Source organism: Polyodon spathula, chromosome 17 (assembly GCF_017654505.1).
Source record: "Polyodon spathula isolate WHYD16114869_AA chromosome 17, ASM1765450v1, whole genome shotgun sequence".
NCBI lineage: Eukaryota > Metazoa > Chordata > Actinopteri > Acipenseriformes > Polyodontidae > Polyodon > Polyodon spathula.
Window position 1 is genome coordinate 24714642 of NC_054550.1, and position 57846 is coordinate 24772487.

The 57846-nt window shown below is 39.8% G+C and overlaps 1 protein-coding gene across 2 annotated transcripts; it reads left to right on the forward strand.

Moving 5' to 3' along the window:
* The first annotated feature begins 4484 nt into the window (after window positions 1-4484).
* LOC121330296 (pleckstrin homology domain-containing family H member 1-like) lies at window positions 4485-53891 on the forward strand. Of its 2 annotated transcripts, XM_041276703.1 has the most exons (30): window positions 4485-5173; window positions 19642-19795; window positions 31103-31165; window positions 34063-34212; window positions 34546-34629; window positions 35130-35211; window positions 35319-35471; window positions 35681-36576; window positions 37247-37325; window positions 38606-38697; window positions 39696-39846; window positions 40392-40528; window positions 40637-40747; window positions 41216-41302; window positions 41760-41918; window positions 42671-42751; window positions 43344-43523; window positions 44269-44380; window positions 44864-44976; window positions 46645-46821; window positions 47178-47275; window positions 47377-47554; window positions 48260-48415; window positions 48635-48732; window positions 49132-49273; window positions 49531-49673; window positions 49995-50124; window positions 50257-50343; window positions 50457-50603; window positions 51097-53891. In XM_041276703.1, exons 1-30 carry the CDS (start codon window positions 5142-5144, stop codon window positions 51283-51285), a joined length of 4461 nt encoding a protein of 1486 aa, XP_041132637.1. In that variant the 5' UTR covers window positions 4485-5141; the 3' UTR covers window positions 51286-53891. The 2 variants fall into 2 exon arrangements, with proteins under 2 accessions (XP_041132637.1, XP_041132638.1); XM_041276704.1 differs by lacking the exon at window positions 19642-19795.
* The last annotated feature ends 3955 nt before the right edge of the window (window positions 53892-57846 follow it).

A 57846-nucleotide genomic window follows, 5' to 3' on the forward strand; every position in this document is an offset into this window, starting at 1 on the left:
CTATTCAGACAGGTTACCAGCAAACCAATATTTCCTGCAATGTCCTGCAGGAGAACTTTTGAGTGTAACCGTCAATAGCATGCTGGCTGTAATAAAGCTCCTTAAACCATCTCTAAAAAAGGGTGTGGTGAGAATGTAATTGACCCCTTGTGATTTTGCACTGAGGCAAAGTCATAAAATATTTAATTGTCAAACCAGAAAACCATGAGAGCAATATTTAATTAAATGTTTGAGAGTCATAAAAAAAATCCTAGTTTTAAATATATAGAAATTTCAGATGGTTGTATCATCACATCAATAAAGTCTGCAATACATACAGTATGTTATAAACTAACATATAGTGTCTTACAGACTTCTTTAAATTTAATGAAGTAAACATCAATTAAAAATTAAATTAGCATTTTCTTCATGATAATGCTGTCCCTGCTTGTTTTGAGTTGAGTCTATGTTCATATACATTTAATTGCAATTACTAAGTAGTATACACATTGCCAGACAGCAGTATTCCTCTCCAATAGGAAAACATTGCATGGAAATACATATTCACTCAAGAATTTAAGTATATGGTTCAGAGTCAGTATGTCTTTAAATCTGGCCTTTTGTTATTTCAGTTGCAGGTGTCATCATGGGATAGTTTCTGTTTCACATTATATATATATATATATATATATATATATATATATATATATATATATATATATGTGTGTGCTGTGTGTGTGTGTATGTGTGTATGTATGTGTGTGTATATATATATATATATATATATATATATATATATATATATATATAAGATATAATATTCTAGTTTGTTGGTTTTGCAACAAAACTAACTTTACCATACATAATATAGCACTTGTGTAGAAGCTGGTCACACCCCAATAAAAACAAACTACAGACCTGATTTAGACAGTGGTCAGTTTATAAGTTCAGTAAACATTGCCAGCCCTAAACAACTGCATCCAACTATTCTTCACAAACACAGTTTGCATCATAACTAAAGAAATGGTACTTATATTACTGCAACCTCTGCTTTTTATTTTTAAATATGGCAAAAATACCTGAGGATAATGTATTATTTTTCTTTAGTTATTAGTTCACAGGTAGTAGCCAGGGCTGCAAGAGGAAGGGAGTGTTTTTTTGCAACTTCGGATTGGTGGCTCGGCCTCTAGACAAGGGAGAGAGAAAAGGACGGGCCGGATTCCAACTGAGAGAGCCTTCCATATGGAATTGAGGCGAGCCTAGCCGTAACGGCCACCGAGCCCCTGAAAACACAGAGTCCTCTGACTTCTCGGAGAGTCGTTATAGGCTCGGCTCCGCGACTGGGTCCCAGTTACTGACCGAGTATGATCCTCAGAGGACGAAAGGGCTCATACGAAGCCTTGACGTAGGGAAGAAAAGAGAATCGGAAAGAACACAAGTAATTGTTAGTTACGGAACTTAGATTAAGAGGGCCATGTGCCAGGAGGGTAAAGAAGGAAGTAAGACAGAGCCTTCTTTCTTGAGGCAAGATATAGCACATGCGCTACGAAAGCATAGTGTGGCCTGCAGAGTTATTGTGATTGTGAGTCTTGTGATTCCTCGGAATGTCAGACGTACTGCTGGGATGGATGCATTGTTGTAGATGCTTGGAAGATGGCGAGCATGAATGATGAAATTGTGAGAAAATGATATCCAAACAATTAAAGATGAGCTGCTGGAACTTCCTCCGCTGATTTTTCCAGTGTTGCAGCGAGGTCTACCACATTCTGATGTCAAGAGAGATGAGATGACGGCCATCCTATGTTAGTTAATACAGGATCGATCAGTGGTTTGCTACTATTATTTCTGCTTGGAATGGAAAATGGTGAACTGAGAGTAGGAGATTTGGGTTTCACATCTCCGGTCATTCTCTTAATAGTGGAACTTCTTAACTCATAATCAGGCAGATTTCCAGTCTCATACCACGTCTCTCACTGTGTATTAATGCTTGTAGTACTTGAGGGGATTAGCGTTAGCCTTGACTGTTGAAATGGCTGCCACGATCTGAGTATTGGAGGAAAGCTGGAGTGTTAGAAGCTCTGAAGGAGGGTTTCTTGCTTCTGAAAGATATTTTTAAGTGAGAATCCAACGAGAAAGCACGATATGAATGTTCTGCCTTGGGAATAATGTGAATTGAGAAATTGAAGTTGCTGAGGGGAGATAACGGGTTGTGTTTAGAGACTGATTTTCATACATGGAAGTTGGTAAGGAGCTGACAAATGTATTCCAGAATTGTTGAGTGGGAAGCTGGCTTCGGATTTGACAGTGTCCCGGGTGATTCCGAGGAATTCTATTCTGGCTGATGGTTTATCTTGAGAGTCTGACGCCTACTGTACTGAAGAAAACAGGGATCGCAAATTGAAGACTTCTTGAGCGGGAGGATTGCTTCAGCGGAGGTCCAAAGGTGGAGATATAAGGAGAAAGTCATTTTCCCAGCTGATCCCGAATGAGGAACGGAACTGGGAAGGGGCCAGCCATGAATTCTTTGTCCATCTCGACTTGAATTAGAGACTCAGTGATTCTTCAGATCAACAGGGAGAGGACGTGACATCGGATGGTGGCTGCTGATTGTGAGCCTGAAGCAGATGCTGTAATCAGGTTGTACTCTGGAATGCTGATAGATGGTTGGGCAGGGCCGGAACTGTCTGGGCTGGGGCGAGCAATGGAGCCGCTGAAACAGAAGATGCAAGGTGGGGGAGGAAATTGGCACAAAAGGCTGAAGGAGGCACTGCAATGGTGCAGGAGCAATTGTCTAAGCCATCTAACCGAGTGTTTATTGCTGACAAGGCGTTGCTGGTGCTGCTGAGCGAGCAGGGGTGGGGCAGCGAGTGAAATTTGGCTTTGCCAGGGTAAAATCGAAATTATGAAAGTATCTTTAGTTTAGTAGCAGTGAAAACTGGAAGTGTACAGGATGGGAAAGTCCAGTAAAATAGCAGTGTGAAGCCTGTTTCCAAAAATGAAAAAGTGCTTGCGAGAAGGAGGCAGCCTGGGTGTAGCAGTTATAAATGTACAATTATTATTGAACAACGCCATACGCTCGCTTCCAGTCAGGATGTTGATACTGTTGTCGTGCATGGTTTTTAAGAGTTTGGCATGTGGCCAATTCTTATAAAATAGCTGCTCTGGAGGCTGAGCCTGCTGGCGGAGGTGTTTTCATCTCCGTAGTGCCGGGGCAGCAGGTCTGGTTGCTGGGTAGAGGTCTGCATTAGAAGTAGACTGCACTGAGCTTCCATCAGAGAAATTACGAGATAGAGAAATGAATGCAATATTTTGAGGAGAATACGGCAGGAAGGGAGAAAGGGTTGCAGCATATGTAAAAAAGCACTTTCCACACGGTCATTTTTATTGAATATTATAAAAGCGTGCACATCTAGGCAGCCATTGTTACCTTTTAAACACTGACTGCTTGTCTTTTGGCATTAGTATAACAATTCATCTTTGAGTTTGTGTGCAAGTTTGTTTATTTAACACCCGATATTCAGAAAAGTGTGGGTGCTTGTACTTACAGAATGTGCAGGCTTCTTGCATCTACCAGTAAGATGTTTTTTTTTTTCCCCTCTGGAGTTTAGGAAAAAAAGGTAAAATCTTGGAAAACGTAAGCCAAATCGAACCCTCTGCAATGTTAGCTCTTGAGAAGAGAATAATTCCACTAAGATGTAATTGGTGCACCTAGAACCCACCTGCTACTTGTGGAACTAGGGAGAATCCAGATTGCTTTCGTTATGGTAATGTCCAACACTTCCACTGTATAAGGATCTTGTTATCTTCATAGGAGTTTGAAAGGTTAACAACAAAGCTGTCTTAAAGAAAGCAGAGCTTCTCATGTTGGTATCAAATAACAGTGGGAAAGAGCTGAAGTCTGGTGCTTCAAAAGTGCAACGTCGCATATCTGACTATCACATATCCGCCCTGATCAATTAACCGCCTCGCGAAATAAATATTAAAAGTAGGCTACGAGAGTAATGGCATTGGCAGAAAATGCAGAATCCGCTATGAAAACAGAAAAAAGGCATTATAGCAATCAGCCTTTTGGTGCGTTCTCCTTTAAGAGAGGTTGGCTGTGTGTGTCAGTCAGAGCGTGTAGCAGTGACGTTTCAACACGCCAGTCGAGAAAGCTTTTTTGTGCAATGCGTTTATATGATGGAGCTCACGCTTGCAGATATTGACAGCGTGTTGTAGCTTTTAAATGCATTTGAATTAAACAAAGCAAGCTTCATAAATACAATACTTACCGGCCGTTTGTTTAAAATAGGCGAAGAAATATTAAAACCGAGCTGCTTATCGGCTGTTGGCAATATCAAAAAAGAGCACCAAATACCGTGACAGATCTTGAAAAGCAAAACGAGGGAGGCAGGGACTTGTAGAGTTAAGAAAGAAGCCATCAGTTGTAGGTTACTGAACATTTACCATTTGTTTTGATTATTATTAGTTTTTTTAAGCTTTACGTAGAGATGGCTATAGCAAACCGCATAGCAACACTGTCTATAGCCTAATTAATCTCGTTTACGTTTGCTTTTAAGTTTGCGTATAGTTTTTGTACACTAACCTATTTATGAACGTGTAAATGCCTTTTCTACAGATGTTCGCAAGTCCGACTTTTTCACATATCCGCCTATACCCCAGTCCAGGCAGGGGTGGTGGATATGCGACGTTGTAATGTACGAACAATGCAATATCTACCTCAAAACAATTTCGTTTTTGTTGTTGGTTTAGTTACAAAAAAGTTACACACAGTCTTCTTAGTTCAACTAATATGGATCAGTACACAATTATCTTATTTCCTAAAAAATGTAATACGGTATAATCAAATTGTGAAGGTATCTTTAGCAGAAAACAATTCCAATTAGGTATACGGTTGTAAACCAAAGGGTTAAAAAAAGTGTTCTGTTGTGAAAAGGGAGTCGTGATGTAATTTCCTGCGGTGTTTATGGGGGTTGGCTGTGTGTGTAACCTGACCCCGTATCTCATCCTTTTAGGGAATAGAGAATATGAATCTGCTGAATGAATACAAGTCAAAAGAGCTGCGGTACCTTCCCCTCAACTTTACACACTGGCGCTAGGGAGAGAGCGAGACCTGATGCACAGGAACCAGGGAGCAGGGATGTAATTACGGGAAGGTGTTGATGAGAATATCTCGTAGAGGAAATATTAGAAGGTAATGCATTTGTATATTGGTATCACGTTTTGCTTTTAAATTAATTTGACCACGCTAAACTAAATTGCAAGGTAGGGTGCTAATTCCAAACTTTTCGTAGCGCAGAGAGGTGCGTTAAGTGTCTTGTTTTGTAGTACAAAATGTGTGTGGCTGGGAGGCTTGGATTAACAAACTCATCCTCTGCTGTGTTAATAATTTCATACAAAGTTTGCGTCCAACTATTCATTAACCTACAATCGTAGACTGTAAAGTGAATAAAAAGGATGAATGCACGACGGTGCATAAAGCATGACATTAAGTATCACTGAAGCGCCACAACCGGGGATATTTTGGTATGCATGTTGCATTTTCTTCCCTTTTGGTGACACACACACACCTTGATTTCGAAAGTAAAATGTAGGACTCTAGTATTTTTGCATTTTACGTTATATGTTTTAGAATGCATGAATGAGTAAAACAATGTCCAGCGTCCATTGTCATTTTGTAGACCATTATGTGTGTGTTTTTTTTTTTTTTAAATATATTCTGCAAACTGTTTTAAAAATAATGGACAGAAACATTAAGACATACGGTACAAAGTACTTGATCATAGCGCTAAACCACTGTATTCCTGTCGCGGTTACAGGTCCAGCTCTTCTGTTTTGTCACAGTGATACCACGCTATACAGTGGAATGCTAGCAATTAATTTATAAACACGTTATTGAATATTGTTGTGAAATGAATTCGGTTAATCCAGCAACACCAGTGGAAACGTTCAGTTTATTGAAAAATAATTTATTTTTATCAGTCGGTTACTGTACCTGTCGTTTTAAATGTATTGCTTCCAGCTGGAAGTGAGAACTTCTCTCTGGTGACAGGCATTGTACAGGTATGTAAGATAAAGTATTGCCTTACAACATCTTTCTGGATGGGACAGAGTTTTATGAAGTTGGTTCAGAGCACAGGGAAGTTGGTTCTCATTAGTTTATTTCGCAGTTTTATTTTGAATAGGTGTAAATACACTCTTATTGGCAGCCAGTGTGTTTAAATTAACTGTGGAGGAACGGCATAAACTGGCAGTTCAGTAACTATTGAGATGAACATCAGGTTTAAGTGTAATCCTTTTAAAGTTACAAGTTGAATTATAAATCAGGTAAATTAGTTTTTTGTGCAGCTAATATCTGTCATTGGGTCAAAGATCAAGATCTGGGCAATGGATTATATACTTCGATTATATTTGAGACATTTCCATTACATCATTGCCAGAGCATCAATATATCAGGGTGGCATTTCAAAAATCTTAAAACAAAATTATGAAAAACTATTTTTAAGACCTGTTTTGAAGCAAGGGATTGTTCATGCGTAAAACTAGCAAGAAACTAATTGAAACAGTGATTTAACTGCTACAAATTGATTTAATGATGCAAAGTTGTTTATTGCAGATTTTATAGTTACACGTTTCTCACATAAACGTGCTTTTGTCTTTGCATGTCTTTCAGTATTGGAGCAATACTGTGTAATGAAAAACAAATGCTGAATACATTTCTTAAAGGAAAAAATGCCAGTAACAATTCTAAAACGTATAATAATAAACAAGATTCCTTACATTTCTAGTTCTGTTTCAGTACTTTTTTATATGGAAAACAAATTATGATAAATTTTAATTAAATGTTGATTAAAAAAAAATAATGCCAATAATGCTGAAAACTACACTGAAATACATATTGTATTTCCTAGTGCACCTACGGTGTATGCTTTTTATAATGAAAATCCAAACATCTTGTAATTAAATAAAGGGACTGAGGAGTATGGTCATTTCATTTAATTACAATAACTACAGGGATCAACTGTATGTGATTTTAGTTTTTGCTCCCAGCTATGGTACCCTCCAGGCTGAAGAGATTGTTAACACCTTGGCATGGTGGAATCTTGGGCTGTATTTACCGAAGGCTGGGTTATGCTCATAATAACAGTGGACAGCCTGTCATTAGAGGGCTTACTAAGAGAGGTGGTTTGATGGTGGAATAAACAACTGGTGAAGAAATTATCTAGAGTACTAGAGCAAAATGCCAAGATACAGAATTTGACGTGACTTTGGGGAGTAAATTGGCAGGATTAGGAGAACAATACAAATGTTTCCTCATGCAGAAAATTACCCCCAGATTAGCTGAGAAAATAGCAACTCAGTCATTTCAAAAAGTATGCGATGCTGGTTTTGTGGGTTAATGGATGGAGCAGTGGTTCCCAACCTTTACACAGGCTCCACCTTGATATTTAATTGTGTGCTTTTTAAAGTGGAACAGTGCTTGCTTCCAATCTCCTCAGCCTTGCCGAAAACCCACTTGCTTGGGACTGACGTTGCTTAACCTGCTTCTGACCAAGTGGGTTACTTTGGGAAAGCGACCTTGGTTGTTTTTCTATCATTAATTTGTGTAATTGAATAAAATTAACCCAACTACAGTTGCTTTATGTTTTTTGAATGGGGTGTGTATGTGCATGGTCAAAACTCAAATAGGCAGAGGAAGCAGTGTCAAAAGTAAAATAAACATTATGCACCTACTTTACCATCGATGGTGATCAAACAATACGATGGATTCATAGACTGCTGCATCACCCCAGCCTTATGTAGTCTCATTGAAAATATAATCTTTATAAGTGCAGGAAGTTGACACAAGTTTTCAAGTAATCACTATCGGTATTGAACGTGTGCTGATTTCAGCTGTAGCAAAGTAATTTCCACATGGGTGGATTGAAATATTATACATATATAGCACAGTGCAAGTCATACATTGAAAGTAACTTAAATATAAAAGTTAGTTACAAAAACAAATTATAGCACAGTCTTCTGATGAAATGTAAGATTTGGATTAGCGAGAGACTTCTGTATTAGTCAGATTGCTCACAATAATGCCAGTCCATTCCATTCAATAGCAAATATGCAGTTAGAACAAGTTGAGGTTGAACAAGTTTTCTGCTAAAATGTGTTTGCTGTTGGTTTCCTATTTGAGTTTGTTTATTGATGCTTTAACCATGCTCCGTTTTGAAATAAATTGCACAAACAAACCAAGTATGAATGGGCCCATAGAGTGTGATGACGGCTTCAAGGAGTAAGTTAAAATCAACTTGTTGTACAAATTCTGTATGATGGCCTTCAGTTTATCTAAACTTGCTACTAAACACATTCAAAATAATTTGTGGCTAATGACGCTTGTTTGAACTACCTTTCATAAAGCCAGAAGGTTTAGTCGCAATATCAAATTTAACATGTGTCCTCGATATTTATTACAAATAGATTGTGAAAGGCAGCTGTTTTGAACAGTCAGACGTCTGTTTCTGATGCCCGGTCACTCTTCTCACCTTGCACAATGTCTACACAGGTCCCCAGGAAGGTCAAATCATTTTCACAGGGAAAACAGCAGTCTGAATTCGGGTGTCTAGATGTGGGCTGACATCATCCCATTGATAATCTCTTACATCATCTACTGCAGCTGTGTGCTCAGCAATACCAGAGAGAGAGAGAGAGAGATTCCATAAATCTGTTTTTTACTTCTGTTAGCTACAAAGGTCTAAAATGTCCACTTTTGACAGAAAAAAAAAACACGTTTTCATTTTAAAACATATCTGGTACTACATTAAATTAAACAAATCTCTTTCCTGAAAGTCATGCTTTCTGTACATTTCAGGCCTTTATAACGAATGGAAGTGCACAATACAGTAGGTTAGAGCTAATTACTGTTTTGTTAGTTATAGTTTAGTTTGGAGTTTTGTGACTGATATGCAGAGGATAAAAATAGGTGTTTCTATTAATCATCTATCCCGCGACAACTGTGTTAAATGCACACATATATGTATTCTTCACTGCATTAGTGCTCAAAGATTGATTGGAGGAAAAAATCTTTCAAAGCTTGAGTTCAGGGAAAAGTCATGCAAGTTGTTTCCATGGCTTTACTTGGAAAAGTGGATGATGTTGTAATTTATGCGCTCTCCCATTGTATATTCAAAGCAATCCAAAGCGTTGTTACCACGGAGTTACTTTGCCTGCCTACTCGCTTAGACTTGGTATGAGAACCACTGAACTGCACAAACTCGTCTTCTATGCTGCACATCATCAAAACCGTGAAACGCTTGGTGACAGCATGCTTACAGTACATTAAGTCCAAACCAGACAACAGGTTATACGAATCTTTGGTGGAAAAGGATTCCCTTACAATGCCGATGGCTGCAGGTATGGATAGGGTGAACAACTGCTGTAGTTCTCCTCCTGTGTGTTCAAGTGAACCAATGCGTTTTCACTTTAGATAATGGGATCAGCCTGTGTTTGTACAGTATCTTGTTCAAAAACAATATTGTTTCCGGTGGAAGTAGTTTTAAATGTACCAAGGAAATTGCATTTCAGTAGCAGGGGGGGTGGTGCCACGCTTGGGCCTGATGGGCCTGGGCCCACCCATTTTGCTCATGGGCCCACCTAGTTATGGAGCGATTGACAATTAAAAACATTTCATGCCAAACCGTATCAGATTGCAATCCGCTGCGGTGAGTCTAGCTCATCCTCGTGGTTCAAAAAATATATCCGTCCCACCCATCCCAGTACCATTGTCATGGTTATGAAAAAAGATTGGTGATTGGACGGTTGAGATATGAGAGCTTGCGTTTTCCGTAGTATAGTATCGAAATTAAGTGCATCGGAAGCAAACATACAGGATTTTTTTTTTTTTATTGCAAGGCAAGCAAGCAACCAGCTTGTGCAGCTGCTGTTTAGTTATTTATACTGTATAAATGGGTAATTGTACATAGAAAATAATGTGATATCTTGTAACAATTGTAAGTCGCCCTGGATAAGGGTGTCTGCTAAGAAATATAATAATACAGAACGTTTAGCCAACTTTGCAGTAAACCAGAGTTATATTTGTGTCTTACGCATTAGCTATGTCCCGACACATTTTGTAAAAAGAAAACGAACCGACGATCAACAAATGCACCAGTAATGTAAGTACCTACATTTAATTTTATCAATTTGAATTCAGTTGACTGATGCAGTTGAGATGTATGTTATGCTTAACTCCTGCCTCTATTCCTGTTTTGTTTTTGTTCCCATATAACTGACACTTTTCTAAAGCTCAAAAGTAAGTATTAACCTTCTTTTAGTCACTGTATGAGAGCTTTTTAAATTTAAGCTCACTTTGGGAAGTCGAATACATTTTTGAGAGCTTTTGTCAGAAATTTCTGTGGTATCACTTTGTGTGGTAGTGACTTGTAGCTCGCTAACGTTATGGAATTTGTGTTGCTATGCCTGTTGGTGGTAAATCGGATGTCCGACTGCCAAAATGTTGGCAGTCTGAGAATATGGTGCTATTTCTGACAGTATAAACTGAGTGTCCTCAGTTCGCATATTGGTAATTACGTCATTATGTTTACGTCATTAAGTCATAAATGGCCTGTCCATGAAAATTTGGGGCCCAGCCAGGAATTAAATCCTGCTGCCGCCACTGTACAGCAGTAGAATTTGTCCAGTTTACCATGGTAACAAGCTATTTTAATGGAAGGATTAGTGTGCGTGCGGGCCTATATTTTATAACCACCTCCGGAGCAGGAAGGAATTTCTGCATCTTTTTATGCCATCTGGTTTTAAACTAGTAATCTGTATAACTGCCATATTGAAAGTACAAGTGTAAATGCAATTAACCCCTGTCAAGAGGCGAAAAGTAATGTTTTCTAAATTGGTCCAAACTCATTTGACATAGTCTGTGTTTATCCTATTGAATTTCAGTGCGGGATTGCGGGATTCGCTTATTTTCCAAGTTGCTCCCGCATGTCTGCAACTTTCAGTGTGGGAAAATCCAGCAAAGATATTTTAAGACACCAAGCTACTGTAGTTTTCACCCAATTTAGAATGCCAGAAAAGCTACTACAGTCTCCAAGGAAGTGGGTGTCAGTGACGAAAGCAATTTGAGCCGCATTCGGAGTAGTTAAAACTACATGGTTATACTGTGCATTTGTCATAGTTTACTATGTCTTCCATGTTTTTCAGTATGCTTTACATTGGGCTTAACAATGCTTACCTGTGCTTTACTAAGTGTTCACTATGCTTTGTTACACTTTACCATGTTTTTACTATGGTTTTCTTTAAATAGTGCCTCTGTTCAGGAAATTCTTACTGTGGGAACTGTGTGTCAGGAATTGGCACATCCATGTCAACAGTGTTTAACCAGCAAATGGTCTGTTTGCACTCAGCTGTCATACAAAAATTCTCCGGCTTACCTCAAGGGCTGTTGCTGTAGGTTTGCACTCTGTAGCTCCCCTGCTCCAGCTGTTAACACTTCTAAATACTCTATCCAGTACCTTGTTCATCAGAAAAACAAAACAAGGGTGCAGTCCACTGTAATATAAAGCTGTGCCTGCTCTTGTTTTTACCCAGCACAGCAGTTACACATCACATATCATTACATTGGAACCCTGCTATGGGCATAACCCATGTAGTCTAAATAGTCCCACTCTAACCTTCCAGTTTACACCTTTGATTATCCGTAATAATACTGTGTTGAAGTTTTACACAAAACTATTATTTTCAGCAGTTTCATGCACTGATTATAGTTTGAACTGTAAAAGTAGGAGGGTACGGTAACTCCTTTTGAGGCCTATGGTGTAGACTTTATTCCTTTCACGGAAAGCAATTTATCTGCAGTAGTATTCTGTAGCATGACCTAAAAAACTTGGCTAGGCAATGTGGGTTCTTTGGGGAAATCTCCTTTCATCAAAGATTTCGCACTGGAAATGTCTGTTTATGAACAGTACAAACTGAGAATATATATATTATTGGTTCAAATTGTAGACACTTTTGTATTCTGTATATTGTGTAGTCTACATTCATAGAGAATAATGTGCATAATAACAGGTATTTAAAAAACAAGTTCTTGATTTATTACAACTTACCTTTACTGCTAACAAACTTGATACTAAAGTTAGTATTATGGTTTCCAAAATGATTTGTATATGTACTGTACCTTCTATCACAGAATATTCACGGCAAGCAGGAAGTAAAGTTCTACATACTACTTTTTCCACAGACTAATTCTAAAAGGAACTAGCAGAAAATAGTGATTTCATTTTTATAAAGAAAAAAAATCTTAAATAAGAAGTCATTATTAGAATGTACCCACCCATTCCAAGTTAATATTTGCTCAGTTTTCTCATCCTTTTTATAGACCACATATATCCTTGGGGTTAAAAGCATCTCATTAAAATAACACCTTAATACAGTACATAATACCAGTTTCAATACTGCTTATAACTTAAATAATTCTAACTATAATTTTTTTAACTTGATTGTGCACTATGAAGATGCTTTCTATTGGACTTTGTCTTCTGGAGTGAGGGGTAGAGAGGTGAGTACAGTAAGTAAACACAATGCAGTAATTGCCATTATAAGTATGGCATGATCACTGAAGCTTGTAGTGGAGTAAAATTCTATAAAGTGACTCAGAAGAGGTGTCACTGATGAATCACACAAACTTCAAAAGAGTGTTACTGTTTGGAAACTGTTCAGTTTGGCTGAACCTGTGTGCTTGAGTTCAGAGCAAACCAACTGAACCAAGATAATCAAAATGGTGCTCTCCTGTCTGATATTGCCGCCAATATAAAAGAATAAGTCCAAGTTGTTGTCTATCTGGTCTTCAGTAGAAGCTGTTTTATCCCAGAGAAGGGCTTGATTATCCCCCTTTTCCACGGAACCCAACCCCCCTCTCTCTGGTCACTGCTACCATCCCATGCCCTAATGAGACCTGTCATGCAGAAAGACACTTGACTCATTGTGGACAGCTCACTTCAATTTACTCATGCTCTATAATTAGCAGGCACTTGGAGGGCTAGTTGTGGGAAGATATAAACAACAAAGCAGAGCCCTGCTTTCCTGCCATCTCTGTCTAATAAGAGTGGCACAGCCTGCCCCACATACCTGTCAACTGTTCTGTGTATGGTTTTGATTTATAATCCCTGTGTTTTAGGTTTTGTTCAATATGCCTCCAGTGTGTTGTGTTTTGTTTTTTTAAGCATCTGAACTATGTCCCGAGACCCAACTCTTAGAGATGGAGTTATATGGATGTACTGTACATTCTAGATCTGGGTATGATATTGTAACAGGGAGAGATCTGTGCTGACTCTGCTGGCGTGTTCACGGGCTGCAGGAAGAGGGCGACAGTCGTCCAACAACCGCCTGTGAGTCATGGCAGTGACACGGGGAGGTGGGAAAGTGGTTGTGTGGACTTTCCCTCTCTCTGAATGGCTGAGAGGCGAGTCTTGGCAGATTGCTAGCCCTATTAAAAAATGCTCTGCTGTTTCCTCAGGTCTGCCCACTTAGACGCAACGAGAGTGCGGAAGCTCTGATCCAGGACCGGGAATCAGGCGAAACAAAGAGTTTCATAGCGAGACAGAAAGAGCGGGGAACCCTTGGGCAGACCCCGGCGTATTGTGAAAGAACAGGCTAGTTAGCCTACAGAGTAGGACGGTGATCCGGGTCGTGTGGGTAGCGACGACCGGGATAACGCTGCCGAGTGCAGCACCTTTTATTTGTTTTATTACTGTTTTATTTTCCATTGTTCTTTTCGCCTTCTGTTTTCATTATTATTTCTTTGAGCACCTGCGAGTGCACTTGCTGTTCACGTACCAGCTGTGGGTCAGTGAATTACCCACACCCCTTCCACACGTGGTGTCAGAGGGGGATTCACTGGCACTGCCCCAAGCAGTGCATATTCAGAAGGAGCAGACTAGCATGGATGCTACCCAGTTTGCCGCAATGATGGACCTCCTGCGACAGATGCTCACCGCGGCAGTGCAGGGGGCGGCTAGACCCGCCGCTCCAGACCACTCCATCCAGAGACCCACCAAAATGACGGCCGAAGATTGACCGGACGCCTACTTGGAGGTGTTTGAGGCTATGGCGATCTCGGCCGGGTGGCCCCAAACCCAGTGGGCTAGCTACACGTTGCCCCAACTTACCGGGGAGGCTCAAGCAGCTGCGAGGACACTGTACCCGGAGCACATGCTGGATTACCCCTGGCTGAAGGCAGCCATCCTAAATCGTGTGGGGGCCACACCGGAGGGCTACCGGAAGAAATTCCGGGAGGAGCAGTTTGCGGCAGGGGAGCACCCATGAGCCATCGCCCACCGTCTGAAGGATTACGCCATGGGTTGGTTGAATCCGGATTTGAACACCAAAGCCAGGGTGGTGGAGATGATCGCGGTGGAGCGCTTCCTGGAGCGTCTAGCCCCGGAACCTCGGCTGTGGGTCCAGCGGCAGGCACCAGACATGCTGGACCGGGCGGTTGAACTTGCCGAGCGGTACCAGGCAGTGGAACCAACGCCTGCGAAACTGACCGGGAGGAGTGCGGCTACTGGATCGTCCCCTCAACTGGCCCCGGAAAGGGTGAAGGGACTGGGGGGAAGGGGTAGTCCAGGATTTGGTTGGGGGGTGTCGGCGGGAGCTCCCGGCCCGGGTACTGGGGCAGGGTGGGGATACCCACGGGCTGCTGCAGTGTCGGACCGGGGTCTCGCGTGGACGCCTTATCGGCGAGCCCCTTTTATGGCTCCAGTGTTTCCCCCTCTTTCCAAAACTTCGGGGAGAGAAACCAGCCCACTGAGGTGTTGGACGTGCAGTTAGGTGGGCCACCTCTCCCGGGACTGCCCCGTGATGGAGTGTGACCTCAGCCGACCAGGTAGGTGCGTTCACTTACCTCAGTCACTTCAGCACCCGGGTTTTGTTATTCCTGTGACAGTGGATGGTACAAAAACCCAGGCTCTCCTGGACTCTGGGTGTAGTCGGTCTCTGGTACAGGAGAGCCTAATCTCACCGGGGGCATAGACGCATATTGGGACGGGTGCATATTAAATGTATTCATGGGGATGTCCGCTCTTATCCCAAGATCAGTGTGTGTATGACTATTGGCCAGCAGGTGACGCAGGTGCGGGTAGGATTATGTCCTCGATTGCCGGTACCAGTAGTTCTGGGACGGGATTGTGAGCAGTTTAAAGATTGGTTGGCTGCTCTGACAGCCCCGTCTTCGTTATTGGCTAAGAGGAAGTAATTGGAGAGATTTTTCCCTTTCGCGATCCAGAGTGGTTTTGCCATAGATTTAAACCCCGTAAAACTAAACGGGAGCGCCGGATCGCTAAGAATGAGGGCTGGCAATGGAGGGAGTCGGAGAAGTTTCAGGTGGGGGAGGTTGGTGAAGAGTCTGGGGGGGAGGTCGCGGAGCCAGCACAGGGGTCTGGCTTGGCTGCCTCCGCTCGGGACCGACCTGACCCCGAGTTGGAAGCCATGGGAGCTGATTTCTTAGCTCGCTCCCGTGACTTCCGACTCTTGACGACGTGCTGGGCAGGCTCTTTGACCAAGCAGCGGTGGTTAATGGTCGGGTGGTCGAGCCCAGACGCGCCGCCACGTACCCCCACTTTGAAATTGATCGAGACCTACTGTACCGTGTTGATAAATTACCCCAGACCGGTGAAGTTTGTCATCAGTTGCTCATTCCTCAGCCCTTTAAGGAGGATTTGTTGCAGCTGGCTCACGCTATTCCCATGTCTGGTCATTTGGGAAGGGATAAAACTAAAGCAAGACTTGTGTCACGGTTCTTCTGGCTGGGGCTGGATGGCGATGTGAAGCGGTTTTGTGAGCGTTGTGGGGAATGTCAGAAGGCCAGCCCTAGAGCCGTTCCACGAGCCCCACTGGTACCTTTGCCCCTAGTGGAAGCTCCGTTTGAGTGTATTGGGATGGACATAGTTGGGCCACTAGAAAGGAGTGCGGCAGGATACACCCACCTACTTGTCATTCTGGATTATGCTACGCGTCATCCAGAGGCAATTCCCCTCCGATCTATGTCCGCTAAGTCTGTTGCCAACGAGCTTGTGAAGGTTTTCTCCCGGGTGGGGATTCCCAAAGAGATACTAACCGATCAAGGCACCAATTTTATGTCCCGGCTAATCCGCGGAACATGTAAGCTTTTGGGAATTAAGACCATTAGGACCTCGGTGTTTCATCCTCAGACTGACGGTTTGGTGGAACGCTTTAATAAGACCCTTAAGAACATGTTGCGCAGATTTATTCGTAGTGATGTGCGTTACTGGGACCAGCTGATTCCTCCCCTTCTCTTTGCGATCAGAGAGGTTCCCCAGGCTTCTACGGGGTTTTCACCATTCGAGCTGTTGTATGGGCGGAGACCCCGGGGCGTGCTCGACCTGGTCAGAGAGATGTGGGAGGAGCAGCAGGACAATTCGACCAATACCGTCCGGTATGTGTTGGACCTGCGCAAACGTCTTGAGTCTGTTGGGAAATGGGCGCATGACAATTTGCAGCAGGCGCAGCACAGACAGGAGACACAATATAACCGAGGAGCCCGGTTGCGCACATTTCAGCCGGGGGATAAGGTACTTCTGTTATTACCCAGTTCTGAGTCGAAACGCTTGGCTAAGTGGCAAGGACCCTTTGAGGTTACACGCCAGGTTGGGAAGGTGGACTATGAAATCTGCCAGCCGGAGCGACGGACAGAGAAACACATTTACCATATCAATCTCTTAAAGCCTTGGTTACAACCAGAGGCATTGTTAGTGGCACATGCAGATGACGTCACGGACCTGGGATCTGATCTTTCTGTGTTGGCAAGAAAAGGATCGGTACAGATTGCTGAGAATCTGACCCCAACGCAGAAATGTCAGGCTCACGGTCTGGTGGCGGAGTTTCCTGACGTGTTCTCTTCAGTCCCGGGGCAGACTTGAGTAGCCCATCATCACATTGATGTTGAGCTGGGGGCGCTAGTTCGCCAGAGGCCGTACCGTATACCTGAGCGTAAAAGACAAGTAATAAAAGTGGAAATTGACAAAATGCTGAGACTGGGAGTAATAGAAGAGTCCCAAAGTGACTGGAACAGTCCGGTCGTGTTAGTCGATAAGCCAGATGGGTCAACTCGATTTTGCATTGATTTCAGACGAATCAATGAGAAATCGAAATTTGACGCTTATGATGGATCGCGTCTTGCGGCCCCATCAGCAGTATGCCGCTGCTTACATAGATGACGTGGTTATCCACAGTGAGGATTGGCCGAGTCATCTGTGTAAGGTAGCGGCGGTGCTGCAATCCTTGCGGGAGGCGGGGCTCACTGCTAACCCAAAGAAGTGTGCCATTGGGAAGAATGAGTCGGAGTATTTGGGGTATCGAGTAGGGGGCGGCCAGATCAGACCGATAGTTGCTAAGGTGAAAGCCTTGGCTGACTGGTTTCTACAACCAAAACCCAGGTGCGCTCTTTCTTGGGACTAGCGGGCTATTATAGAAAGTTCATCCCGAGTTTCGCTACGCTCGCTGCTCCCTTAACAGACCTCACCCGGAAGGCTGCCCCAAATACGGTTCAGTGGACGGAGTCGTGCCAGAGGGCCTTTCTCGCCTTGAAGCGGAGGCTGTGTAGTAAGCCAGTACTATGCAGCCCGGATTTTGGTAAGAGGTTCACCCTGCAGACGGATGTGTCAGAGACAGGTCTCGGGGCAGTGTTGTCGCAGGAGGTTCGGGGAAGTTAGCACCCAGTCCTGTATATCAGCAGGAAGCTCCTTCCCCGCGAGAAAAATTATAGCACCATCGAGAAGGAGTGTCTCGCAGTAAAATGGGCAGTCGAGTCACTCCGGTACTTCCTCCTGGGGCGACACTTCACCCTCGTTACAGATCATGCCCCCTTAGCATGGCTTCACCGGATGAAAGATAGCAACGCCAGAATCACACGGTGGTACTTGGCCTTGCAGCCCTATGCCTTCAAGGTAGTCCACCGAGCAGGAAAGCTGCATCAAAACGCAGACTTTTTCTCTTGGGAAGGCATGGGGGTGTAAGATTTTCGAATGAACCGGTGGTGTCATTCTGAGGGGAAGGATATGTAACAGGGAGAGATCTATGCTGACTCTGCTGGCGTGTTCATAGTCTGCAGGAAGAGGGCGACAGTCGTCCAACAACCGCCTGTGAGTCATGGCAGTGACACGGGGAGGTGGGAAAGTGGGTGTGTGGACTTTCCCCCTCTCTGAATGGCTGAGAGGCAAGTCTTGGCAGATTGCTAGCCCTGTAAAAAAATGCTCTGCTGTTTCCTCAGGTCTGCCCACTTAGACGCAACGAGAGTGCGGAAGCTCTGATCCAGGACCGGGAATCAGGCGAAACAAAGAGTTTCATAGCGAGACAGAGAGAGTGGGGAACCCTTGGGCAGACCCCGGCGTATTGTGAAAGAACAGGCTAGTTAGCCTACAGAGTAGAACGGTGATCCGGGTTGTGCGGGTAGCGACGACCGGGATAACGCTGCCGAGTGCAGCACCTTTTATTTGTTTTGTTACTGTTTTATTTTCTATTGTTCTTTTCGCCTTCTGTTTTCATTATTATTTCTTTGAGCACCTGCGAGTGCACTTACTGTTCACGTACCAGCTGTGGTATTTCCGTGGTGCCGTCTATCGTTGATAGGCAGCCCACGGTCAACAGTGCCCTCTGCCGGAAAAAGCAAGAACTGTTTGCAAATAAAACTGGGCACCTGTGTGGTGTTTTCAAGTACACCTGTCTGTCTCCTAGTCAGTGAATTACCCACACCCCTTCCACAGATATGTACAGGGGTTAGAGGGGAAAAAAAATAAACACTATACAGTACACTGCAGTCAAAACATGTACTAGTTTTTAATCCTTTTTCTACCCGTTTGTATAGTGACTAATTTGAATGTTTTTTCACCTCTGCAACCCACTTACTGATCAGGAGGAAGAGTCAAGCCATGTACTCTTTTGTTAAGCCAATTGCCTCTCTTCAACCCCTGAACCAAAGCAATATATGTTACCAGGTTACTGAATGCCTGGAAGGCATCAGACCAAGCTGAATAGACTTGATCATTACCTACTGTGTGTTGCAGGGTATTGTTCAGTCTTGCAGGGCCTAAACATCCATAAAACCTCACCTTTTTATACGCTATTATTTATTGCCACATATCATTGTTACGTAAATATTTTAGAAGCATTGAAACAGTTTCCTTGCTCCACTGAAGCTCCAACACCAAATGGAAAGGAATAGTTTGACCTTTCGGAAGTGTTATATTGACTTATATTGATAAACAGGAATTTGGGGCATTATGAGAATACAAAATGAATTCCTCACAACTTCTAAACTGGAACATGATACGAGACTGTTAGCGACAACATGTTAACAATACCTTTTATTGATTTATTTTATAAGCTTTAATTACTTTAATAATGGCCAGTGGGTACAGCTATTTCATGACAGTTTCAAAATTGATGACGCCAAAGCATTCTGGAGAACATACTACACCACCCTTTCTACCCTAAAGTGGGCAGTAATCCTTGAAGAATAGTTATATCCCTCCAGAAAACTGATTTAATTGTGATCTGGATTAGTTATTTTTAAAGCAGACGATTTTAAACGGTTTGAAATGTTCACCTTAAATGATTGCTCCGTGCCTTCAATGTGTGTTTGACTTGCAGGGCTGTAGAGCCAGAAGAAGGTACTGAAGGGATGGCGGATATGTTGGAGACTGGTGGCTCTGTGGACTGGCAAAAGCGATGTGTAGCCCTGGAGACTCAGCTGCTGAAGTTCCGACTGCAGGCTAGCAAGATCAGGGAGCTGCTGGCAGAGAGGGTAAGAAGGGAGTTGTGCAGAATTACACGCAGCCTTTAAGAATTGCACTTCTCTATGGAATCTTGAAGTCTAAGTATGTAGACTTCCTAATGACTCTTGACGAATTGAAGGATGAAAGTGCTAAACTTACTTTCTGCAAAATGCCCTTAGTCGTTTGCATTGGCTTCTTCAGCAATGCATAGACATGTGTTGATGTCTGGAATCGTAGTTTAGAGATGAATAGACACATTTGGACTCTGATTGATTAGCCCTTATCACTAATCTTGAACTGTTTTGCCAAATGTTATTGCTAATTGGTAAAACCGGTTTTAATGCAAAAAACTTTCAATAAACGTAGTAAAACATAATGCATTACTTTCCCTAGTTTCCTGCTTTATTGAATGCATTCATGCGATATCTTTTTTTACAACATAACTGCGATTTTTTTTTTTTTTTTTTTTTATATTTTTATTAATATCCCTGGTCATAAATCGGTTTTGAATAGTTATTTTTGTTTCACATCGATTATGCATATTCATTAACCTTCTCCTGCCCTTCTGAACCTGTGCTGGAGAGAGAAAGGTAGGATAGATGAACCAATCAAATGGTGAATTTTGTGAGAAGAGTCGGGAACCAATGAAATGTTTCTGATTTGAACAGGTTGGATTGTAGCCGCCAATTTTTGTGAAATTAGAAGACATTTTGAAGGGAAGACCCAATGCATAACCCATGTAAAACAAAAATATCTAGTCAAAACTGATTTATGGACATATGCTAATAAATATCAAAAAACAATCATGATGATGTTGAAAAAGATATCTCAGAAATACATACAACAAAGCTAGGGAAAGTAATCTGTTGTGCTTTAAACCCTACAGCCTGTTCAGTAATACTTTAAATCGGTTTATACAATATTGCATGATTAGTGCTTTTTATAAAAAATAAATAAATAAATACAGTGGCATTCTACTTTTTGTCCAATCCTAATGCAGTGGAGTGCAGGTGTTTTTCATATAGTTGTTTTCCCTTGTTGTAGTCATTGTTTCCTGCCGTGGCTGACAGAACTGTGATCTGAGATTAAACTGCAGCCAGGGGTTAAGGCCAGGCCTTGCTTTACAAGCTTAGGGATTGCAGGGCTGGTTGAGGTGTTACAAGGATCAGGAAACTTACACATTAACCAACTCTGCCATCAGTTGAGGAGAAACAAAGAGAAACAGTCATGATTTATTTTAAAAGAATAATTACTGGGTGTGCAACACTATTACATGTGGAAGAATACTATACACTTAGATAAATGATTGCTGATGCATGTGGTAACTGACATTGAAAAGAGAACAGGGGGGAGGGTGTCTCGTTCAGTTCTCTGGATGCACTGTAACATGTTGGGTTTTAGGGTTACACATTGTCAACGTAGCACTTTGCAGTCACACGGGTGACTTTTGTTGACTGCAACAACGGGAACACATTCGTTGCCTGTGTGTTGCCTTGCAGTTTGCAGTGGTCACACGAGAGATAAGCATACAGTCGACAAGCTGGCAACACACAGGCAACAAGCAACCCAATCATAATGCACTTTTTTGTCACAAGTAAACATGCTGTGAATGAAGATTACAATATAAAAATGTACTAATTACATTAAACTCAGTTACTTTAAAATAAAAACTTTTAAATAATATGCTACATGTGTATCTTACTGTAAGTATGTTATTGTAATCGTAGAGATTAACATTCGCGTATACACATACACACTGTATTGCATATATCTCATGACTTAAAACTTCCCTAAGCAGTTCATTTTTTTTTTTAATGTCCCTGCAGGGGATGCAAATTTACACCTACTTGTGATTTGAACTTTATCATGACATTCTTTAGTGGTAGCACCAGTTATTGAGATCTGTCTGAATCTGGGTATATTCTGCATGTTTCTACAGGGCATACAGTTCCATGTCTCAGATTTAGTTGCATGCACATTTGTTGCAGAGCTGAAATTATTATATGACCTTTGTTCAATTTTCAAATTAAAGTGAAGTTTACACTGTTTACACACAAACATACCAATTGTACAGTGGTGGTGTAGAGCTACTATAGGTCAATGGTTTAGCTGATATTTGAACTAAAGATTTCATGGAATGGTATTTTTGCGGGCTGAAATATTATACACACTAAAAATCTATTAAAAAAAAAAAAAAAAGAAGGTATGAATTTCCATAGGTTACAAGAAATGAAACATCTGAAACCTGGTCACCTTGCCTGTGACCCAGATCGAAACCCCAGATGACTGGGGTATATACATTGGTTTATTAAGAGTAGCTTCTGCCATGGTCCATTCAGTTGTTGAGAGCCCAGTTTCAAAGCTTGCTTTGGCCTGTCTGATGCAGTGAATCATGGGAGGGCCTTGCCTTTTGAAGACCGCTCTGTCGGAACCACTGTTATCTTGCCTTGGTATCAGATTGCATGAGTGGAATAGGCATTTTCCAGCAACGTGTTCAGGTGACATGTCTGCTTGGGGCGGTGGGAGGAGTGTCGAGGGAGTACTATAGTGTTTCCCTGTGGTTTCAATTTCATAAGATGTTGTTTTTGACATTAGTTCAGGGAGATTTCAAGAGCAGGTCTCAGGTTTGTGATGGGTGATTCAGATACTAGCTATACGTGCCAAGTTGAGGCAGTGCAGTCTAACAAAGCACGAAGATCCAGGAGCTCCTGGTTTTAAAATCTCAGTGACTTGAAAGCTCTTGACCTCTCTTGTGCCACTGTTCCACCCAGCTGTAAAAACTACATAGAAACAAAACATTATCAGCACTGTAAATGCTAACTTTGGATAAATGCAGTTGAAAATATATCAATAAGCTACTACGTATTGTCTGTATTGTTTTGGTACAACTCTTCAAGTAATCCTTACCTGCATTGGCTAATGTACTTTTCATTTTAGCTCAATTTTCTAGACTCTTTTTTTTTGTAATTAAGATAAAGATGTTAATTGCGTAGAGTTTAAAAGTTTTCCAAGTATTAAGTGATTAGAATTTCTCGCATTCTCATTTTTTTTTTTTTTAATTATTATAATTATTATTACATGAAGATTACTTCTGTACCCTATGTAATATGAGTGATGGTTGATTTTATGGGTTCCATTACATTGTTCATCAACCAGCTGTGTATTCTCACTGGTCCTTTTTAAACAAATAATCCCATCACTAAAATGTTCCAGTTGCAGGCTGAAACATTTTTTTTTAATTTATTTTTAATTTAGAGTGATCAATTATTTTATTTTCCCCCCAATTTGGAATGTCCAATTATGTTTTTTCTCCTCACCGCAGCGAGTCCCCACACAGCGCAGATGTTCTGAGGGGGTGTGAGTGTCCTCCGATCTAACAAGCCTAAAGCCAGAATCGCTGATCCCGGAGAACATAGATGAGCGCTGCTTTTTATCCACTCTGAATGTGCTTGGTGTCTCGCCAGTAGGGTTCGCTGTTGCGCAATGAGGAAAAGCAATCCCTGCTGGATTCCCATTCATTTTCACGGTCAAATAAGCTGGAGAAAAAAGTAGTGCAAACTTTTCTGATAAAGTGAAGGACCTACAATGGTGCCAATCCATTGAGCTCCAGCACCACCATGTTGATTCTGCTGTTTCTTTCATTGAAGATCAATACAGGGTTCACAGAATATGTTGTCTACCCCTTCCTGCCTTTCACAGCTGCCTATTAATGATTTAACATATGTGCTGTGTAACCATTAATAGGCAGATCAAGCAAAGCTAATTATTAGTGAGCAAGCCAGATGTCACATTCATCACAGAGTTTTTTTGTGGTAGTTGCAGCCCAGATCGGGAGCAGAAGAATTTCAGGCGGGCTGATTGCTGAAGTGCTGCTGCCTTATGTGAGATACAGAGTCGCCTGCAGATTTCCGAGCTGTCTGGCGCTGTTGCATATGAGTGATCTGTTTTCTCTCATAAGAGTTATGTCTTGTAAACTGTTTTTTGATGTTACTCAAATGGTCATTTGACTTTGAAAGAGCACCTACATTACAAACACTTACCAAACACTTTCAACCATGGCCAGGACAGTCCTCATTCAATGTGTTGAGTACTAGTAATGGCGTGTTATGTGATGCACTCTGCTATAGATTCTATCCGTGAGATGAGTTGAAAAGCAGACAAGCCTGGCTCTTTTGCATGCTGTAGTAGTTAAGATGATTGCTTGATGTGTGTAGACAAGGCACAGGCAAAAGTTTGTGGGCTATACATTGCAGACATGTGTTTTAATCCCTGCCAGATCCCGGTGTAATAAATAAAGCTAGAAAATAATTTCATATTTACTATAGATAGATAAGGGAGTGCAAACGGAGAACCTGATGAGACTTAAGCTGGCCCCCAGCGTGACTGCATTATCTTCTGGGTCAGGCCGTTATGCCCTCGGCCTCTAGTGCTTTCTGATAAGTAAATTGTTGATTTGATTTGTTGGCTTATTAATTATTTCTGTCTGATCTCATTGGGGGTGTGCTTGGCCATAGCGATGTTGTCTTCTTTCCTGGAACAGCCTTAACTGTTTGGTCTTGCAGGCCAATAAACAAGGCTTTTTGTAGAAGTACTCCCAGCCAGCTTTGATTACTTAGTACAAAATTGTGAGGGCAGTTTTTCAAGTGATTTTGTTTTCCCTTGGGAAATATGGCACAAAACAATAGTTTTCACTGGTCATTTCATTCTGGCTTGTTTTATATGGTATATAAAACAACATCTTCTGGCTCATATCATTTGTACAGTGTGTTTCCTGTATTGAATTTGCCTTAAAAAAAAAAAAAAAAAAAAAAAAAAAAAGAAGAAAAGATGTTTGTGTTGGTAGGGTAGTCCCGTTACCAAGGCAGAGGGATGTTCTTTGCTCAGCAGATAAAGTAAATGCTAAGTGTGTTGATACACAGAACAGAACTGGAATAAGGAACATAAATGCCTCGCGTGCGCGTGTGGGTATGTGTGAGACTACACCTGGTTTCACAACTTGGACCCAAATTGTCAGTCATACGGAATTGAACAGATCTTTGGGAATGATTTAAGTGGCATTTAAATGGAATGGCTGGGATAGTACTCTGGACTAGAATCTGCCTGTATACAGCAGACAGAAGCATATCCTGTGGAAGCTATAATATCTGTCTATGTCACTTACATAATTACCTGCTTTGGTATCATGTTTGTCTGCCTTGTAACTGTATAGGTAAGTGCCTGGTTGGATCTACAGTATAATCACTCTGAAGACTAATTATGTATATACAGTAAGTGTTGAAAACTGGTATGTGGTAGGGATAATTATTGTTTATATGTGACTGCTATATCTGCAGGCATAGAGATAAATTACTGGAATTGTGTTTTCCCATCTGTCTGTGTCTGCCCATCTTCCAACATTCTAACAATGGTAGTAGAACCTGCGATCAGAGTTTAGATACAAACTCGGTTCCTTATTCTTAAGTGAATCCGTGAAGAGTAAGTAGGGCATATCTGCCTTATTTCTCAAGGCATAGTGCAGAGGCAGATCATGAGGATGTCTGTGTAAGGTAATGGCTGACTATTCTTCTAGCTGTTTGTTAATTGTAACAGTTTCAGGACCAAGAGATAGTCCTGTCTGATGCACATCATTTTGGTTCCTTTTGAGGACTGTTGTGCCACATAAACTGCATTTTGTTCAGAGCTCAAGAGAACTACTGTAAACTTTTATCCTGTACTGACCTGAGTTGCTCTCATCTTACCTATGTACAGTGGAAACAGCAGAAGCAGACTTCTGGAAATCTGTATCTGTGCCCTGTTTCATTGTCATGCCGTGAAGTTGAGTTGAGTGAGTCTAGTTTGCACAGGTTGTACAGCATGCTGAATTGTTGGGAACAGCTGTTATTGTAACTGCTTGCTCTGCTCCTGGCAGGGAGTACTGGGACATGTGAGGGTGGATTTCTGTTTGTTACACAGAGTGTGATGTAGTTTACATGGTCTAGTAACAGAGATTTTAGCTCTTCTGAACACTGTTCATAATTCAGGGCTGAAGGATGTGGGCAGTGATTAGAATTGATTTTGCTGGCTAACAAAATCCACCCAACACATCATAGAAATGTTTACTGTATCATTTCTTTTATACTATAACTTAAACTATACTGTAATTACAGCTTAATACTGTAACCTATCTTCTACCCTTTGAGGTATCTTGACTGCCAACTCTGTTGCATTTATCTAATTTCAAAGATTGAGTGCCTTTCAAAGATGTAATGCCCTCTATTGGAAGATACTTTTTATAAACTGAACTTTGTTTTATGTGCAGTGGTATTATTCTCATGCCTGTCATTGACTGGTCTGTCACCTGAAATCCCTTCACTAAAGTGAGAGACTGTGGACAGCTGTACACCAGGTGATGAAGTTGAACCTGCAAGTCTCCTTCAGAAATGGGAAAGGATGAAAGGCTTGCAGTCAAGCAGCCCCTACGTAGTCCAACCTACTCACCTGAAAGACTTCCTCTCCTTGCTTTTCATGGTGTGAAATATTTATAGTTTGATACATATATGTCAATATATCGGTTATGTATTCTATTCTTATATAGGACATGTATAACTATATCTGTATCTATCAGTATCCAGCTATTTAAAAAGACAATCTGTACTATTTAGTTATCTCTCACTTTACCATATATCTATCTAGTACTATGTGCACATGCCCAGTCTTGCCCAGAACTCACTATATGTAAACAAGCTGTACAATGTGGCATTGTCTTTAAAGTAGGACTACTACATGCTTCCAGGGGTTTTCCTGTTTGCAAACAGACCTGCACTTGAAACAAAAAAGCAAATGACAAACCACGGGGCCTGAAGGACAGTCGTGTGATGAAGGAAGTGAAAGAGGTGCCCTCAAGCCAGGATTCCATTCACGAGAGGGAGCCACTTAAGAATAATTGGAGCAGATCCGTACAATCGTCCTGGGAGGCTCAGAGCTGGTCGGCTAGTGTAAACACACTGCCACTTTTTTCCTTTTTAGGGGATTTGCTTGTGGTTTTAAGGATGTTTGTTCAGGGTTATATAAATAATTGAATAACTTATACCTGGAAGCATGCAGGATGGCCTGATTGTTATAACTTGGGGTGGGGTGGGGGTGGAAGTAGAGGCAGTGGCAGTGAACTGATCAGGAGGCAGTTTGTCCTAGTTACTTGGAGCAGAAAACAAGAAGTTCTGGTAAGATGGCAATGTGGATAGTGGTTAGAGCAGAGGACTGGGAGGCAGTGGCTTGGTTATAAGAACCTGAAGAAAATTATGTAACTGAACTGTGCCTCTCAGAACCTAAGCATTAACCTTAAGCCATATTTCCTCATGGTGTTCTAATGGAATGGCCTGTTGGCTATAGCTGGGGATTGGCACTTTGGTGATTTAGGCCTCAGGAGATGAGTCTCTGCAAACAGAATGGGGGCATCCTAAGTAAGATACAGTATCACTGGAAAACTATTTTCTATAACAGTAATCCAGAGTTCTTCTATACTGTGATTTTTAATTTGGTTAGTCATATCCTGGTATTAAATAACCCTGTGATGTGGGATTTGGCAAAGGGGGCATAAGGAAAGTAGGTCATATGTATGTGTCTAGAAGGTGTTGTAGTCTTCCAGGTGTTTCTGTGTGTAATTAGTGCCAGGTGGAGGGTTGCTGCTAAAATATTTCCTGCTGGAGACACAATCCTCTGTGGACTGTGCCTTGATCTACAGCCCCCCACCCTCACCAAATAGCAAAGCTGCTTCCGTCACCTCTGTGATTTTATACCCTTCCCAGCATGAGAAATTTGTCTGGATCAGACGAAACCTTAACTACATCCATGCTGGTTTTTAAACTTATCTGACAGACCATGTTAATCATTTAATCACTGAGTCAGGATGATGTGCTGTGAGCAGGGAACTGGTATTATGGGTAATCCCAGACTGAGTTGACATAGAACTTGGTCACACCTGTATTTAATGTTTTGGTTGATGTGATTTGATTGTCTCATAATGGACAGGGAAAGATTAAAGATGTTGAGGCTCCAGTCATTTCTCGTCACGCATTGATAGCTATACTACAACTACTTAACTGCTAAATGCTGTTAAATACTGCACAGTCGATCATTGTCTTGCAATATGCGACCAGTTTAAAAGCGTCGTTTTTATATTTGGATTCCCAGAAGTTTATCCTGGTCATGCATATTGCATCTCTTCCATCACAACCCCCATATATATATATACTTTTTTTTATTAACTTCCATTTACTATGTTTTTACTGTGATTTGCTTGGGTTAATCAGGAATTTTACATGCTTTACCATGCCTTTCACTTTACTTTTTCTTCACTTACTTCACATTGCTATACCTTTTATACTGTTTATGCCCCTAATAGGTATGTGTCCAATTGAAATGCAGCTACAATGTTTTTAGATACAGGGATTTTTGGCTTGTGCCTATGCCTAGATGTAACAAACAGATGCTCCTGCGGTTAGCATAAAAATGTGTATAGGGAAGTGTTTGTTTCTATATTCCGCAAAGGGTCACTAAATCCTAGAAAACAGGTACTCCAGGGTTTACTAACTTCCTGTCTGGGTAATAAAAATAAAATTGGTATAAGTGGGGGTATCGAGTTAGCCACTGGAGTTGGGCACATCTGGAGTTGTCAGAGAAAATTCAGAATGGCTCACTTTGCCTTAATTTTTGGATTTGACCAAACCTGGGGTTGAGTTGACATTGTCAAGAGATGGTGAGGGGGACTGAGAGATACTGTTTTCTATGTTGGACACATTAATTCAACAAACAAATCAATTTTTATACATGCTGCCTGTTTTGCAGTGTGATGACCAGGAAGATGACGTTGGGTAATGAAAACCAGTAATTGAGACATCTACATTTATTACCTTTCTGAAGTGGCTGCCTCGCACAATTTGAGTGTGTATTGAGCAGCAGAGCTTCTGCGCTAACTTTTAAATGGAGGATTCCTACAGCTCACGCCTGGACTTGTCTCAGCGAACTCACAAACAAGAGAGTCCATGTCAAGTCTTCTGGAGAGATACTGTAGTATATCACCAGGGTAACCAGCTTGGAAGGACCCCTTCTTGGTACCGTGGTGTATGTATCAAATTTAGCATTTGATTTGATTTTAGATTTTTGAAACTTGGTTATTTTGGATGCAGTACTGGTCACAAGTCCTCCAGGACAGTGTATAATCACAAGGCTTGTAATAACCAGGCCAGTTTGTATCTAATTTCGTCTCTCTCCTCACTAGACTGCCTTTCAGTTTTCATCTCGGCCAGTCTGTTTCAAAGACCTTAATTATATGTATAAGATGCAGACCGCATCCTAGTTCACAGCTTTACCCCTAAGCTGGCTTGCCCAGCCTCTCAGTAATTCTCATTAACTGCTATGTTAGCCTTTTCTAAACCTTTCAACTTTCCCCCTCCACTCCTATGAGATCTGCTTTCCAGTTGTTTTTTCCATCTGCCTGAGATGGATTGCTGCCCCTTCAATTGCACAGGGAAGCCCTGCTAGAGCGTCTCGGTTTGACAGCTGACCTGACAAAGGTTATGAGAAAGGGGAGGACTTAAACACAGCTGACTGAGCGCTAACACGTCGGTCACGTTCACTTCCAAAGCTATTGTCCTTCGAGGAAGATTAGGTGCATTAAAACTCCATCCTCTTAGCCATAGTGTCTTAAAAAATGGAATGATTCTTCCAATGTAATAGCGTTTTAACTGTGGCTGGGATTGGGGACCTGCTGGGATGTTTGTTCAGCCAGTTCCCAAACTGATCCAGAGAGGGTGGGGGTTTTGTAACCCGTACAATTAACACACCGCAATAAGATATGCAGCAGTAGTGAAGGAGGAAGGTGCTGGATGACATGTTTGCTTGAAGGCTCTTTCATTATACAGCTTTGCCCCTCTAAATGGCTTTAAAACTAGTAGGCTCGAAGTAGCCCAGTCATTATAAACAAGGAGTAGGAAACGGCATAACTGTAAATCTCACTCTTAAAGTATAGAAACTTAAATTGATCTAACTGCCCATCCTCTTTTCTTGTGATGTCTTACATCATTTTGTGCTTTCTGGTCTTTAGAGATTATCTGAAATTGCTGCAGTCAGATTAACAAGTCTCAGTATTACTGGATACATTGTCCTTTTGAAGTCTGATGCGTGATGATGTCACCACAACTAGTTTGACTCTCAACAGTCTCTCGAATCATGACTACTGTGTCAGAATTCAAATCTTGAAATATGACAGCCTTGCTAATTCCAGAATACGTAGGCTACCCTTATATACCTGTATTTCGTATTAAGGCTGCTACTGTCTGCAGTCCCAACAGTATTACACCTCTATTATGCCTAGTAGCTATCAGCCACTGGGATCTGAAATTGTTCAAGTTAGTTTCCATCAGCGTCAGAGTGATGATTCGTGATTTTAAAATCAGTGTGACAGTTTGAGTTTGAAATACCTGCTGAGTGAATTGCTCAGACCCAGCCTGTCTGGATGATGTTACCTACAGTAGAGTGTCCAATGCGAAGGACACAGGAGGTGGGTTGTAAAGCGCGGATTGCAGTTAAAAAAATCATTTAGATATTTCCAGGTTGGCTAATTCTACTTTTGAATTTTATAAAATATTGGAAGTAGGTGGATTTAATTGAACTGGCATGAAAGAATGCAATGTTTGTGTAACTGCAGATAGATTAGATTAAGTCCAATGTTTTAAATTTGGTTTTATTTTTTACTATTTCTGAACAGTTGAATGCAAATAAATACATCTGAATTTGATTTAGAAATCAAAAGAAAACCATCAACTTAGTTTCTGAAAAGTATATCCAGTTTAACTACAATACTGTTTCCATAGGTGAATAGAGGTTAATTGAGCATAGGCACTTGAATGTTCTTGAAATGCAAGCACATACTCATCAAAATGTTATAGTCCAGTGTAACACTTAACAACAAAGTGCCTTGAGTCATTACAGTCAGTTAGGACAGTTCACATATAGCAATGAAAGGGAACTAAATCTGAGGTAAAATAACAAAGACCCAAAGCTTTAGGTGGTCAAAGATTTAAGCACAGAAGTGAGATATAACAGAACAGTCTGAACTGCGGCACCTTCTTTTTTTTTTTTTGTCTTATTTGCTGGAAATTGTTTGATCGTCTTGCATAATACCCATTCATTTGCAAGTATCTCAGCAAATGTTCCATGAACAAAATAATACAATTCAGATTTTAAAACGTTTTGATAAAGTTTCCAGTACTATAAACTTCGTTTAGAGTGTGAATAGGAGCTGCCACATTTTGTTGTGTTTGAGAATTCTGCTAACCAGTTCTGTGGTCTGTCTATAGATGCAGGAGTTGGAGCTGAGAGTCACTGAGGCAGACCAGCGTGCAGAGAAGGCTGAGAAACAGGTAGGCTTCCTAGAACCACAGGACCTGGGTTTTGTTTTGGACCATTTTCATTTTGTGGGATTCCTCCAACAGAGGCCAAGCTGTTCCAAGTACTGAATTATTGTGTTTTTTTTTTTTCTTTTTGTTTGTTTTTTCTAAATATGGTGAGTTATTTTTAGTTACTTGTAGTGTAATTTTAACAGGGCGGGAGCGAACTTACAAACAAGTGCACAGGAAGCGCTTAACCACTATACAAAGAGCCAGGCTTGTCTGCATGTGTCTTTTTATAGCGCTTTAAACCTCATCTCACCAGTTAGAATCCATAACAGCAGTGCATCCATCACAGAAACCAACTTTTTATTCATGGATAAAAACAGTTTATAAGGGTGTACAACTTTTAAATATCCGCACATTTTGCAGACATGTAATGAGATAGTTACATTTAAAGTGATGTGTATTGGATTTTTTTGTGTTTTACGTGATCCCCTTTAAAAACCATTGCAGTGCATAGAAATAAGAACACGTACAGTAGCTGCAGTGCTAACTACAAATCTACATTATCTGTGTATCTGTCTGCTTGTATATATCATTGGTAAATTTGGTATTTGTTTTTCACAAATACAAAGTCAGTAGACTAATGCATAAAAGAAAACAATGAAATGTTTTATTAAATTAAAAGGCAGTGACACAAGTCTAAACCGAGTAAATGAATACCTATTCTGATGTTGACATTGCTCCACAGTTAGCATACACACAGTCTCAAATGAAGCAGAACAAAAAAATTAGTATAATTTCACAGAGCGTTTGGTAGCCATTTGGTGATTTTTGTACTTAACATGATTAGTAGATATCTTCAAAGCCGATGCTTCCGGACTTTACTGTTATAGTTTACACAATTCAGTTTGGAGATGGTGTAAATTAGAATTGGGGAAATTAGAAAGATAATTCCCTGTTATGTGAAACTTAGATTTGTGCTATAACCAGCTGTCTGTCTTAATGAATGAATGTGTGTGTCTACTTAACAATCAAACTGGGAAATGCTTGGTTATTCTAATGAAACATCAAAGCTAAACTTTCTAATTGGATTCTAGCAGAAATATAAAAAGGCTTGTGTGTGTTTTAATTGCAGGTTTTACTCTGAAACTGCTATCCAGATTGTAAATGAGGCCTCTTTCGCAATGGGTAAATTTCCTGGTTAAATGAATTATGACCTCTTTTGCACTGAGCAATAGAGGATACACCAGGAAAAGTATATAGATAGGGTTTCTATTTATCGTTTTTTATTAATTAGGTTTTTCGGTGCTTATTTTGATCCATTTTCGAATTTTATGTAAATCCATTTTTTTTTTTCCCCTCAATATGCTTGGCTGTTTTTTTCCTGTCCACAATAATAGTAGTTACTCGACAGAACTTGCACACTTAGTTGTACCTTCTTTCCTTGCTGTCTTCCACAACAAAATCATTATGGTCACGGGCACATTCTTCTGGGGTTTTTCTGTGTCTAGGCATTACAGCACAATTTGCAAATCTGTTTTAAATTCTCACTGTAATATTTAAGTCCCATGAACAAGCCTTCTACTGTAATTGCAATCTTGTTTTTAAGTCTTCCAAGCGAGAAATAGAAATGTAAAATTTGCTCCCACTGGGGGTGGGATTGTTTATCCTTATGAGTGGAATAATTGCTCATGGATTATTTTCTTTATGTAACAAAATATGTTTAAACTTATATTTAAAAGACGAATTCAGAGATTTATTTTCTTTAGCTCAAGCTCCGCGTCTGCTTAGCAACACAGCTTAATTTAGAACAGTAAGATTTGCCCGGCCATTCTGTTGTTGGATTTGAATGAATGCAAAATAGATTAAAAAATGAGATCCTCTTAAAAAAAAAATAATAATAATTCACTCCATACCACTGAATATAAAAAGTTTATTAAGTTCTGTAATTCTCAAAGCTTGCTGTATAAATGTGGTTACAGCAGCAAAGTGTAGCATAGCACACTTTATCTGGGCTATATCCACTTTTCATTAGATCCCTATAATAACGTTGTTGTTACAGTAGCATTGCTGTTAAAGCACAGTCTAGCAGGTACACTTTGCTGATCCTTCAATTTTGAATCACAAAGTGGTAATTAGTAGAGCAGCTGCCGTAATCCAACAAGAAAAGACAGACAACAAAGTACGGGTGAAATGGTTTCTGTTTTATTTGTAATCCAAATGGTCTGATGACCCAACAGTAAATAATAGGAGGACTAGCAATACACAGGATGTGTATTGCACAGGGAATAATTGTGGGTTGCAGTCCCGTAAACAATAAGAAACAATAGTCCAGTACAAGCTCACACAAGATACAAACACCGTCACCAGTCCAAAGTGCGTGCTGTAGTGCTCGCTGTGAAGTACAATTTATCCGTGATACAATGTGCAGGGTTGTCTGTGTTTAGTGCTGGCCGTGGGTGATAGCTCCAGATTGTGTTAGCCGTCTATTCTTAATAAACAAATAAACAGTATGTTTTAGACAGATAGACAGACAGACAGACAAAACACTCATGGTAATAATCATAGTATCGGTCCTTTCGGTTCTTCGCATAACCACAAAAGGAACAGATCACCTCACTATGTCCCCTTTATATACTGTCAGCCATGACCCCTTTGTTAACTAGCGCATCCGCTCCTCCAATCTACGGATGCCACACCGTCAACCTTCTGGGTCAATGATTTAGTATACCGTAGCTCAGTCCCCTTTTTAGATGGCCAACTTCTGCCTAACCTTAGGAATGAACTGTCGGGCAGTCCAGTCCAGGGTACTCTGTTCCTTTTACTCTGCACCCTCACAGGTCGGGAAGGAGATCTAACACCAAGAATCATTCGATCTCTCACAAGCAGTTACACAGCAGTCATCATGCTGCTTGTTTTTATAGGTTCATGTAATGGAAGACAAACTGAAGTCGGCGAACGTGCAGCCCAGTGAATCGGAGAACTCCTTGTTCAGGCGGTACCAAGAGCTGTCCAGTCAGGCACAAGAAAAGGAGGAGATGATTCAGAGGCTGGAGATGCAGTTGGAAAAGCAGGTATTAGCATAGATAGCATCTACATGTGTAATAATGATTGCTATACTGGGAACCTTATTGGCCGAGAAAATATGTGAGGTTTATAATAATTGTCAATAATCTTTTAGGACGAAACCTCTGTTATCAACAAGTGTTAATAAACTTTTTTTTTTTAAATGTACATTGTGCTTATTTATTTTACAACATAGGTGATTTATGTGCACCGTTAACAATGGGTTAAGATCTACTGAGTTTGTGCAAAGTTGTGAATCGTTGTACAAGTGAGGGTGGGAGCATAACAACTAATTTAAAAGGGGAAAATCTGGAAAATTACCATGATTTATTTTGCCTTAGAACCATCTGAGAGCACAGGAAGCAAAAATCATTGAAGAAAAAGCAGCAAAAATAAAGGAATGGGTGACCTTAAAACTACGAGAGGTAAGGCAGCTTCACTGGGTGCAAAACCGCAATTCACACCTGAAGCTCTGCTTAAGTCAAAAAAACAAAGCCAAATGTTATGTGTCAAGTCAAAAAATTATTTGAAACTAAGTTTTGGTGAGGCAGAGAGATATACAAGCATTTTGTGATTTATATATATATATATATATATATATATATATATATATATATATATATATATATATATATATATATCTATATATATAAAGCTATTATGTATATCATTATGAAAATTAAAGCCTTTTTTAATGGAGTATTTCCTCATGGTGGAGGAGAGAGACTTCTGCTTTCATCTGTTTTTTGAGTGCGTTAAACTACTAATACAACAAAGTGGTATTGTTAAACTGTAGAGGAGACCAATCCTGTATTTTATAGGTATTACAGTTTTAATCATTTTATTAAATCAGGAATGCTTTAAGAATATTAATTTGCTCTTGTCAATCCCATTTATTTACAGTACTTTTTTTTTTTTTTTTTAGCTTGAAATTGAAAACCACCAGCTAAAGCTTTCCAACTTGAAGCAGTCTGAACAGATCCAGGTTCTGCAGGACAAAATTAAAGGTAAATCACACTCCTTTAATTACTGTAGTATATTAGAAGGACATCTTAAGCTGTTTTGGTTGTCACATTTGACTGGAAGATAAAGCTTTTGTGATGTTTCTCTTCAGTGCTGCTGGAAGGTGACAATCCACATGACAATCCAGCTGGGGTCACAGTCCTCTCCAGTCTGGTCTACTCACCTGGCAGCCCCACAGCTGTTGAGGAGGGCAGGTGGCAGCATTCATCACATTTTTTGCCATCACCAACTTTAAACATCCAAGGTACTAAAAGGTTTATGGCTTGTAGGATTGTCTTGTTCCCTCACATGAAAGGAGTTGCTGGTGAAATGTCTCATTGACTTTTGACTTTTGATAATATAATTTGATATAAAACAATCAACATTTTGTGTCAGGATTTGTTAGGAAGTAAACTGAAATTTTATGTAACGTTCTAGCTGTGATGAAGCTTGTTTTGTTTGTTTGGTACACAGATTTGAAGAAAAAGGGGGCAGAAGTGTGTGACTCTCGACAGAGCTGCCCTACTTCACCTCTCGTCCCGGAGGGCTCTTCAACCCATGAAAACCATGACCCCCTCTCTAAGTCTCCATGTTCTGTGAGAAAGCAGACCAACCCAGCTGCCATGGTCACAGCAGAAAATGAAGTTCTGATCAAGGCCAGAGATGTCCAAGCATCAAGCCCTGGATTACCGAAGTCTGGTTCTTGCAGCCCTCGGGCCTCCCTTGAGTTAGTCGCAAAGGGTTTTGGACCAGAGTTGCCAGAAAGTTTGATCCCAGAGGTGCAGCAGCAGTTGGAGGTTGTTTGGGATGCCCACAACTCCCCAGAGAAGAGATGTGTGAACCGATGCTTTGAGCGTGGCAATTCCTCTGATGAACTGAACAGCAAGTTTCGTTTGCAGCGCCTCCACTGCTCTTCATCACCCAGCGAGGCTAACATGCCAAGCCCCATTGTCATCCCGGCCCTCTCCCCTAAACAGTCTATCTCTTCCCTGCAGCTCGGTTTCTCCTCAGCTGCTCCCTCTGGGACCAGCATGACCTTGCCAAAGGTGAGGACACCACTCACACCCAGGGACAGCATCCAGCTGACCAAAAAGCACTATAGCCAGCCACAGCCGGGGGCTGACCACCTACATCGTATCAATGTCAGCATTGACATTAGCTCCTTCAAGCCAATTGCCCTTCCCCCACTGTGCACCCTAGACGTGGAGGAGACTGACATCGACGAGGTTCCTGATAAAATGGACATGGATAATTGTGAGGAGGGACTGAGGGAGGAAAGGATCTCCTTCATCCCACTCCCAGAGGAGCTGGAATTCTTTGATGCGGACGTCAAGCCGCCCACTCCTCCTCTGCACAGGTTCCCATCTTGGGTGAGTTCTTGAATAGTTTACTCAGCCAAGCCTAAGGAGTAAAAAATGTTTACACAGCACTGACCATCATTTATAAGTTTTAATCATGTATTTATATGTTTTATGCAGTGGTGCGGCACTTCCAGTCCTGGTATTTGTTTCAGACGCATTTCTTATATATTAAATTTAACCAAATATATCCCTAACAAGGCCAAAAAGCGCATTCTGCTATAAAGTTCTTGAGTGTGGGTTGTTTCAACTTTTAAACGGATTACATTAATTTCCTAGATTCCTGTTTTATTAATAAGCATATTTTACAGTAGGCTGGACTCATACGCTATCAAATAGTAAGCAAAATAACTGATGCAATTTTCTTTGTATAAAAATAACCATGGACAATTTTCTTGTGTTTGTGGGATTAGGTTATAATTGGGGATAACGTTAGTGTAGCCTTGGATTTGGTAACGCCTATGTTTGTGTGTAGATAGAGATGTGCAGAGAGCTTTGAGAAACAATTGCAGTATCCCCTTCAAATCTCATTTTTAAATAGTTGATGGATAACTTCAGCTTTACCTTGGATTCACTGTGGAGTCATGCCGATCAAACAATAATTAGTAATCAGTTGTGTAACAGTATATTTGGATTATATGATGTATGTTAATAAAAAGATTGGGTATCTCTGCACCTTCAGGAAAGTCGGATCTATGCTGTTGCAAAGTCTGGGATGAGGCTGTCTGAGGTGGCTTTCGGGACAGGATCTCCCAGTAGAGGTAAGGAAATACATGACACTTCTTGGGTTCTTTTGGACCCTACACTGTAAGTTAGCACGTATGTAGGGTGTCTCTTCTTGTATAAGAGCTTTCATCTCGTGCAGTGTGAGTTCTGGCTACTCAAACTCCGAAATGACTCTCATACTATAAGAGACACCCTACACATGTTGTATTAACTTTATTATATATCACACAGGTTGAATATTTAGTGGGTGAGACTATTTGTGAAAAGCATAAGTGCTTTTCTATTTGCAATTTCGGTAATATTTTCTTCAGAGAAACTAGTCAAGTTCATAAAAATGTAAAGAAAGAGTGAAGTTAATAGGATGATCTATTTTACAAAAGGTACCAGTTTTGTGTTTTGTTTTGATTTTTGAACATTGGCTATAGCTGCTTCAACGAAAAACTAAACAACAAAAACTGCGAGAGAGGTATGTTATACAATAATGTTACGCTTAAACAGCGTACATTACCAAAAATACCAATTGTCTTTATTTCGGCTTTTATTTGATAGCTGCTTATGCTTGCTGGGCAGGTACAGTACTGTGTTCGTATGCATGTGTGTATGTGCTATGAAGTCTGCATTAGCAGACTCTTAAGTGGCATACTTCCATGCGTTTTGACACCTGTTTTTATTTCGGTGTTTTTGAAGTCTGACCACTCCAGGGGATATTTCCTCTTGGCAGTGGTGTCGATTTACACTCTTGTCTCTGGTTGCTTTTCCTAGCCTGTAGCTTCTATATCCTAGAAGAGTGAGGCCTATTGACGTTTCCCACTTCAGCTGGAGGTCACCACCTGAACAAGTGTGACCAGTTCTAAGCTGATTTCCCATTAGCGTGCTTTAGAGGAATAAAAGGGGGAAACAGCATTTTAATCTTGTGACAGATGACATCTGGTTGTTTTATAATGTAGTCAATTCAGAATACTGTTGTACAATGTTAACATTTTCCATCATAAAATATCACTAACCATGGTTATCACCCAGTCAGATAGATAGTTTTACACTAATAAACTGTGTTCCAAAGCACTTGGACATGCAAGACAATCCTGTTTTATGGGTCCGTATTGCACTCGTTTAATAATAAACTCATAAACAATATCAATTTCGATGTGGAACAGCCAAGGTCAAAGCCATTCAACTATATACTGTATGTGTTCCTGTCTGTCATGAAGGCTACTTCTACAACTGAAACACAAGACGTTTCTCAGTCTGTAATGTTGTTGTAGCTGTTGATGTGATACTATGTTAATGTGAAACTAATAAATGGATATTTCTGCAGTTTCCAATTTGCCACTGTATCCAGCCGCAGGCCCCTTCACCCACCTCATTTACAAGAACATCACCGTGCCTGTGTACACCACACTCAAAGGGGTAAGAAACCTTGGATCAGTAGGTGTAAGAGCATTAAGATGTCATTGATGAATTCTACCCAGAATAGGTAGGTTGTTGTTGCAGAGATGGCTGCAGGGGTGACGTCAGACCAGGGAAATGAAACAATAACACAGAACGTACGGGACAAACTGAGGTGCAAGGGCTCACAGCTTTTTATTAATTAAACAAAAACAAACAGTTGAACAAAACAGAAAATAAAGGGCACACTGGCTAAAGTAAACACTAACAAATCTTTTATACAAACGAGTACCTTGGTTCGCTTACTGGTAGCATTCTCGCTCTTAACTCCTCTAACACTTCTCCAGACATAGGATTTCTCTTTTGCTTTTATAATTTGTGGCTGGAGCCAAATTATCCAATAATTAACAATGTTATAATTAGGGCTCCAGCCTCATTCTCACATTTGTTTTGGCAGGGAGGGATTTAACCCCCTCCCTTCCGATCCAAACTAAACAATACTATGTAGCGGATTATGTTTGTCTTCCTGCATATAAACAAATAAATAATAATAATAATGTACATACATACATAAATTAATATATACAAGGGGTGGGCACCCTGTCACAGTTGCTCATATATGGGTTGCTATGTAGTGAATGACAGGTAAGAGTTTATTTTGTTAGTCTTTGTTCTATAGGCTCTTCCAGGGTAATGGTGTGTAAGAAAAAAAAAACCTTCCCTTCCTTTCCACTGGAATATTCTTTGCTTTGGTTGGTTTTATCTACTGGTTTGTCACTGTCTTCTGCCTTGTCACTGTTCCCACTCCTTCCAGTATATCTACCTTCATGCCGGTATTCGTATGATCTGCCTCTTAAGCAGATTGCCAAGGCCTTGCTGCCTGTTTGAGTTATTATACCTCCAGCATCACCTACTACAGTATTTTGTCCCCCTCCCATTCATTAGGGTGTTTTGTCATTTGGACCAGGTTGTCATATGTGGTTTTTTTGGGTTTTTATGCCATGTTTACTAATTTCCAGAAGGCGACTCAGATCAGCAACATCCCCTTCCCAGACGAGTCCTCGGGATCTGAGGATGACACCAGCTCTCTGGCCAGCCTCCGTACCTCCATCCTTGGACCCGAAACAAAGAAGAGCAGCACGCCGGGCAGCCCACGGGCCACCAAGAGAGGTGAGTGGCGCCATCAAGTGGTTTTAGAGGGTGAACCCTGATGAACGCAATAACTGAACCTTAGAAATCTCCAAGCTGAGTTGTTTTTAATTAAAATAAATAAATGCATTTACAGTCTGTTTTCTTATTTAAAAAAAATAGCTCCATATGATCATTTATTTATTTTTGGTATGTGTTAAATTTATAATGTGATAAACTGCAGAAATACATTGTCCGTTAGCAATAGAAAAGACTAATAGCTGCTTGAAGTCCATCCCTGAAGTGTGGACATGTTCATGATATCCAGTCAAGGTGCTACATTGGATTATGTAAAAGGTTAAAATCTACTGTACAAATGCAGTATAGAAAATGTGAATATTCTTACGTCAAGAATCTTTAGCAAAAATGTGGTTCTTGTCTGGCTATTGCTACAGGGCTGTTCATATAAATACTCTCAAAATGCAGTTACAGTTAAAAGAAAGTTCAATGATAAAACAGATCATCCAAGGAAGAATCATTAACATTTAAACCGAGATCTTCCTTGTTTTTTGTCTGTAACCATGCAGGGGTGTCCATGTCCTCGGTGAGCTCGGAGAGTGACTATGCTATCCCCCCAGATGCATATTCTTTCGACAGCAATTACTCTGAACCAGAACACAAACTGCTGCGGACTTCCACCTACTCCTGCGAGAGTAACACTGCCGTGAGTTGCCAAGCTCCTATGACTGATTAGCCAAGTCAGTATGGGTTTAATGTCTTTGACTATTTCTTTTGACTTGGTTCCTAAATGTTTTAACTTTATTTATTGCAGGAGCCCCTGGAGAAATCTGGGTACTTGTTAAAAATGGGTAGCCAGGTAAAAGCATGGAAACGGCGCTGGTTCATTCTGAGGAATGGAGAAATCTTGTACTACAAATCCCCAGTAAGTTGCCATCATCGGCAAGTAACTAGACCTTTACTTTAAATTTACACCTGCCAGGATTTGTCTGTTTGTAACCTGCTTCAGGATATATATATATATATATATATATATATATATATATATATATATATATATATATATAAAACTTAACTGTTAGTTTGCTGTATCATAACAGGCACAAAAAACCATTAATGTTTTTGGAGAGCTATACAAACTATCCATTGGTGCTTTTTAATCCCATTGATTTTTACAGTGGTGGCCTTAACTCCCTAACCATAAGTATATTTGCAGGTACGTACTGTATGGTGATACACAAAGAAACTACTATACAGAGACTGTGTTTTTTAATTTATTTGCTTCTTACGCACAGTCGCAGGGGGAGTAATGTAGCAAACCGCTCTGCTGCTGATTGCTTTATCCTAGCACTCTGTACCACATTTGTGTTTTTTTGGTTTGTTTGTGTTCCAGAGTGATGTCATCCGCAAGCCCCAGGGGCAGATTGAGCTCAGTTCATCCTGTCGTATCGCTCGTGGTGAAGGTGCACAAACCTTCCAGGTGAGGGTGCATTCCAGAACAATTTAACACAAATGCTTCATACACATCCATAACTAACCATGTACAACAGATAAAATAAACTGTAACACTGTAACAAGGGACTTCAAGCATTATAAATCATTCATGGTAAAGCACTTGACAGTTTTTTGTTTTTAGGCTATAACAATACATGAATACAATGCTATTAATAAACATAAAACAACCTGAATGTTTCACTGGTAATCCGTAATAGAAATTATATTAAATAATTAAAATATTAAATAATTATATATGTATTTTCTTATATATCAATTAATCTTTAAAAGAAATTGCCACCTGAATGAATACAATAGTACTAACTTAATTCAGTTTAATCTCTTAATTGAGTTCCCACTTTGAATTCACAAGTTTAAAACAAAAATCCGTAAGTCCCGCTGTGTCTGTTCTTTTCCCTTAATCCCTCTTTATCCTTGCGCAGCTCATTACAGAAAAGAAGACTTATTACCTGACAGCTGACTCCCCCAACATTCTGGAAGAGTGGATCCGCGTTCTGCAAAACATCCTCAAGGTGCAGGCCGCCAGCCTCGTTGTCACAGAGACCACCGCCAAGCCCACCATCAGAGGCTGGCTCACCAAAGTAATATCAAGATTCTTGTTAAATGTTGGTTGTGGTGTTTTTTTTTTTTTTTTTTTTTTTTTTTTTTAAACTAGTTTTTTTTTTCTCTGCTGTTTCTTTTCATCTTTCTTACCAAAGGAAAAACTTTTTGTTTGTTTGTTACATTCGTACATTTGCTCATAGATATGTGAATTGCATCTAATGCTGCAGCACCTGGTCTGATACTCAGCTGTTGCTAAGTGATTTGTTTTGGTAGGAATTGCTTTTAAACTTGTAAAAATTCCTAGTCCTCGCAACACATGCCTAGCGCTTCAACTCCAAAAACCATACATCAGTAGAAGAGAGTTAGCTTTCAGATTTGAGCAAGGTCTTGAGGGAGCCAGCGAAGTGCAAGTGATGTGTCCATGACAGCTGACTGACGGGAACTATTCATAGTGAAATATCTCAGGGAAACACTGAGGAGGTTGGATGGAAAGTGAAAGCCCAGATGTGGAGAGTGTTTATTATCCCCCACTGGGTATGGGTAAAGGAGGTGTCTGCCTGTCATATGTTCTGTATCCATGTATGTGTGTCACACTTGCACATATATTGCATGAGGATAATGTTGACCTACTCTGTTGTGATAATATTGTCTGTAAATATGTTTTTACAGTGTGACAGGGATTGTTGATAAATGATAGTGGTGATTTTTTTGATGATTTTAAGTGACCGCAGTGCCTTTATTGGTAAAGCTAATTGTACAAGGTGCGGTATTTCCGTTCTCTCTCTCTCAGGTCAAACACGGCCACTCCAAACTGGTTTGGTGTTCTTTAATTGGGAACGTGTTCTACTATTACCGCAACCAGGATGACAAGGTAAGACGCTCATTCTTTTATCATCTCTGCTCAATGTGTGGGATTGTGATTGTTATGTATACATCATTGTATTACAATGTTTCTGTTGTAGACATGTTTTTAGAAGACCCCTGTGAAATACTGAGAAGCTTTACAGAAATTGCATAACAATGAAATGGTTGCACAAACCAACAAAACACTTTAAGATCTTGTCATTCACAGTGAGCTGTGGTTATCTGCTGTTATGGCTATATTTATGTGTGCTGTACAGTATGTGTGCCTATGCTTGTACAGCTGGGTGAGTGTGTTTTTTGACCACTTATAAATTGCTTCTGAAATTCTGTGAAAATTCCAACACATTTTAGCCTTTGTACAGTTATATAAAATAAAATAGAAATCTACAAATTAGGGAAAATAATAAAAAAAAAAAAACGCAGTAACCGAATACATTTTTGCTCAGTTTGCATGAGATGGCAATAAGAGACTCCCTATACACAGTATACTGACAAAGGTTCTAGGTGTCTTCATGGTAACCGCCTTCATGTTCTGCTGTATGTAAGGATCATGTAAGTGTTCCAGTACTTCATGCTCGTCTCTGCCTGCCCCGCTGCAGTTCCCACTGGGTCAGCTGCGTGTGCACGAGGCGAGGGTGCAGGAGGTGGACCGCTCCTGTGACTCGGATGAGGACTATGAGGCGGGAGGGAGGGGCTTCCTGTCCTCCCACTGCACCCTGGTTGTCTACCCCAAGGAGCAAAGCCCCACCTACCTGCTTATCGGGACCAAACAGGAGAAGGTAAGGTTGCTTGGCAACCATCCTTCATGGAAAACACTATGCGATTTTTAATATCCTGCAAAGTGGCTTTAAAAATAAGTAAGATTACAAACTTTTTTTTTATTTTTTAATGTGCATCATTTGTTCAAATCTATTCCCCTTGAGAGGGGGTGATTTTTCCATTTCCAAGAGGGTAGTCTTCTGTTTTGATATTTTATAAAATCGAAATGGTGATCAGTTCCTTTGCTCTTAGGGATAGAAAGATTCTTAATGAAAAAGCAATTTTAAATCTGTTTTGCTTACATTTTTAGTAAGATAGAAATTAACCTAGGAAACATTTAATTTATTCATGGTTTAATTTATTTGTTTGTTTTTTGTCAGAACCATGAAATATAAAATACGAAAGCTATTATAAAACAAAAGGCTGAGCTCTGTTTTTATAAAAGTTGATTGTTAATTAATGGAGCTGTTTCCACCTCATCAAAATATTTATACTTTTATCCCCGGCGATGGGTATATACTGATAAAGTATCTCCCACTTTAACAAATATACTGCTTATTCAGCTGTGGTGAAAGTTGGTCTTTACCACAATTTTTTTTGTGAAATTATGGAACATAAGGTCTGTCTTAACATTTGAGATGTCACAGCAGTCAAAAAATCTATATTTTTATGTTTTCAATATATCTGTACTAAATGATATCAGTAGTTGAATGTGATTGAAGTTGGTTGTAAAGTGTTATGACATGCCTCCTCTCTGCCCCCAAGGACACATGGTTGTACCACCTGACTGTGGCAGCTGGCAGTAGTGGCGGATCTAAAGTGGGCACAGAATACGAGCAACTGATTGACAAACTGTTGGACCAGGAAGGGGATCCAGGTAAGTGCGTCTATTGATAGGCAACTACAGTAGTGCCTTCATTAGGGATAGATTTTGAGAATACCTACTGGTATAGGTGGCATTCCCTTGCAGTGACATACTGGCAAAAACAAATGCATTACGCCACTCTGTGTAACTGGAAGCAATGGCTGGTTCCCATTTTGAGTGAAATTCTGTTTTTACACATGTGCATACTTCATTGTCAGATTTAGCTTTCAGTTCATGGTTGTTTATGTACATGTATGAACCATCTTCATTTCCAAGTACCTACCTTATTGGTGTCTTATATTCCCTTTTTTTAATGGCAGGGATGTACAGTATAAAATACAATTGTGAATATTACTTGTATATATGGCTATTTTGAGTACTCAATCTATACAAATATCCAAGATCCTCACCCTCAATAATGATTTAAGTGTAAAATATAGTAATAATCATTTTCAAAATAAGTCACTAAAACTAGTAAATTGCTTCTACTCACAGGTTCCCCCTTGTGGACTCATCTCATGCTATGCTACAGTAAAGATGGACTCCTCTCTCCCCTCACCACTCTGCCTTCACAGGCTCTGCAGACTGAGGCACTCAAGCTCTTCAAGGTCATTCCTTCAGAACAGTGAAAACAAAACCTATATTTAATGGAACAGGCTATTTTGAAAGTAATATGCGCAAACTGAAAGCTTTCTTGAACCTATTGTAGTATGGTACTAGATGTCATTTTTTTTTTTTTTTGGTTAAATGTTTGCTATAACTGCACATCCGATTTGTGGAATTATTTCATTAGCTTTCCCAAATGTAAATTTAGATTTACCCTTTAGTTCATACAGGAATTTTAACTTGGATCACTCCCCACAGTGATAATGTATAGTTGCGATAAATCATATCTGAATTAAAATGTTGAAACTTCCCTGTTAAGTTGGAGAAATATCAGGCTGTACAAACACATCATTTTTAGATCCACTAACAGTGCGGGCCTCTGGCGATGAGGTAGTGTCTGACAGCTTGTTGGTCATAAAGCCTTGCAACATGGATTTAGATAAGAAAACTGAGGCCTTGTTCTCTGCCTGAAGCAGACTTGCTGGCAGACTCCATAAGGACTGAGGGACCATGAACCTGCCCTACAAACTGGGGAAGAGATATCATTCACAGACAGCACTGACTACCTGCCAGACACTAGCAGATTTAAACTGCTTGTGTCAATTGACTATATGGATTGTGCCTGTTTTGAAATGCTAGCACTACTTAATGTTCCCTGTATTTATGTTCTATTAACATAACAATGTAACTTTTCTCTTCCTGCATTAAACCAATGCAGGTCTTTGGTACATACAAATAGAGGAGGCAGCAATGGAGTATTATGAACAGTGCTCATCCTAGAGTGGGTTATTGCAATTAGTGGTCTGGCTAAAAGAACACCCCTCGAGAAGCAAGCAAAGTGTTCTCTAAGACAGAGTTGACCACCGGACAGAATATGCCAAGGCCAGTCATGATATGAATCAATAAATAAAAATGTATTTATGCAAGTGCATCAACATACAAAATGAACAAAATAAGTGTGAGAAAAGCAACAAGCAAGTGTAATGTTAAACTAAAATAATAAATGAATTTGAGTTTGAGTTATCAGGTTACAAAACTGTACCGTATCAGTTCTGTATCGGTTAGTAACTAATCACTATTCTTGCCAAAAAGGTGTTCTGTGAAGCGAAGTTCCTGTTCCTTTAGGCGGAGCATTTGCAAAGAGAAAAATCCATTTCACCACAAGGTTGTTCCCTAAGCTGAAGTGTTATCTTAAGAGGTGTGCCTATACGCAGAGACTACAGTATAACAAGGAAAGTACAATGTCAAAAAAGCTATAAAAATTTATAAAGTTATAGATATTGTTGAAAATGTAGCTGACTTACTACAACTTGTCAGAAATCGAGATGAAATTGGCAAATTTTATATAACCACGAAACAACTCAGCTTCTTCTGTTTAGTTTAGGGCATACTGACATCTGCTGGAAATAAGTGGTAAACAACTACACTGAAGCTCACTCTTTACAGTGTTTTTTGATTGGGCCCTTGCCAATGGGCAAAAAATGAATGGTCACACTTTAAAATAAGTGACTTTTCATGATGAATGATCTTGGTGTGAAGAATGATTTATTATTGATGCAATTTATTTGTACCAAAACCACTGTGTCATAGGTATGCGTATCATGCAGTATATGGGATCTGTTTGGACAGGCATTTTAAAACCTGTTTTTGGACTTTTTTTTCCTTCACAGTCGTGCCAGCTTTTCATCAATGTCCTGGTTGAGTCTTCATCCATCGACTACCACATGTCTCTGGCCCAGAATGCTTTGCAGGTGTGCCTAACCCACCCTGAGCTACAGAACGAGATCTACTGTCAGCTGATTAAACAAACCTGCTGCAGACAACCACACAACTACTCCCTCATCCAGGTAAGAGACATTCACTGTGAGGAGTCCAACAATTGTGGCAGTGAATTCAAACGGTACCCTTTGTAACCTAGCCCCTACATACTTTCTACCTTTTTTTTAGGTCATTTTTATGTATTTTTTTAATATAAAAAGTATAAATACTATTTGGGTTCTGCATTTATCAATTACAAAGAGTGCCTGTTAACCTCTGAATTAATGTTGGACCATACCAAGCAGCAACAAGTTATTATGCGAGGAGGGAAAACATCTTGAAGACTGTTGCACAAAATGCTCAGAATAAGAAAATAGTTTGATTTGATAAAGGGCCGTACTTGAATGCAGTGTGTTTTTTTTATTTATGTATTTATTTTGTTCAGTGCTGGCAGCTGCTGTCCTTGTGTGTCACCCTCTTCCTGCCTCAGCATCGCTTCCTCTGGTACTTGAAGGTGTACCTGCAGCGGCACGGAGACCCCAGGTAAAGGAGATTGGCTTGTACATCTGAAACGGTCGTAGAGAGCAGAGAATGTAGGGAAGCATCTCCAACGCCCTCTCTAAACTTTCTCTTCTCTGTGTTAGAAATGAAGTTGGCAAGTACATCATTTACTGTCAGAGATCAGTGGAGCGCACGCTTCAGAATGGAGACCGGGAGGCTAAACCATCCCGCATGGAGATCATGTCTATCCTGCTGCGGAACCCCTACCACCACTCCCTGCCATTCAGCATCCCTGTGCACTTCATGAACGGGACCTACCAGGTACGACGATGGGGGGTCAGTGTACACCAGGATCGGGAGAGTCGAGAGTTCAAGAAACCAGAAACTAACAAAAAATACGTGACTATACTAAATGAATAGAATACATCTCGGTATTTCTGCAAAACATAGGGGAGTGGAAACATAACTAATGGGTACCGCTTAATAACTTGGTGACCTAATCTCTATTATACTATGGTATAATTTATAAATGCACATTATAATTCTAATGTTTACAATTACAAAATGTTATGTATATGTTTGACACAGGTGTGAATATGGAACTTGTGTACCTGTGTTGACTTTCCATTCTAGTTTCACTTTTGTCTCTATATAATATGGTTTATAGGTAACTGTAGTTTAGTTGATTTAAATGAATGTATTCATGAAATATATTGGGTTTCAATGAAGGATCCTAGGACATTCTGTCGTAGTGTATAGCCCCATGTGTTTAAGTTATTAAAGTAGAACTCTCCCTGGCATTATATTCAGGGTAATTTTAGAAAGGAAGTTTACTACATCAACACACCATATCATTTTCAGACAAAACTACATTATTTTAACTAAATACAAGAGCCTTGCAAGCCCTGTTGGTGTTTTCTAAACTACACTGTTTAACAAAGAACTCTATTTTATTTGCTCAGTTGCATAAACCCCAGTGTTTCCTCCAGATGTTGTAACTGTTAACAGCAGGTTTGTGTGTTCTAGGTGGTAGGCTTTGATGGCTCCACGACGGTGGATGAATTCTTAAACACACTGAACCAGGAAACCGGAATGAGGAAGCCTGTGCTTTCAGGATTTGCTCTTTTCACAGACGATCCTTCGGGGAAGGATTTGGAGCACTGCCTGCAGGCAAATGTCAAGGTGAGACAATAGGTTGTGGAGCATGTTGGACTACAGTAACTGATCTGATCAAAATACATTCTTAAACAGTAAAACAGTGTTATCTGGGGCAGTGAGCACTATCTGGTAGGTAATATCCTGGTCATCCTGAGCTAAAGGTAATGCCAACTGCGGCGAGTAAAATGTGTTTTGGGGGGGTTCTTGTTTTTTATAATGGTTTGCCATTTTCCTTTTGTATAGATTTGTGACGTTATTTCAAAATGGGAACAGTCTTTAAAAGAACTACATCCTGGGAAGTATGAAGGGACCAGAATTGTTCGCCTGACTTACAAGAGCAGGTAAAACTTTCTAGATCATTTTATGTGTTTTTTTTTTTAAAACATTTTTCTCAGGTTAGCTGAAAAGATACACAGGATAAGCTATTCTTCACAGCCCGCTTGTTATAATAGCTAGACTGAAGGAGCTGCTTATTTTAGTTCATGTGGTTGACCTAGCTTTTGAGTTTCCACAGTAGCGCTGGTTCAAAATGACATATCTGTTCCAAAGAATCTCTCTTGGTAACTGTTTGTTTGGTTCTTGGTTCATTCTTGATTGACCTTCCAAGTGGTAATATATTTCAAGTGTCACAGATCAGTTCGGAGCTGTGTGTACATTATTGCAGCTACCAACTTTAGTTGTGCACTTTTTCAAGCAGCTAGCTCTAATTCTGAGTGTTTCTCCTTCTCTCTTCCCCTCAGGATGTGCTTCAGAGCACAAGCAAAGAGGGAGACGGAGAGAGAGCGCCTCCTGCTGGCGTATCAGATCAATGATGATGTGGTGCATGGGAGGTTTCCCGTCAATAAAGAGTTGGCATTGGAAGTCGCAGCCCTGATGGCACAGGTGTGTGCTTCCAGCCCTATTCTAAATAGGAAAACCATGTAAACGCCTATAAATATCCATAACAGTGGGTGTTGTGGCTTAGTAATTGGGAATGTCATGTTAATAGCTTGACAGTATTAATTGGATTTTATAAACACAACAATTACACAAACAATCCAATTAGTTTGTGAGTTTCTGTGCTAGGCAGTAATGAACACTATAGATAGTGTGAACCAAGAAAAAAGTGTGTGCGACTAAGAACAGTGTTTGCTGTGTAGGTGGAGTACGGAGATTTAGACCGGCCGATTCCTTCCAGCCCCGGCGGGACGTCACAGGCCAAGATGCAGCTGCTTCTCCTGCAGGCCCTGGAAAAGTTCTATCCAAAACGCTACAAGCAAGACTCCACCCCTGAGCAACTCCGGTATGCCAGTCCTGACAGAGACCTTAATTCAGGTTTTTCAAAGATGTAACAATCTTATGAAAAATTAACATAAAAATAGAAGATCAGTATATATTTTTTTGTTGTTTTTAATTAAGAGGGACTCAAGTCTGCCCTGGAGTGACCACTATCTTAGGTGTTGAAGGAGCAATTCAAACTCCATGCTATAATTTATACCTCCACATTAAAATGAAAGAAAATGTTCTTACCATGTTCCTGGTTTATAATAATAAAAAGGCACGTTTTTTGTGTTTTTTATACAGCTTTTGAAAGATTTTTAACACTTAGCCATTTCTTTGGCAGACGGCTTGCTGACAGGGTTGCGACTAAATGGATGGTATTGCGTGGTTGCAGTGCAGCGGAGTGTGTGCGCATTTATTTGACAGTTGCACGCAAGTGGTCTTTATTTGGAGCCAAACTCTTCACTGTGAAGGTAGTATACATACATACATGTTTTCAATAAATAGTGGTATAGATTGGTTTGGTTTTGAACTAGATTTTCATTAGCTGTTCGCAATACATAAGCTAGAACTGAAGTGTTATGTCTGTGCTCTTGTCTCTGCAGCCAGTCCCCCCTTCCCCCCTGGAGCAGACTCTGACATGGCTGGCTGTCGGAGAGGATGGAGTCAGTGTGCTGGAATACAACACAATGGTGCGTCCCTTTTTCACATTGGGTATTTGGCATTTGGGTTTCGACAGTGGTACTTATTACTTATTTATTAGTGAATGCTTCCTAAATAATAGTAAAATGTTGTTTTGTCTCAGCGCCTGGTGATGACGTACCCTTATCAGTCAGTGATGACATTTGGTGGTTGCTGTGATGATTTCATGATTGTGGTCAGCCAGCCTAAGGACACGAGCTCTGGAAAGCGAACTGTTGAAAAACTGGTCTTTGCTATGGCGAAACCTAAGGTGTGTTTTTTGTCCCTTAACTTTCATTATGATATTTGCAATCGCTCTTATTTGGTTGTTATTGCAGTATCTCAAATACTGTGTTATGGTGTAAGTAGCTATGGAGTAGCTGTTCAGTTCTAGTTGCCTTCCTTAGACGTATCCAACATAGGCTTGATCATCCAGCGTAAAAGCCAGCACCATCTAATTTGGATCAACTTTCCTTTTCTTTTGGCAAGACCTGCAGCACACTTGTTGAGATGTACTTCTATAAAGACACTTCTGCTGATCTAGCCTCTGAAAATGAAATGCTATTTAATGTTGAGATTTACACAGAGGAAACAAAGGTCCAGCATAACTTTTTGGTGTTATCCTTCAAGGGAATTTATTAAATACATAATATGGTATATTAATCTTATGGGTTGCTTGTTACTAGTTTTGTAACACTATCAGACACATTTGTGTCGCTGTGGGGCTGTATGTTACATACTAACAGGCTTTTATTTTTTGACAGATTCTTGAGATAACTCTACTGATCGCCAGCTACATCAACTACTGGACCAACAACCTCCTCTTGTCTTGCCCACACTCTCCCAGCCCCGGCTCCCACCTCGGCACCATGTCTGAGAAGAAGCTCTGGGACATAGATAGCAGGCACTTCCCATCTATGACCCGCACCACCAAGGGACCCACTCTGCTCTAAGATGAATGAGCAAGTGCTGTAGACTTGTGGCTGGAAATGGCAAAGGTTGTTAAGGTAAAACTGTCAGAAAGTTCATCTAATGCCTTCATCTGTGTCAAGTTTCAACTTCACTCAATGGGATCTTGATGAATCACCACTAAATTAAACTTGAGAACCAAGGGAACTCAAATGATCAATTTTACAAACTAATTTCTCCTTCTGGATTCTACTGTTTCACTGACAACCGTAATCTTAGTACAGCTGAAGTAGCACAATGAAAATCTAACTGATTGACAACATTTGCTGTCAAAAATGCATAAGCCTTCAATAGAGGCAACCGACACTAGAAAATAAATTGAAATTACTAGCTAAAGGATTAAGAGACAGGCAGCAAGCCCATTCCCACCACTGAGTGGTAAAGGACATTGAGTGGAGCAAAAAGGGGCAAACATCTCTTTAAACCCTGAGTCATACACAGTGAATTGGTGTTTGTCGTATTGAAGGGCGTCTGACGTGGATTGTTTCCATAAATTCAGTTTAGTTGTAGTTTCTTGGGTAACCTTTGGAGTATGCAGATAGATTACTAATTGAGTCTTCACTGGTATTGACTATAGAGGGCACTCATATGCAATTGTTTTTCATGGTAGCATGTCAATGTCATCATAAACCCTTCAGAATACTGTACATTGACTTAGTTGCCCACTTGGGTAGCGTTTAACAGCATCGGACCAAATTAGACAAATTAACCATGCATTGGTTATGCCTTTTTTCTTTTCCTTTTTTTTTAATTTAGCATGTTCCTCTTTCCTTGCAATCTTATGTCACACTGAATGGATTCTGGTACCAGGAATATAAATACTTGAACACAGTAAACGAGTAACAGAATTAGTAAAGTAAATTAGATTAATGGACCATGCTTAAGTAGCAGTTATCCTCATCAGAACTGTTGATTTGGAAGATGAAGTTAAAACCTTATGAAAGATTCATAAACGTGACCATAAATTTGTATTTAGTTTGAAAATCTGTGGTGTACCTGTCATGTAAAGCCCTTTTCACTCTGGCACTCCTACCGGGGTCCTGGCTAACCACAATCCCGCATAGTGTGAAACCACATACCTGGGTCGGGTTAACCAGGGTCCCAGTGACCCACCTCAGGTGACACGCTTTGACCCGGGTTGAGCAAGACAAAATGCTTAATGGTCGTTCGTGAGCCGACGCAGTTACGAACAGCCACGCCTGCATGAAAGTTTCTCTTCCACAAGGAACGTTTCTGTTTATTCTGTTTTTAGCCATATTTTTGTTGGTTATGACACACTGAGCCAGATTGCAGTAGGGATGAAGAAACTTTTTCTCTAATCAACGCTTGGGCATGCACTCCAATCCAGAGAAGCATGAATGGAAGTTTCTATAACTAGCTGCTTCCTGGTTCTTCGATATGCACATTTTATAACACTTTTTTTTTTTTTTTGTAATTGGTAAATGTAATTGGTGCAATCAAATGAATTGGTCAAAAACACTGATTTGCTGTGCAGCCCTTCATACACGCTTCTCAGGGCCTTGTATATTGCACAACTAATGCAGACCTAATCTACAGCTCCGGGGGCCCATTCAGAAACCACTGCCTCTAATCCATTGTCTTAGGGCTTAACACAACTGGCAGTACTGAGTTGTTGGTGAAACTTAATAGTCTAAATTCCATAGTATGTAATTAGGTATCATTAAAAGTAAACCGTTGCTATGGAAACCTGCTGTGCAGTGTGCCCACTTCAAGTGGTCCCAAAAAGGCCGGCTTCCTTGTGATCTACTGATTTGCTGATGTTAGGGTTTCTAAGGTGGTGTTATTACCAAGAAAGCTTACAAATGTGCACTGCAACACATGAAAGAGACATGTCATGCCGTCAACATAGTATTGTGATGCTTAAAATGTCAATTTTGCTGCTTTCAGTATCCTCTAGTCCCTTATCAGAATATACTGCCATATCCTGTAAACCTAGTAGAAGCAGAGTTTTTGTGCCCTTTGGGTTTAATTTGTGCCATAAGGACAAAAAATATTTTAACCCTAATGAATTGAAGAACTGGAAAATACTTTTATTAAGTGTTATTCACAGACTTGGCATGCAAGATGCAGTATGTCCACATGTGCCTCCTATACAAAAAAAAAAAAAGTATTTTGCAAGTAATAAGTAAATAATTTCTTTTGGTGTGCATGTATCTCGTACCTTATTGATCATCATACAGTTAATATTGTGTTGTTCAACCAAGGGCTACCATGTGTGCTTTCTAAATACTATTTGTGAAAAATACTTGAATCTTGTTTGAATCAAACCACTGTCTTTTTTGTAAAATGGCGAGGAACCTTATTTATGTATGTTTTGAGGTGCGTTTTAAGAAAACCTAGATCATAGTTTATATTTTAGTTAATTTAATAATTTTAAGGAATTAAGTTTTTTGTTGACACTTCTGGAGGAACTGGATTTTATATCAGTTTTAGAATGTTAATAATAAAAAAAGACTGAAAATGCTGTATCTTGTTCGGTAAAATAATGTATGAAAGTGTGGGATTCAATTGATGTGGTTCATGCAAAGTGAGATAATGTGATTTTAAATAAATTAAAGTTCACAATTTGCTTTCTGGCTTATTTGTGTGAAAGTGTTTTCATTTTCAATTTTTGGAATATAAACTTTTTTTTATATTAAAATATATATATATTATATATATATATTATATATATATCTATATATATATATATATATATATATATATATATATATATATATAACTGTAAGTTTCATTAAGGGCTGTACCAATGGCCTGGCAGATGCTGCATTTTCCGTTGGTGGACTTTCCGTCATAAATGTTAAGCAAACACACATTTTATTTAAATTTAAATAAATAAATGTATCTGATACAATTCTGTGTTAAATAAAGCCCTTTACATGCTGTACTTTCATGCTCACTTCACCTGGAGAATGAAACTGTCCACGCCACTTCACTTCACTGCCTTCTTTCCTGTCCCTACTAACCAGCTGGGAAATGAAAGTATAATTGCCTATCAGAATGTAAGGCAAACAAACAGTTTGCTTTAATCTACTGAAAGTGAAAACATATGTTTCCTCCATAGAAACTACTCAGTGTAGAAATGAAACATGTTACATATTTTTTGTTTAACGTGATTATGTAAAAGGGAGTTATCTTTAAAACAAAAGCACAATGATGTAATGGAAGTTTATTGGAAATACACAATATTCTGTGTAGCTGTATAATACACTTTAGGTGCAGGTCGAATAACTGTGTGCACAGTAGGTTATAAAAAGTAAATTCATTTTAAAGAAAGTATTAAAGCATTAAAAGAAATCCTTTAGTACAAAGATTGCTCTTAACTGTACAGTGACACATTGCATTATTTATATTTTGACATGCTAACACCCAGAATGATGTTGACAATATGAATGCCGAAATACTGTAGAAAGCATTTGCACATTGTTCTCCTCTAATGTCAGTCATGTTTCCCAGGTAACGTGTATATAACTGTATATAAAGACAAACTCTGACCTGTCTCACACAACGCAGAGGAAAAGTTCACAAGAAGTACACAAGAAGGCAAATGCCACATATTGCAGTTAACCTTGACAACAGCAGGCCTGTTAATTTCTCCAGGGGAAAAACAAACACAGGTGCATGACTAATAAGTTGCTGAAGTATTATTCTAGCAACCAGGGTAGTACCCTGTTTAGGTAGGGAAAGAACCCTGATTTGCTAGTGTGTTTTGGTGTTTCCCTTTTGTAAAACTAAATCGTTTTACATATTGTAGTACTTTTAAAGACTAGCTTCAGCTTGCCATTGTACGGACGTGATACATAAGACAATCCACAGCGATTTCCAAAGGCTGGCTTTTTGCAAAGTGTTACATTGGTGATGTATACATTCTTTTTGTTCAGATATTCATCAGGTGCATATTTATCCAATATTCTGGGCTGGCACAGGTAGACCAGGCCAACACATCCCTCACACTTTTCAGATCATATCAAGGCTAGAAGGCCACTTTGAAACGACTGGTGCCTCCACCTGCCATTTCTCAGTACTATGAAGGAAGTCTTCCAATACTGTAGAATTTTTAATGCCATAGTGCCAAGATAACACCAGCTTTTTAGTCCAATTAAAAAAAGAAGAAATAAATTCAAATAAATAATTCAGGAAGTTAATGTAAGAGTTCTTACAGTCACAGACAAAAGTATTTGGACATTTAAAAAAAAAAAAAAAAAAAAGAGAAAAACCACAAAGTGATTTCTATAATTTTGAATTTTTCTAATTAAAGATCTAAATTAAAGTATAGATTCAGCTTTATAATAAAACAGCACAGTATTACATAATACATGCACACAATGAAAAATAACATGCAAAAATACTTTAACAAATGCATTTGGGCAATCAACATTATGTATGAAACCAATTCGTGGCTAATTATCGGCAATTATCATGATTGAAAACCAACAACTGATGATAATTATAGAATAAATAAATACATAGTTACCAAGTGCTGAAAAAAATTGAAATTTGTGATTTAAAAAGGCAACAAAAATGGTAAAAAATAAAGAGTACAGCAACAATCTCAAAATGGCAGCGATACAACTACACGAAAAAGGAGAAACTACCAGAAAAACAGCAGAATGACTCAGGTTTTCCTGAAAAGCACTGTGTGGGTTATTATTGACAAACACAACAGAACAGGAACTATTGCAACTAGCTGCGGTGGTGGAAGACCAAAAGATTTCTGCAAAATCTGGAAGAATAATCGTTTGAGTCGCCCGGCAAAATCGTTGGATTACTGCAAAAGATCTGACACAAGAATTGAGAAAAGATGGGGAAGAAATTCACAAGTGAACAATTCAATGATACCTTAGCAACCAAATTTTATGATAAGACAAATCCAAAATATAACTTTTTTCAACAAGAAAGCAACAATATGTTTGGAGGAAGAGAGAAGAATTTAAAGAAAAGTTAATCATGCCCAATGTTGTGGAGGCTGTGTGATGGTGGGCACTGGTGACCTTTGTATTGTAGAAGGATCAATCAATGTTGCAAAATATCAATACATTTTGCACTCTCATTTGTTACCTAGTGCTAGAAGGCTTATTGGACTGAAATTTGTATTCCAGCAGGATGTTGACCCTAACCATTCTGTGATCTAGAAAGTAATTTCTGAAAAAAAGAAAGATTACAATTATGGGTTGGCCAGCTCAGTCCTCAGGCTTGAATCCTGTCGAGATGTTGAAGGCTCCTGTTGCAAAAAGGAAACCAAAGTTGATTTGCAGAACTCAAAGCTGTCTGTGTTGATGAATGAAATATCTCCGGAAATATGCCAGGAACTGGTTTCAGAATAAAAAAAAACTGCAAGCTGAAAAGAAAGCAAACGGTGGGCACACAAAATACTAATGTAAGGGTGCCCAAATACTTTTGTTAAAGTATAAAATTAGTTTTTGCATGTTATTTTTCTTTTTATGTATGTTATGTAATAATTTGTTGTTTTTTTTTTTTCATAAAGCTGAGTCGCTACTTTAATTTATATCTTTCAATAGAACAATTAGAAATTATAGAATACATTCTTGTGTTTTTTCTCATTTTTTTTAAACTGACCAAATACTTTTGTCTTTGAATGTACATGCATCTACATTTGTTCTGTTACCTCAGCAGTTTTACAAACCTTATACCAACATAGGATAAAAAATGTCACAGTTGGCAGTTAAAATCCACATTCTTCAAAACAAAACAAAAATAAACACTGTTTGGGCATGTTTTTTTTTTGCTTTTTTTAATTGATTGGGGTCTGTAATGATTACAACATGGAAAGTTTAAATTCAAATGGGCAGGTTTAATTTCCTTGCAAAATGTAAAGCCTTTTTTGATTTGCTACTGCTGGGGAAATTCCCCTGAAGAAAATTATTAACACATGCTTTGTCCTTTGAAACAGTATTTATAATACAAGTGATACAACATAATTTATACAAACAAGCTGCAACTTAAATCCCTAACTCCAGGATCAAAGTGGTTATAATATTGGATGGAGGCTTCAAGGGCTAAGTGGGTGTCAGACATGACATTTTAGAAGGGGTGATAACTAATGCTTGAACCATTTTCTTTTGTCTTATTGCCGTTACCGCCACTTACCTTACCATTGTGCTGAAAAAAACGGTTCTTTTTTTATTTAAAAGAATAAGTAGCTTCGAATTGGTTCAAATTACTTTTTCAGTTTTACTGTTCCATTACCTTTTATGATATTTCTAATCATTAAGCCAGTGTTAAGGTGCTTTGACTGAGTTCAGGAGCTGCTGTTCAGTTCCAGGTGTCTGTCATAAACCTGTCATGTATGCTAGGTCAGCCAAAGTGAAGTGTCTATATATTGGTAAGCACCAGCACCTTGTAATATACAGCAGAGTATTATCAGCAAAATAAAAGGAAACTTGATCCAAACAAAACTGTAATGGTAAAAACAAACAAACAAAAAAAAAGTTTGAAAACATGCATCAACCATTCAAATGTATTTGCCCAATCCACCACCTTTCCCCTACTAAACTGTCCTTTGG

Coding starts and splice junctions, on each gene's coding strand:
- LOC121330296 (XM_041276703.1), top strand. CDS start 5,142: ATGAGAATATCTCGTAGAGGAAATATTAGAAG. Junction 48,733..49,131: donor CGCCTGACTTACAAGAGCAG/GTAAAACTTTCT, acceptor TCTTCCCCTCAG/GATGTGCTTCAGAGCACAAG. Junction 50,604..51,096: donor TTGCTATGGCGAAACCTAAG/GTGTGTTTTTTG, acceptor ATTTTTTGACAG/ATTCTTGAGATAACTCTACT.